The following is a 72,089-nucleotide window of genomic DNA, read 5'->3' on the forward strand; positions in this document are numbered from 1 at the left end:
GCGCCCTGGGCCAAAGGCAGGCGCTAAACCGCTGCGCCACCCAGGGTTCCCAAAAATTAACTCTTCTAATCCAAGAACATAGAATGTCTTTCCATTTACGTGTATCTTCTTCAATCTCCTTCATCAATGTCTTACAGTTTTCAGTGTACAGGTCTTTCTGCTTGGTTAGATTCATTCCTGAGTGGGATATTTTTTTTTATTATGCAATTGTAAATGGGACTGTTTGCTTTCTTAATTTCTCTATCAGACAGTTTGTTGTTAACGTATAGAAATGCAACTGATTTCTGTTTGTTGATTTTGTTTATTATTAAGTTCAATAATAGAATATTTCATGATAATTTAATATACAGAGCTGCTATTAAAGTAGTAGGGAGGGATGACTGGGTGCCTCAGTGTCTGCCTTTGGCTCAGGTCATGATCCCAGGGTCCTGGGATCAAGCCCCATGCAGGGCTCTCTGCTCAATGGGAAGCCTGCTCGTGCTATGCTCGGTCAAATAAATAAATAGAATCTTTAAAGAAAATAAAGTAGTAGGAAAAATGTATATTTTCTAAAATTGTTGATAAAGTCATCTTTTAAAGGTATGTCTGTTTCACACGTTGGAACTTTGCTCCCTCAGTATACTGACAGCTTCTAGAAGGAGTCATGTTGCCTTTCACAGCCCTATACAAATATATAGTGGCAACTAAGTGTTTTTTATTAATGTATAAAATACCACTGCACTCCATGTGCAAATTTCAATGTTTTGAGATCTGATTGCTGTTTATAGGTGGAAAACCATATTTGTTTCATTATTATGTGTATTTATATAAATAAGATCCAATTTCAGAGAAGCACAATAAAGAAGATGACATTAGGCACCTGGGTGGCTCAGTGCTTGAGTGGCTGCCTTTGGCTCAGGGCGTGATCCCGGGGTTCTGGGATCCAGTCCTGCATCCAGCTCGCAGGGAGCCTGCTTCTCCCTCTGCCTATGTCTCTCCTCTCTCTGTGTGTCTTTCATGCATGAATAAATAATTTTTTTTTAAAGCTAACATTTATTGAATGTCTCTGGTCTAAGTTGCTTTCAGAGATAAATGCAGCTCTTCTTCACATCGATTTATGAAGTATGTGTTGCTATGTCCCTGTTTCATAGATGAAGGAACTGATGTAAGGAGAGGTTAGGTAAACTGTCCAGGAGGACGCAGTACTAAAAATGGTGAGAAGGGATTTGAACACAGCCTGATTTCAGAGCCATACGCTAAGCAAGTAGTTGGCAATTTTTTTTCCTGTAAAGGGCCAGATAGTAAATATTTTAGGCTTTGCAGGCCATACGGTCTCTGTCGCAACTACTCAACTCTGTCGTTTAGTGCAAAGCAGCCATAGATAATATGTAAATGAGTAAGCATGGCTATGTTCCAATAAAACTTTATTTATGGACATTGAAATTTGAATTTCATAAATTCTCATGTGTCACAAATAGTATTTTTCTTTTGATTTCTTTCCAACCACATAAAAATGTAAAAAAATCTTTCTTAGCTGTGGGCTATACAAAAATGGGGAGGGGGTGACTGGTTTTGTCCCACAGGCTGTAGTTTGCTGGCCCCCATTATAAACCACAGAAGCCACTAGGAAAGGAATGGAGAACCACCTAAGAGTCTGCCTAGACCCCATTATTCACGAAGGGAATTGGGACCTTATGAGGAACTGCTAAAGGAAGGATGTGGGATAAACATAAAGATAATTCATTGGATGAAATAGCAGCTACATCCTCCCGCAAATTGTTGAGGATGATTGCACATTTTTTTTTATGCCTATTATCTATTTTCTGTAGAAAAGACTATTTCTCAGAGAGAGGAACCCTTCTTGGGAATTAGTAAAACCAGGATTGGAGACAAGCGAGTCTGTAAACCATGGGTTGACAAATTGTGAGTGGGCTAAATCTGGCCTGCTGCCTGCTTTTGTACTATATCTCTGGGCATATCCCAGCAAGCTAGCACTAAGAGTCATGGAGACCAAGGTTCAGGTGGAAGGCGTAGGGGAAATCCTTCCCCATTCCTTTTCCATACCCAACAACTGTCTCCCCAGTCACACCTTGCTACCACTCAAGGTCTGTGCCGATTGTCACCTTCTCATTGAAGGTGACACTCTGCTATTGGCAACTGGTAAGCACAAAATGGCAGACTCAGTCTAGTGAGTGGCCTCTTCTCTGGGCAACTGCCCAAGTTGAGAAGGCTGCACTAGATCTGGATTTCACTGGGACAGACAGTAAAAATGACCATGGCAGCCACCTACTGTACTACCTGCTGAGCTCCTCCCCATTAGTTTAGTGTTTCATCATCCTGGGAAAGTCTTCTTTAGATAGAAACCAGTCACAGAGCATCCCTACTACCTGCAACACACATTCCAGGCAAACTGGGAGAACAGGTCAAGACTTTATTCTCTAGTTATATAAGTACCTGCATTATATTCTTGATTTTGCCTGTTGGCCCAGAAAGTCTAATGTATTTAGTATCTGACCCCCCTCAAATGGCTGACCCCTGACCTAGACCATGGGAGGGACTACAGAAACAAAGAGGAAAAGAAGGACTAAGGGGAAGTTGTTTTAAATTAAAAGATGTTAGATTTGGCAAGAATTTAGTCCATTCAGGATTTCAGTTCATAGAAGGAAAACAACTAAAGCTTAAGTAAAATATGTGACTAGAAAGCAATGGGACTGACAATTTTTCTCAACAATCGTGTGTGACAACATGTGATTGTCTTTCAAAATGGCACCCTCAGGAAGCTCTCCATGAAATTTAACAGTGTTGCCATTGCACTAAAACATTTTGGCACTCCTCTTTTAGAATTGCTCTCTGAATTTGCAAGTTGCAAGAGATTATCTCAGAGAGGGGATGTCATGTCAAATTTTAGAATTGAAAGGACATTTGAGATCAGCCTCATTGTTTTATATTCACACACTTCCTTTAACCAAGAATGTAAATTCCCAGTTAACCACCCTTCTTTTTAGTATACTTGCTTAAGTTTGGCTCTCTTCTAAATTAATTCATTATCCTAGGATGAAAGAAATGTTTCTCTCAAGGACAGTGAAAATAATCAACCATATGTTAGAAAGTCATTTTTAAAGACAAAATACAAAATATTCTGAGTAAAATAAATATTCCTAGCAATGGCCAATAATTTGTTTGGCTGTATAAATTTTGGCAGATTTTCCTTAAAAATCACGCTGTTCTATGACCAAGCAAAGTGCCTTGAATTCCTTAATATTAGAAATATTAGAAAGTTTTTAGACCTTATTAATTTTTTTTAAAGACTTTATTTATTTATTCATGAGAGGGAGAGACCCAGGCAGAGGGAGAACCAGGCTCCCTGCGGGGAGCCCGATTTGGGACTCGATCCTGGGACCCCGGGGTCACACTAGAAGCCAAAGGCAGACAAACAACCACTGAGCCACTCAGGCATCCCAGGCATTTTGTAATTAACTTTTAATTACAAAATAATTGAGTCCAATCCATATTTTCTCTGAGTATTCTGCACTACCAAATAAAATACGTGTTTTATGATAAACGTAAGTATTTGTCTGGATCATATGTCAGATTGATTTTTAATATAGATGCACCAAGAGGAAATGTCACCATGATCACCCATATTATTTTAGCAATAATTTTTCTCAGTAGAAGATAAAGACTTTACTTCTTTTTCCCCCACCACCAGGATGGTAGCTAGATTTTTTTTTTTTTCACGGAGATGTGCCACAGAGAGCAACCAAATATAACAACTCTCTTTCACAACCATGTGGAAGCAACTTGCTTCCTGCCATTTCTCCCTCTTGTGATATTCCGAAGTGAAAATGAAATACAGATACTATCAAACTGTGGCTATGACAGATGAAAAAAAAAAGGATACTTCTGTTTTACTGAAGTGCATTTGTTTTCCTCCTCCATTCTACAGGAAGCATCACAAACCCACAGAGTCCCTGGGAGATGGATTTCACTGAGAGGCAGAAATGCTAACTTTGCTCAAAGATGTGTAAATGCCACGTGCCCAGATGGTCCTTTTGCCTATTCATAGGAAGAGGCTCAGAAACACACATGCATCTTTCTTGGTCAGTCATAACAGATTTGTTCTAAATAAGCCACACTGTTTTGCAAGATGGCGGGGAACTGTCAGGCTGTATTTTAAGCACAAATGTTTCTGCCAGACAGACCCAGCGTATACCATGTGCTTCAGGAACACACACACATGCGGCATTGATCTGAGGACAGACTTCCGACCTCGTGTTGTCATTTCGCGGCTCGGATCAGTAAGTCCAAGTTGCATTTCCTGAGTTGACCTTCAATTTACTCAAGGATGTCATGGCAATGACCAAATATATAGATGGAGAAAGAGAAGTAGGTAGCTCGAGAGATGGACAGACAGTCCTTGTCCTTTGTATGATAATGTCCCTTGGCCTAATCAGAGTCTCCAGATTGCCCCTGAAGGGGTCATTGCTCTTTTCTGGAGTGGGGGGTGGAATCTAGTTGTCCCTTATCTAATTTATTTTTAGTACTCTTCTCCCCCCCCCACTAAGAAACACTTTTTTCTAATGTTTTAATGTAAGTAGAACTTAATAAGCAATTATTTACACTTGACATTTTGTGTTACCAGGTGGATTATGGTTCTTAGAAATGTACAATTTTAAGTAGATACTCTACCATAGAAATCTCTGTTACTCTACCAAATAACAGAGATTTATTTGAAAAGATAGAAGCAACGATTTGTTATAAAAAGTATCTTTCAACGATTAACAGTAATTTTGAGCAATGGGGAACCAGGGTACTTATTTCGCTGAATTGGTGACCAGATGGGAGAGAGCCCGGGGACTTCTACCTTCAGGTACCGTGAGGCTGCCTGGGGACTCCCTCCAGGTTTGCCCTGCCAGGCATCGTGAGGCGGATGGGCTGGCTGAAGGCACGTCACAGGAAGACGTGATGACAGGTCAGGAGTGAGTGCAAGTGGGCATTGCACTGGGGAGGAGGGAAAGGCTCGTTGCTCGGTGCAGTTAATAATTACTTAACTAACTAATTAATTAATTAACTAGTTCCTTATATCCCATCTTAGTCTGAACAGAATTAGCAGGAGCTGATAGAGATACACCACCATCGGACTTGAGGGGAAATAAGAGAAGAAGATGAACTAGGGGAAGAGAGGGTAAAACAAAGTCCAAAGTAAAGATTGTGCCCAAGATTGCTCTAAGAATTTTGTCAGCTCCGTCTTGCAATTTTCACTTCATGCCTTCTAGCAGCCAGACAAGAGAAACAAGATCAGCTGCAAGTTTCTTGGTTTCCAACCGGTAAAAAGACACTGACTGCTTGGGTTAATTCCCGGTGTTTCTGATACGAAGTCTCAAATTTTTCTCCTGGTCCTCATAAGAGGACCCCGCAATGTAATAAGCAATGTCTGACAGCATGCTGGTGGTAAAAACCAGTTTTGTTAGATTTTCTAAAAAATAAACATTCTCAAATTTAATAGAGGGATAACCCTACAGTACAGTTCAGCAAAAGCAATTCTACTCCAAACTTCAACGTCTCATTATTTAGAAAGAAACTTAAGTGTCTGGACGAATGGATGAACATACATGTTTTAGACAATTCTCATAAATATTGTTTCTATGACCTATGACCAAGTTTCTATTATTTTCTAACAAAAGACTGAAGTGTGGATATTCTGTTTGTAATTAAAGGCGGATTTATATGCAATTGACATAAGGCAAAGATAGGGGAAGGGTTCAACACCTTTCATAAACTTAGGTGATAGCAGATAGAACATTCCCCACACATACTTGAATAAATACCATTTACTGTCGTGGCCCAGATTTTCACTAGCAAACAGCATCACAAGGACAAATGGCCATTTGGAACTTCAGTTTCAAAAATAACCTTAACATGTTTTGACTGTTTCAAAGAGAATGTACAATATGACCAATGAAACCATTTCTATTATGTCCCTGCAATTGACATGGTAGGATGAAAAACCAGGAATCAAAATTTGGAAATGTTGAGTATACAGGGCAGAAATTAAAATATGACATCTTAATAAATTATTTTAAAACCAATCAGGAAATTCAGCAGTATATTTGCAGCCTGTAATGCTAATATCAAGCCAGGCCTAAGGCATTTCCTGGGGGATTAATGACCAGAGGGAATTAATGGTCCTTGGCTTCACCTCAGGCCATCCACTTTCCCAGCCGGTCATTAATCCTAAGAAATGTCTTGAGCCTCAATCATTACAGCTTAATTGAGATGTCATGAAAAGGGTTAAAGAAGTTTTGACTACTTTACTACATGAATACCAGCAGTGAAATGCATTTAGAATCCCTGTTTAAAAGACGTGTAATTGCCTCGGATTCTTTATATTATCATAACTCTTCAAAATTGATTGGTTTTAGGTTTATGGAAAAATATGCAAATTTACAGAGGATATGACACACATTTCTCATCGTGGGAATAAAAGTAGTTCACACAGAATTCATTTGATTGAGTTTGATTACTGAACAAAATCTAATTATTTTAGATACACGATCAGACTTTTCTGGAGATGCATATTGCAGGAAAGAAGTATTTGGCACGTTGATTGTTTGTCAGTGCGAATGTGTCATGTTAAACAATGCTTACTCAGGGGGTCCATCATTTCTAGGAAGCATTGCTACCAAGAACTACACTCAAAGAAGCACAGCGATCAGGAACTACTTATTCAAAGTAAACAAAGCGAGAAAAAAGGCCTCCTTTCTTGCTTACTGGGGCTGAGCCTACAGTTAGCTCGTGTGGAGTACAGGGGAAGACCAGCAACTCTGTCTCAGTATTGGGAACTCTTATTTCCTAAACAAGGACTCAAATCAACTTACAAGGTTGCTTCACTTGCATACAATTTGGTGACAAAACAAGGACAGATAAAGGACAGATAATGAGAGTAGCCAATCAGAGTAAAACAACAATTAGAAAGAATCCCAACAGGGAACCACTTTTTGAGCCAGATGGGCTTCCCTCTGTAGAAAGAGAAGGGGAGGAGACACCTGGGTGGCTCAGTGGTTGAGCATCTGCCTTCAGCTGAAGGCGTGATCGCAGGGTCCTGGGATCCAGTCCCACCTCGGGCTTCCTGCATGGAGCCTGCTTCTCCCTCTGCCTGTGTCTGCCTCTCTCTCTGTGTCTCTCATGAATAAATAAATAGAATCATTTAAAAAAAAAAAAAAGAAGAAGAAGGTGGGGAATCACTAGAACCAGATCTTAAATACACATCTGATTGTACTCTCTATAGCTGTGATCCTGGCTGCCCACCAATCCAGGGGTCGGCTGGGGGGTGGGGGCAACTGTAAAATTCTGATCATTAATGACCAAGTTTCACCCAACAGGCTGTGTCCAGATTTCAGTAGTTTGCAAATGTTTTCACGTCTTCCATTTTGGGACCATGGCATACCCATTTTGCAAGGAACGGATATGTTCATTCTGCTATATCCTTGAACATGAGAGTGGTGATGGTGATGTGTGTGTATTTTTGTGTGTGTGTGAGTGTGATCAAAGGACTACTGAACACTGGTTTTTCAAATTACTCTCCACAAATCACATCTTGTAGTGGGTCTAAGTAATACAGCTATTTGCCTACTCACTCTTGGAGTATCTGTTTTCAGTAACACCATTTGGGAAGTTTTCAGAATTTTAAAAGCTAGACAATTTATTAAAAGATTTGTCTCATATCCTTTGTCTAGAAGAGTCAATTGGTGGTCTTTATTTAATCCTTAGCACATTTACCAGTATAGAGAAAATCCAGGAGTAGAATTAATTTTAGCTATAAGAAATGAAATTATCAAAGGCATTAATTATTAAATATATTAGTTATTAATTATTGAAGTCATTAATCTTGATCTTTCAGGTGCTCAAGCTAGAACGTTAGTCATTTTTAAATATTCTTTCTTCTGTCATTCTTCATATCCAGTATATCAATAAATCCTATGATTGCATAACCTAACCACTTTTTTCTTGACTTTGTTGTTATCATTCTGGTCTAAACCACTGGTATTTCTCTCTTGGATTTCTGCAAGAGACACTTAACTGGTCTCCCTGCTTTTACTTTTGCCCTCCTGCAGTGTATTTCCATCCAGCAGCCAGAGCAGTCAAGAAAACCTAGTTAGATGCTGACACTTCTCTTGTTAGAATTCTCTCGTGTCTTTTTATTACATCCAAAGTAAAGGCCAAAGTCCTTACAATGGCCTTCAAGATCCTACAGGATTTGTATACTTGTCTCCCAATTTCTCTGACATGACTCCTATGACTCCCTCCTTGTAGTGACCTCCTGCTCCAATGCTACGTATCCTGAAAACAATAAGATCTAATATTTATCTAGCACCTACTAGATACATCCTGAGTACTTACCTGATACTATACAGCTAGTAAGTGGCAGAGGTGAGAGTTTTGTCTCAGGCAGACTGAGCCCAGAGCCTCAATATGCTGAATCTTGACACCATATTGCCACCCCGTAGGTATCTGTAAGGATGGTGTGTCTCTAAATAGTCAGCATTTCATCACAATTAAAATAGGATTTTGGAGTTAAGTGGAACAAGGTTCATACCCTGGTCCTTCCTCTCCTTAGCAATGTGACCTTAGCAAATTAGTTAACTTCCCTGTACTTCAATTTCCTTATCTGAGAAATGAGGATAAGAATTCCCTTACAGGATTATTGCAAGGGTTAAGTAAGCATACAAAAAAATACATTCCCGTGCAATCCAAGACAAAGAGTATGTGTTTGAAGAATTTTAAATTATCATTATATGTATTTAAATATATATATTTCCAAAGAAAATTAATTTTCTCATCCACCAGGCTCTTACAATGCTTCAAATTTAGACATTTGAGAATCCATATTAAAATGGCTTATGCTCATATTAAAGATTTGTAGACAGTTGAATGCATCAACCACATTGTCAAACTGAAGGTCAGAAAAGAGGGGTCGTTATTTTATTTGTAACTCTTCAAAGGCTGTTCAAGACTACAAACTCCTCATTTTACTCATTCAGACTTTTTTTCCCTACAATAATAGTTTAGGGATGCCTGGGGGCTCAGGGCATGGTCCAAGGGTCCCAGGATCGAGTCCCACGTCAGGCTCCCTGCATGGAGCCTGCTTCTCCCTCTGCCTATGTCTCTGCCTCTCTCTGTGTGTGTCTCTCATGAATAAATAAATAAAATCTTAAAAGTAAATAAATAAAATAATAGTTTACATTAAAGCTGACAAACATATGCTAACGTTTTATCTAGATGCAAATTAAAGGTGACAAGTTATAATCTGGAATACCATAAAGTTTATAATGGAAGTGGCAACTGAGCCTCAAATAGAGCATTACAAACCCAAATCTATGTTTTCTTTTTTTATTGTTTTTTTTTTAAGATGTTATTTATTTATTTATGAGAGGCACAGAGAGAGAGGCAGAGACACAGGCAGAGGGAAAAGCAGGCTCCATGCAGGGAGCCCGACGTGGGACTCCATCCCGGAGGCTCCATGATCACGCCCTGAGTCGAAGGCGGGTGCTCAACCACTGAGCCACCCAGGTGTCCCCTATGTTTTCCTTAGAAAAGAAAAAGCGGTTACCGGGGCTACACAGGAGGCTAGCGTGGGTCTCTGCATCTGAATATTATGCTTACAGTTCAACATTTGTCATGTTAGAATCAATGGGAACTAGTTTACCCTCATAAAGCATGATCTTTAAGTGATTGGAATAGGTTTTGTGGTTTTTTTGGAAGAGCCTCTTTAATTTTCATATTATATCAATACTAGAGTTTTTTCAGTTGGTGTTCGTTGCACTAGCTTGCCAAAAAGACCAATTTCAGATTTGTAGGTGGTCCTTTGCACACCTTGAAATCTCTATAGACCTTGAACACATTGTGGGTCCTCAGTAATACTTGTGGATTAATTAGTTGGCTCATTAATTAGTGATACAATGGTGTACAGAAATGTTAGTGTTTCTGTCTCTAAATGTCTAATATTCCCACACACACACCTGTCCCACTGTTTTAAGTCCTCAACATATATTTACATGAAAGCCTTCGGAAGTAGACAGTAATATTATTTCAATTTTATCACTCATTTTTGAAAAATTTACTTCATTTTTCAAGTGGAGCTATGAAGGTAGAGGGGAAGTGGGTGACATTTCTATATCACATGATCAATATATGTCTAGGCTGAGATTTGAATCTTGAAAGTCAGACACCAGAGACCACCCCCAACGACTGCATCATGACGGCAAAGCACCACAGAAACACATGTGTTGTGGCCAAACATCAGGGCCGATATGTACTTTGACAAATATGTCCCTAAGCATCTACCAATACCCCTAATGCCTGCTGTCACAAATACGGGGCTCGGTGTGGTGATGCCTCTTGATCCTTTGCTTTGTGTCAACACTGCCCCTATGTCTATGCCCCATATGACCCCCTCTACTGGACTATTTTTATATTCCTTCCTGTCCCCAACAATTCCTGGAAATCTCTTTAGCATTAAAGCTGCCTCTTCATTTTATCACATGACTTGATGAAATCAGAGTATTATAACTTTTTGTTTCCTTCACTGTCCTTTGTGAAAGTGTAGTTACATAGGATTATATCTTTATACAGTTATCAAATTATATTTACTAAATACCAGTATTACTTATAGCTATTATTCAAATCTTTAAGGATTTGAAGGGATTATCCAACTCTCTGAAGGGCCTGAAATCCCATTTGTTTAAAATGTAGCAATGGGATATATTTCCATAGCACCATTCTTTGAGAGCTCTATAACTCACGCCCATGATCCTTGAAATACCCCTGCTTAGTATGACTAGCAATATTTACTTTTGCTTCTGTACAACAGAGATAATGAGGCAAAGAAAGTAAAATTTCCTTTCTTATACAGGTTGCCCCCACTGTTCCAATGTAGAGCGTGCCTATTAAACCTTCGTAAGCTGAACGGTGTGAAGGGAAGAAGCAATTATTGTTAATTTATATGGAAAAATTTTGAGCATTCCCAGACCCAAAAAATAACCTCTCTTAGGTTTTTCTGATACCTTCAGATACATCTCACTCACAGATGCACAAAACAAATTGAGATAAAGCACAGATGCTCCCAGACACCGTTTAAAGCTACGGTGGCTTGCAGCTGAGACGCTGAATGCAGTCCTGGGAAGGAGCTTGGCAGGGCCACTGTCACTGCTGGTGTGCATTGTCTCTCTAAAGCAGTATCTCTATTTTCACTTTTTGCCTTTATTTTCTTAAAGTAAGAATCCTCTTTGGGTTTCTTTTGGTTAGCAAAAATAGATATTAATGTAGATCTTTTTAAAAGCAAAGTGGTGTAACACGAACTGCCAAATAGCAGAGGATGCCTGAAGTTACTTGTGTTCTTAAACTCAAACCATTCATTTTATTATGAAGCAATTAAAAAATATATCATCATTAGGGATAGAAAATGTTGACTGATATTTTAGATAGTTACAGAAAGAATAGTATCACCTCGTAAGACATCTGCTCCATAGCTATCTGCAGACAGAATAGTGGAGATTCCTAGGGGCAATGGCCCCATAAACAGGACCAACCTGACTGTGGTGACTTAGAAGGTCCACCCCTTTTCCCTAGTGACATAAGCAGTTTGATTAACACCCTCCATTTCTTTAGAATAATAATGGCTGATTGTCTGGCTTTAGGCTTGTTGATGGGAGCTTTTTAAAGCCAGCTTTATACTGGCACAGACTTAAATGTCATCTTTACTAAAGCAGTCTTCTGATCCCTTTCCTGGTGGTCTATTGCATTTACTCTTTACAAGGGCTAAAATGGGTTAGATCAATAGAACTTTCCTTAGAAACTACTCCATTTAGCACAGCATCTCTTAAATGACAAAACAGCTGGTTGAAAAGTGAAAAACCCCTACTCTCAATCAACTGTTTTATTTTTTTTTAAGATTTTGTTTATTTATTTATTCATGAGACACAGAGACACAGACAGAGAGAGAAGCTGGCTCCCTGAGGGGAGCCCGATGTAGGACTCGATACCAAGACCTCAGGATCATACCCTGAGCCAAAGGCGGGCGCTCAGTGGCTGAGCCACCCAGACATCTCAATCAACTGTTTTATTTAGGTGATTTCAAATAACTAGTTGTGTGGGTTGATTAACAATTTTCTTCGACAAATTAAGTGGTAGTATAAATAGAATGAAGTATTAGCTCAGCTCAAGTTGGGTTTATAATTTTTTGATTAGGAACATACATTGTATTGTAATTTGAGCAAGTCATCTAGTCATCTATTTGGTCTCAAGTGCTCCCACATGAATAGTTGGGTTCCATTTGCTTAGTTGGTACAACAAATTTTGCAGTTTTAGTTTTTGATTTGCAATTTTATTCTTCTCCACTCATTGCAATTGGCCAGATTGCTCTTGGTATTTTATCTTCTTAATTCTTCCTTTTTTTCACTTCTTATGATTTGGAATATTTTCATATGCTTAATTTTCCAGTGTATTCACAGGAAGCTTTAATAGAGATTAAGGTTTTGTTGTCATTCTTGTTGTTTTTACTGGCATCACTGTGCAAACTTGATGGGTTCTTTTCTCTGTATTCTATATTACTTAGCTGCAAATCAGCTGATAAAGCAGATGTTTGCTGTTAGTGGTTTTTAAAAAGCAATTCTAACTTAAAGGAGTGTTTTATTTTATTTTTAATTTTTAAAAAGATTTATTTACCCATTTGAGGTAAGGAGGAGAGGAGCAGAAGGAGAGAATCTTCAAGCAGATTTCCTTCCCATTGAGTGTGGAGCCCAACTCAGGGCTCTATCCCACAACTCATGAGATCATGACTGACTTGAAACCAAAAGACAGACACCTGACTGAGCCACCCACATGCTCCAGAAGTGTGTTTTTTTTTTTTTAATATAAAATGAAAAAAGATGGAATAAGATATTTAACCCTTTCTAACATTTCTCAATTATAGCCTTTTTTTCTATGGAAATTTATATATTAAAGTTTATTGCTTTAGAAAATATTGTTCCTTCATTATTTTAACAAAGATGAATTTGATGGATCAGAGTGCTTAATTCTGATAGGTAAGCGTATTAGTTTGTCTCTCTATTTCTGTTGTTCAAAGAAAGTCCTCCTGAACCATTCTTTAATTCAACAATCCTGCAAGTTCGTTGAATATGTTTAAGTGCACAAACATTTTGCGGTTTATTTTGGCTTATTATTACTTTGTAATTTAATTAAAGGAAAAATAAATAAATAACATAATTCAAATAGAATATGTTTGGTTCTTAAGTAATTTTTGTGCCAAAATTTAAGGTTCTTTTCAAAATAGGGCCACAGGAGGGGAGGGGCAAGATGGCGGAGGAATAGGGTCTCCAGGTCACCTGTCCTCAGCAAATTACCTAGAAAACCATCCAATCATCCTGAAAACCTACGAATTCGGCCTGAGATTTAAAGAGAGACCAGCTGGAACGCTCCAGTGAGAAGAGTTCGCGCTTCTATCAAGGTAGGAAGATGGGAAAAAAGAAATAAAGGAACAAAAGGCCTCCAAGGGGGAGGGGCCCGCGAGGAGCCGGGCTGAGGCCGGGGCGAGTGTCCCCAGGACAGGAGAGCCCGTCCCGGAGGAGCAGGAGCTGCACCAACCTTCCCCGCGGAAAGGGGCTCCCCGGGAATTGGAGCAGGATCCCCAGAAAGGCGGGGATGGCCTCGGGCTCCCGGGGACAGTAACAGAGGAACTGCAGCCCGGGGAGATGCGCCGAGCTCCCTAAGGGCTGCAGCGCTCGGCGGGACCCGGAGCAGCTCGGAGGGGCTCGGGCGGCGGCTCCGCGGAGGGGGCTGCGGGGCTGCGGGGCTGCGGGGCTCCGGGAACAGCTCAGCGGCGGCGGCTCGGGCGGAGGAAGAAGCTCCGCGCGGAGGGGGCTGCGCGGCTCCGGGAACAGCTCGGAGGGGCTCGGGCGGCGGCTCCGCGGAGGGGGCTGCGCGGCTCCGGGAACAGCTCAGCGGCGGCGGCTCACACAGAGGAAGAAGCTCCGCGCGGAGGGGGCTGCGCGGCTCCGGGAACAGCTCGGAGAGGCTCGGGCGGCGGCTCCGCGGAGGGGGCTGCGGGGCGGGAGCGCGAATCCAACAGCGCAGGCCCCGGAGCACAGGGCGCCAGGACACAGCCCAGGATCCGGCCTCCCCCGGGACAGGCAGAGGCCGGGAGGGCCCAGGACAGCAAGGACGCTCCTGCCTGGAACTGAGCAGATCAGCGGCCCCGCCCGGGAGCCCCCGGGCCCTGCAGACGGAGAGCCCCGGATGCCGGAGCTGACTCCAGGGTCCCAGAGCTTCCCCCGCCACTGTGGCTTCCTCCCGGAGCCTCACGGGGTCAACAACCCCCACCGAGCCCTGCACCAGGCAGGGGCAGAGCAGCTCCCCCAAGTGCCAACACCTGAGAATCAGCACAGCAGGCCCCTCCCCCAGAAGACCAGCGAGACGGACCAGTTCCAAGGGAAGTCAAGGGACTTAAACTACACAGAATCGGAAGATACTCCCCCGTGGTTTTTTTTGTTTTTTGTTTTTTTGTTTTTGTTTTTGTTTTTTTTTTTTTGTTTTTGTTTTTGTTTTGTTTTGTGCTTTTTTTTTCTCTCTTTCTTCTTGATTTCTGATTGCTTCCCCCACCCCCCCTTTTTTCTTTTTTCTCCTTTCTTTCTTTTTCTTTCTTTTTCTCCTCTTTTTCCCCTATTTTTTTCTTCTTTCTCTTTTTTCTTTTTCTCTTTTCTTTCCTTCTCTCTCTTTTTCTCCTTTTCCCAATACAACTTGTTTTTGGCCACTCTGCACTGAGCAAAATGACTAGAAGGAAAACCCCTCAAAAAAAAGAATCAGAAACAGCCCACTCTCCCACAGAGTTACAAAATATGGATTACAATTCAATGTCAGAAAGCCAATTCAGAAGCACTATTTTACAGCTACTGGTGGCTCTAGAAAAAACCATAAAGGACTCAAGAGACTTCATGACTGCAGAATTTAGATCTAATCAGGCAGAAATTAAAAATCAATTAAATGAGATGCAATCCAAACTAGAAGTCCTAACGACGAGGCTTGACGAGGTGGAAGAACGAGTGAGTGACATAGAAGACAAGTTGATGGCAAAGAGGGAAACTGAGGAAAAAAGAGACAGGCAATTAAAAGACCATGAGGATAGATTAAGGGAAATAAATGATAGCCTGAGGAAGAAAAACCTACGTTTAATTGGGGTTCCCGAGGGCGCGGAAAGGGACAGAGGGCCAGAATATGTATTTGAACAAATCCTAGCTGAAAACTTTCCGAATCTGGGAAGGGAAACAGGCATTCAGATCCAGGAAATAGAGAGATCCCCCCCTAAAATCAACAAAAACCGTTCAACACCTCGACATTTAATAGTGAAGCTTGCAAATTCCAAAGATAAGGAGAAGATCCTTAAAGCAGCAAGAGAAAAAAAGTCCCTGACTTTTATGGGGAGGAATATTAGGGTAACAGCAGACCTCTCCACAGAGACCTGGCAGGCCAGAAAGGGCTGGCAGGATATATTCAGGGTCCTAAATGAAAAGAACATGCAACCAAGAATACTTTACCCCGCAAGGCTTTCATTCAAAATGGAAGGAGAGATAAAGAGCTTCCAAGACAGGCAGGAACTGAAAGAATATGTAACCTCCAAACCAGCTCTGCAAGAAATTTTAAGGGGGACTCTTAAAATTCCCCTTTAAGAAGAAGTTCAGTGGAACAATCCACAAAAACAAGGACTGAATAGATATGATGACACTAAACTCATATCTATCAATAGTAACTCTGAATGTGAACGGGCTTAATGACCCCATCAAAAGGCGCAGGGTTTCAGACTGGATAAAAAAGCAGGACCCATCTATTTGCTGTCTACAAGAGACTCATTTTAGACAGAAGGACACCTACAACCTGAAAATAAAAGGTTGGAGAACCATTTACCATTCAAATGGTCCTCAAAAGAAAGCAGGGGTTGCCATCCTTATATCAGATAAATTAAAATTTACCCCGAAGACTATAGTGAGAGATGAAGAGGGACACTATCTCATACTCAAAGGATCTATCCAACAAGAGGACTTAACACTCCTCAATATATATGCCCCGAATGTGGGAGCTGCCAAATATTTAAACCAATTAATAACCAAACTCAAGAAATACCTTGATAATAATACACTTATACTTGGTGACTTCAATCTAGCTCTTTCTACCCTGAATAGGTCTTCTAAGCACAACATCTCCAAAGAAACGAGAGCTTTAAATGATACACTGGACCAGATGGATTTCACAGATATCTACAGAACTTTACATCCAAACTCAACTGAATACACATTCTTCTCAAGTGCACATGGAACTTTCTCCAGAATAGACCACATACTGGGTCACAAATCGGGTCTGAACCGATACCAAAAGATCGGGATAGTCCCCTGTATATTCTCAGACCATAATGCCTTGAAATTAGAACTTAATCACAACAAGAAATATGGAAGGACCACAAACACGTGGAGGTTAAGGACCATCCTGCTAAAAGATGAAAAGGTCAACCAGGAAATTAAGGAACAATTAAAAAGATTCATGGAAACTAATGAAAATGAAGATACAACCGTTCAAAATCTTTGGGATGCAGCAAAAGCAGTCCTGAGGGGGAAATACATCGCAATACAAGCATACATTCAAAAACTGGAAAGATCTCAAATTCAAAAGCTCACCTTACACATAAAGGAACTAGAGAAAAAGCAACAAATAGACCCCACCCCCAGCAGAAGAAGAGAGTTAATTAAAATTCGAGCAGAACTCAATGATATCGAGACCAAAAGAACTGTGGAACAGATCAACAGAACCAGGAGTTGGTTCTTTGAAAGAATTAATAAGATAGATAAACCATTAGCCAACCTTATTAAAAAGAAGAGAGAGAAGACTCAAATTAATAAAATCATGAATGAGAAAGGGGACATCACTACCAACACCAAGGAAATACAAACGATTTTAAAAACATATTATGAACAGCTGTACGCCAATAAATTAGGAAATCTAGAAGAAATGGACGCATTCCTGGAAAGCCACAAACTACCAAAACTAGAGCAGGAAGAAATAGAAAACCTGAACAGGCCAATAACCAGGGAGGAAATTGAAGCAGTCATCAAAAACCTCCCAAGACACAAGAGTCCAGGGCCAGATGGCTTCCCAGGGGAATTCTATCAAACGTTTAAAGAAGAAATCATACCTATTCTACTAAAGCTGTTTGGAAAGATAGAAAGAGATGGAGTACTTCCAAATTCGTTCTATGAGGCCAGCATCACCTTAATTCCGAAACCAGACAAAGACCCCACCAAAAAGGAGAATTACAGACCAATATCCCTGATGAACATGGATGCAAAAATTCTCAACAAGATACTAGCCAATAGGATCCAACAACACATTAAGAAAATTATTCACCATGACCAAGTAGGATTTATCCCTGGGACACAAGGCTGGTTCAACACTCGTAAAACCATCAATGTGATTCATCATATCAGCAAGAGAAAAACCAAGAACCATATGATACTCTCATTAGATGCAGAGAAAGCATTTGACAAAATACAGCATCCATTCCTGATCAAAACCCTTCAGAGTGTTGGGATAGAGGGAACTTTCCTCGACATCTTAAAAGCCATCTACGAAAAGCCCACAGCAAATATCATTCTCAATGGGGAAGCACTGGGAGCCTTTCCCCTAAGATCAGGAACAAGACAGGGATGTCCACTCTCACCACTGCTGTTCAACATAGTTCTGGAAGTCCTCGCCTCAGCAATCAGACAACAAAAAGACATCAAAGGCATTCAAATTGGCAAAGAAGAAGTCAAACTCTCCCTCTTCGCCGATGACATGATACTCTACATAGAAAACCCAAAAGCGGGATCCCTGGGTGGCGCAGCGGTTTGGCGCCTGCCTTTGGCCCGGGGCGCGATCCTGGAGACCCGGGATCGAATCCCACGTCGGGCTCCCGGTGCATGGAGCCCGCTTCTCCCTCTGCCTATGTCTCTGCTTCTCTCTCTCTCACTGTGTGCCTATCATAAATAAATAAAATTAAAAAAAAAAATAAATAAAATAAAATTTCTAAAAAAAAAAAAAAAAAGAAAACCCAAAAGCCTCCACCCCCAGATTGCTAGAACTCATACAGCAATTTGGTAGCGTGGCAGGATACAAAATCAATGCCCAGAAATCAATGGCATTTCTATACACTAACAATGAGACTGAAGAAAGAGAAATTAAGGAGTCAATCCCATTTACAATTGCACCCAAAAGCATAAGATACCTAGGAATAAACCTAACCAAAGAGGTAAAAGATCTATACCCTAAAAACTATAGAACACTTCTGAAAGAAATTGAAGAAGACACAAAGAGATGGAAAAATATTCCATGCTCATGGATTGGCAGAATTAATATTGTAAAAATGTCAATGTTACCCAGGGCAATTTATACGTTTAATGCAATCCCTATCAAAATACCATGGACTTTCTTCAGAGAGTTAGAACAAATTATTTTAAGATTTGTGTGGAATCAGAAAAGACCCCGAATAGCCAGGGGAATTTTAAAAAAGAAAACCTTAGCTGGGGGCATCACAATGCCAGATTTCAGGTTGTATTACAAAGCTGTGGTCATCAAGACAGTGTGGTACTGGCACAAAAACAGACACATAGATCAATGGAACAGAATAGAGAACCCAGAAGTGGACCCTGAAATGTACGGCCATCTAATATTCGATAAAGGAGGAAAGACTATCCATTGGAAGAAAGACAGTCTCTTCAATAAATGGTGCTGGGAAAATTGGACATCCACATGCAGAAGAATGAAACTGGACCACTCTCTTTCACCATACACAAAGATAAACTCAAAATGGATGAGAGATCTAAATGTGAGACAAGATTCCATCAAAATCCTAGAGGAGAACACAGGCAACACCCTTTCTGAACTTGGCCACAGTAACTTCTTGCAAGATACATCCACGAAGGCAAAAGAAACAAAAGCAAAAATGAACTATTGGGACTTCATCAAGATAAGAAGCTTTTGCACAGCAAAGGATACAGTCAACAAAACTAAAAGACAACCTACAGAATGGGAGAAGATATTGGCAAATGACATATCAGATAAAGGGCTAGTTTCCAAAATCTATAAAGAACTTATTAAACTCAACACCAAAGAAACAAACAATCCAATCATGAAATGGGCAAAAGACATGAAGAGAAATCTCACAGAGGAAGACATGGACATGGCCAACATGCACATGAGAAAATGCTCTGCATCACTTGCCATCAGGGAAATACAAATCAAAACCACAATGAGATACCACCTCACACCAGTGAGAATGGGGAAAATTAACAAGGCAGGAAACCACAAATGTTGGAGAGGATGCGGAGAAAAGGGAACCCTCTTACACTGTTGGTGGGAATGTGAACTGGTGCAGCCACTCTGGAAAACTGTGTGGAGGTTCCTCAGAGTTAAAAATAGACCTGCCCTACGACCCAGCAATTGCACTGTTGGGGATTTACCCCAAAGATTCAGATGCAATGAAACGTCGGGACACCTGCACCCCGATGTTTCTATCAGCAATGGCCACAATAGCCAAACTGTGGAAGGAGCCTCGGTGTCCATCGAAAGATGAATGGATAAAGAAGATGTGGTTTATGTATACAATGGAATATTACTCAGCAATTAGAAACGACAAATACCCACCATTTGCTTCAACGTGGATGGAACTGGAGGGTATTATGCTGAGTGAAATAAGTCAATCGGAGAAGGACAAACAGTGTATGTTCTCATTCATTTGGGGAATATGAATAATAGTGAAAGGGAATATAAAGGAAGGGAAAAGAAATGTTGGGAAATATCAGGAAGGGAGACAGAACATAAAGACTCCTAACTCGGGGAAACGAACTAGGGGTGGTGGAAGGGGAGGAGGGCGGGTGTTGGAGGGGAATGGGTGACGGGCACTGAGGTGGACACTTGACGGGATGAGCACTGGGTGTTTTTCTGTATGTTGGTAAATTAAACACCAATAAAAGTTAATTAAAAAAAAAAAACAAAAAAAAAAAACAAAACAAAAAAAATAGGGCCACAATCTCAACTAAATTATTTATCAGATCACTTAACAATGAAATAGCCGGGAGAAATTATATTTACATGGTTTTTTTTTTAATTTTTATTTATTTATGATAGTCACAGAGAGAGAGAGAGAGAGAGAGCGCGCGTGGCAGAGACACCCGCAGAGGGAGAAGCAGGCTCCATGCACCGGGAGCCCGACGTGGGATTCGATCCCGGGTCTCCAGGATTGCGCCCTGGGCCAAAGGCAGGCGCCAAACCGCTGCGCCACCCAGGGATCCCTATTTACATGTTTTTAAAGGCACATATTAAATTGTGAGTTTCTTTAGCAGCAAGGTGGTACACAATGGCATATTCATGAGTCGTCACAATGACAAAATCATGGAATTTATATCTTCCCTCCATGCAAGTAGCAAAATTTGCTAGCCTGAAATGTACTAGTTTAACTTAAACACCATATACCATGTATATACATTAATTTGGACTCTAACCATAAGTACCCAAATTGCCCAAGGCATGCAAAATCTAACAATCAGTAGAAAAAACTCACAGAGGTCAACAAGCTTGAGTTCTAGTTAGCATTCTTAGAGCAAGACAAGAATGTAAACCAATTTTATTTAGATATTAAAATTTAATCACTTGAGAATAAGACAAAAGATGGCAAAAGATTAGCATTGAATGTAATCACTAATTGTTTTCTATATGAACAGTGGTATAAATATGCTACTTATACAGCTGATTGGAACATTTAAAGCTATGACAGTGCCATCTCCTTATCCTTATGTAACAAGGAGAAGCCCATCACAATCTTCCAAACTTGAAGGGAAATTCAATGACGGTTCACATTGCTTTTTCCCCTTGTAAATTATTTTACTTAAAATTGAAAACCAGAATGACAGCTCAAGCCAACCAATATATTAACCCTTTGTACTAAACCAAAAACTAACAAAATATCTTCTACTTAATTTTTTTAAATTTTTTACTTTTAAGGATCTTATTTATTTGAGAGAGAATGAGCGAGTGAGAAACACAAGCAGGGGGAGCAGCAGACGCAGAGGGAGAAGCAGACTCCTCACTAAGCAGGAAGCCCGATGCAGGGCTCAATCCCAGGACCCCGGGATCTTTCCTGAGGTGAAGGCAGACACTTATCTGACCGAGCCACTTAGGCACCCAAAATGGCTTCCCCTTATATACACATAAGATTTCATATCTACCCACAGAACTCCTGATCAAGAAGCTACGGGAATTAACTTCTGCAGAAAATTGCTTTTTTCTCCTCAACTTGCGGTTCTCTGTGTTCACATGAAGGTGAGGTAACAAATGTAAAACCAAATGTGGAACAAATGGTAAAACCCCAGGTGGCTAGAACATGGACATTCTGTGCTACAGGGGTTCATTCAACAATAATTCAGCCTTAACATTTCAACATCAATAAATGAGGTTACCAAAATTCTACAGACAACATTATGAGACAACATTTCTTTTTTTGTTGTTATTTAGGTTCCAGGAAAATCTATGACAAAGATACAAAGTGATATACAATATAAATTACTGCTGATGCTAATGAATATTTACAAATCTTTCAAAATTCTTGACACTAGAATTTTATAAAGAAGAAACAGTAAGTCCAATCCTATCTATTTGTTGTGTTTAGTTGAGTTTGAGTGTGGTGCTGTTCTAAGGGCTTTACAGAAGTTAGGCTGAGAACACAGGACTTGACTCCCTTTTAGAGGAACGTCTTGTTTCCCAGGAGTTTAGAGAGTCTTCCTGCCCAAAGGAAATTGCCTCAACCAAGTAGAGCACCTTTACTTCTCTTATATGCAATTTTTTCTGAGTATAAAATTAGTGACTACTGTTACCATTTTGGAAGATGCTTTCTTCTTTCTTCTTCTTTCTTTTTCACTCTCCTGTTTTCTTCTTTTTCCTTCTTCCCAGCCACCGATTTTCCCTCTTTTCCTCTTCTTTTACATCTCTACATATAATGTTCTCTTGTTAACTTCCTGAAGCATTTACAAAATTTTGTTTACATGTTTTGTTTTGATTTTGGGGGGCATATTTTTAAATGTTGCATAATAGTCTGTCAAGTAATTAGTTTACTTTGTTCCAGATACTAGAACCATCTCTCAGTAGCAATTGCACTTTGTGATCTTGGGGCGCATATCAGTGACAGACAAAATGCTGCATTAAGAATCTTCAGGGATTTTTGTGATCACATAATGATTGCTGGACCGTGGGAATTAGGCTATGGAGAGCTCCTAGCTCATTCTCAACTAATGGGGATGCCATGGCTATATCTTAGAAATGAACCCAATGACTTTTGGGACATTGCATCTACCTGTTTGAAAAAGGTCGGGAGTGTCTTTGAACAACGAAGAATTTTGTTGAGTCAAAGAATAAAGTGGTTTCTGTCATTATACTGAAGTCAAATTTGGATAGAAGAGTATGCATAGATATTGAGTAGCCATGTTTGGCCATAATGATTATTACACTACTGTCTTTTAGCTTTAAACTCATACATCTGTATTGTGTTTTTTTGACACTGAGGTTGAACTCGTGTATACTTTGCCAGTTGGTCTCCATGATATTTTGTAAAAAGAGGCCCTAGAGAGAATCCCGAAGGCTGAATGAATTCAAAAGGACTTGGGCTTTCCTGTTTGCACCCAAATCCAGTCAGGTGATAGCTCTTTATCCCTGCAATGACAACTGATCCCACAAGTAGCCGTTCACTGCAGCCTGCAATTTTTCTGTGCTATTTAAAATCAGCCTCAGTACATTCCTTTCAGAAAACTCAGAATCAGCCAGACGGCGCTTCAGCCTCAGAAGTCCGAGTCCCCGCTCTGCAGGCTCTCCTCTGGGCCTCTGAGCTTCATTGACCCCCTTTGCTCCCCTAACCTTGGTTTAACACACAAAGTGTCCTTCTCTTCGTGCCTTTTTCATTTTCTAATAGCCGGTTGGCAGTTCTGTCTCATTTTCTTCTGCTAAGATAACTGATACAGTTTCTGTCTCCCTGAAAACCTCTGGCCTATTCAGCTGTGGGTGAAGATAAAGAACTATATGGCATTACTCAAGATAGCTGCATTAGAGAGGAGGCAGGGGCTAAGAGAGAAACTCGAGGGGACAGAGGACGACTTGCCCGTGGGCGTAGAATAGAGCTAGCATAGCCACTGTTGAGGGAGAAAGTCGGAGAGTCCTCAGTCCCATGTGGGAGAACTTTCAACTAGGTTACAAATAAAATTATTTTCTGGAAATCTACATCCTGGTGAGTCCATTTACAGCAGAGGAAGGATGAGGCTCTTCAGGGTGGAGGATAAGCTTTAGAAATTCTTGGTCGTTTGTGTTTGGTGGTCCTGGGTCGGGGCACCAGATGGTCAGTGGTAATGAAGACAGAGGCCGCAAGAAAGGCCGTGTTCCCATGAGGTCAGCCCACCCAGTGAGTCCTGAGGGTAGGGACTGCGTCCAAGGAGGCTGCTCAGTATGGTGTTTTGTTCTAAATTCATTGTGTCTAAATTCATCATGCTTCATTGCATGGCAGTCTGAGGGGAATTTTGAAAAATAGGCCATATTCCCATTCCACACAAGTGTGTAGTATTCTCTCATAAGAATATCTATTTGACTCTCTCCATCCCCAAAATACCAAGGAGCCCAAAAAGAGCGGTGGTTTTAATTGACCATCTCAACTCAAGTTTAGACAGTGAAGTTGGTGGTTTAGGCTCCTATAATACGATGACGCATGCCTTGGTAGAACTGAAAAGCACTGCACCTCTGTATAGTAGCATTCCCAGCTGCACACTGTGGATAATCATTTCACCTTTTGGACAAATCATAACAGAGCCCCTTCAATGAAAGAATGTATTAATCTCAAGTGCAACGTAGACTAATTGCATTCACTCTGACTGCTAATGATGTATTTTGCTATATCATAAAGAAGTAATATAAAAAAAGGACATTATTTTTTTGGTTTTTTTAAAGGATATAATTTTAGTTTGTATTGCAGGCAATGTGATTAAAATTTTAACATAGTTTCATATGACCAGCAAGTTTTATAAATGATGTTTCCTTTAAAATGGTTTTGTTTTGGAGATTCAGATTTCCTCAGAATTTGGTTAGATTCAAGTCCCTATCTCAAAGATCAAACAAACACCTAAACAATCTATCATTCCTAATTCTATAACTTAAAAAACTTGACATTTTGTGCCAAAACCTTCATGTGTATTATTTCCATTAATCCTCACAAAAATGTGGCAAGAGAATAATTATTGATTATAAATGTCCAAAGATAGACATTGGATTATAACTCAATTTGACTCTAAGACTCATGCACTTTCTACTATGCAAGCTGCTTCCCTTTAGTATATGATTCCCTTTGTGTTTGGGAAAATATAGGGAATTGGAAATGTGAAACTGATATAGTACAGAGGCTACAATACAGGCCCCCGTGGAGCTCAGAGACTTTATAAGGCTTCTGAGATAGTAGAAGAACCGACCCAACCCAGCTCTGCTGATTCCTGATACTTTATACGGCTAGATCTGAACTTACTCCAACATGTTCATAACCATAATCTGAATGCTACTGCCAGCAATGAAGAGTTGCTGAGTTCCTTGACTGTGTCTAATTTTACCCCAGCCTCGAGTCTAAAAAGCACCAAATTTTAATATGAGATTGAATGACACAATAGGTACACTTCTATTGATACATATCAATACAATTATATATATATGTATATATATATATATATATATATATGAAAGGAAAGCTTTGTCAGTTTGTGTAAAGGTTCAGATGCAATTAGAAATCATTTCTTTTATCATGATTTCTCTTAGAAGATCTAGAGAAATTCCATTATGTATGTAACAAGAGGACTAAAAGCCCTTCTCCCTTCAGATGAAGCATGGGAGAAGAAAAAGTCACTAATAAAGAGATCCATCAGACTGTATAAATAATCATTTCAACTTCACCTTGTCTGTGTTGCCCTGGAGCTGAGTTTGTGGCTATTTGGGCTGGAGAGATTGAATTTCTCTGGTATTCAAATATGAGAGGAATATTTTTTAATTGCTTGCTTTTGCTGTCATGGTTATTGGCCTGAAAAGGGAGAGGAGAGTGTGGAGATTGGGAGAGGCTGGGTACCATATCAGAAAAGCCAATGAATGGCTTTTAAAAGAGGATATCCACTTGTTAATCTTTTTTTTTTTTTTTTTTGCATTTCTATATGTAAATTTCCTCCATCTCCCCAAAACAGTGTGGAAAACTTGATACACATACAAAGGCATGGTACTTTGGAGAAGGAAACTATGGAAATCTGGAAGAAGAAATATGTTATTTTTTCTTTTTTAAAGGATTTGTGAGAAATAAAGAAAGAACAGCCATAGCTGAACACCTAAATAAGAGATGAGTGAGGAGAATGTAAGAACACCTGGAATTCATAGATAGTAAAAAAAAAAGTGTGACTCCAATCAACCTCTGCATTATAGATATAGGTACTCAATGAATGTTTTTGATATGTATTACATTTATTGAGCATGTATAATTCTCTAGGCACTGTTCTAAGTACCTTGCACATATCAACTTATTAAATTCACACAATAACCCTTTAAAACAGGTGTTCTTATCCTTATAACTTTACAGATTGAGGGTATTGGGATTACATTAAGTAATTTAACCAAGGTTGTATAATTGAAATAGCTTACAGCTTCTAAGAGGCAGTGCTAGGATTTGAACGTTAGGTGTGTGGCTCCAATAAAAAAATGATTCAGAGAAATACTCAAAAATACACTCTATAAGTGTCAACAAGTTTAAATAAATGATATCACTCCATCTTCCTAAAATATCCTTCAGGTAACAAATACCTAAAAAGAAAATTATAGCTAGATGCCATGTACTTTTCAATCCTATGAACATAGCTTTCAGAAAATATTGACTTATTCTAACAGACTGTTCTTAAGTGCATTATTGTTGGATTAAGAGCAAATTCATGTGTCCATTATTGGCATGAGCAGACTCAAAGAAGCTGCACCTCCTGAGCCTGTGTAATAGTGGCAGAGGGACTAGTGCGAGATCCCTAAGGAGAAGATCAACCTTGATGAACCAGAGATGGAACAGTCAGGGCTGATGTTCTTTCCAGTGTGAGATTCTCTAGCCATTTTGGAAGGTCTGAATTCAATTGTATTTAAAGGAATGTTATTATAAAGTCTCTGTCTTCAACACAAAAGTTACAGAGCTGTATTTTTTTTATTCTTGAGGATTAAACTTCAGAGGAAAGAAAAAGGAATCAGTACACATACTGCAGGGTCCATGCTTCTTTGAGGGTGCCTGAGACTCCAAATGCCCATTTTGCTGCTCTTGCAATTGTCCTTTCTAAGTCATCCATTGACAATCTGTGATTTGTGATCATGGCATAATCTGTTTGTGTGAATTTAACTCTGTATGCGTGTATTTGGTTTCACATAAGGTCAGCTAGGTGACTTTGTGAACCTAATAGATGACCACTTCATTGAGCAACATACTCGTGGGAGCATCAGTGATTCTATTTCTATATTCCTCCCACTTCCAACACTCTCCTAAATTCTCACTGGCACACAAACTGCCTTTCATTTTATCATGGTTTGATAAAACCTTAGTATAGCTTTCATTCACTTATTACCCTCTTTTAAGTCATTTTTGAAAACTACTTTACTGTTGGTATACAAGTATCATTACAGAGTTCTTCCATATAGTGAATGACTGCTTGTCTCTGTCCATTGATTAGTACTAGTTCTAACCTTTGAGGCAGTCAGGATAAGATGGACTATTTTCTTTTTCACACAACAATCTTTTGAAAGGTTGAATCCTTAAAATCATATATTCACTAGTCACTACTCTAGTTTTTCTTTTCTATAGGCTAAAATACACAGCTCTTTCAGCCATTTTTTCTTTGACACAATTTACTAGAGCATAAACCATCTTATTTAGTTTATTCTGAACATTTGGTAATTCTTTATGTTACTCATCTATTGTAAAGTCCAGGAGAGTACACGTACCTTCAGGCTTGACCACCTGACTGATGTTATGTGTGAGAGGATTGTAACCTGCCTTGATACGGATATTAGATACTAACATAGCCACATAGCCTACAAGTTCATGATTTTTTCCCTTCTCTTTTTTTCATACAAGCTAATCACATTATTGGTTATTACTGAAATTCTTGTTCGTAAAAACTGGATCTTGTATATGTAAGCATTTACAAGAAAGTCAGCTCTCATTCACTGTGAACATTTAAAACAATGTACACAATAGATTTAATATTGGTTCTTCTTAACTCTAATTGGTCAATTTTAATCCATTGTTCTGGATTGAGGCAGCATCAGAGGATTGTGAAAACTAATTTGGGTGAGATAATTCCTATGTTGGAAGTCCAGCTGAGCAAGAGGGATAAGATGTCTTTTAATATTTCTTGAAAATCCTGGAATCCTGGTTATCCATCTAAGACAGCCAAAAGGCTTCATCTTGGAGTTTAGAACCCTCCCACCTCATTTTCACTCTACAAAGATTAAAACCAAGTAGTCACAAGGCCCTCAGGGGAGAAAGAATTTGGAGGCTGAGTACTATCAAATTAGAGTAGAGGACAAAGTTCATATAATTTCAACAGTTTCAGAAAATGCATTTGACAAAATCCTACACTCTTACATGATAAAAATACATTTATTTTTGTAGAAATTGAAGAAAACTTCCTCGACTCCATAAAGAGTATTTACAGAAAACCCATAGCTAACATATTTAATGCTGAAAGACTGAAGTTTTCTAAGATCAGGAATAAGACAAGGATGTCCAATATCTCCACTTGTATTCATTTTTGTGCTAGAAGTTCTAGCCAGTGCAATTGAGCAAGAAAAATAAATAAAATGCATCCAAATTGGAGAGGAAATGAAACTATCTCTATTTGCAGATGACATGAACTCATATAGAAAATCCTAAAGAATCCACAGGAAAGCTATTATACCTAATACATGAGTTCAGCAACCTGGCAGGATATAAAATCAATATACAAAAATCAATTGTATTTCTATACGCTGGCACTGAACAATCTGAAATGAAATCATTCCATTTGCAATACCATCAAAAATAAATCCTCAGGAATATATTTAACAACAACAAGAACAACAACAAAAGTACATGAGTTGAACATACCAAAAACTACAAAACATCACTGAAAGAAATTAAAAGGGACCTAAAAAAATACAAAGATAGGCCTTGGTTTGCATGGTCCCAGACTATCAGAGCCAAGAGGAATCCCCCTCAAGTACTAGCCATGAGCACCCCAGCCCTAGGAGTTGCAGCTGCCCCTAGCCCGCATTCAGAGAACAAAGAAGACAAAAACTCAAGGAACATATATTGAAAAACCTTTTTTTGCATACAAATAGGAAAATCACACATCCAGTAGTAGAGACCAGAGCGTGATGAACTCTGAAGGTCAGGTCCAGGAAGAGACAAAAGTTTTGAAATTTAAAACAAAAATATCTGGTAAAGAACATGTCAGTAGACCTCCTGGGAACAAAAATAATATAACAATGGGGGAAATGGTATTCCTTTAAGACTTTATAATGAATTAAGCAATTCAACAGTAACAATTGACACCCATAATTTTGAGGATAAATGGGACAGTTGGTGCCAATTAAAGATGACCCTCAAAATCAACACATGACATTAAGCCAAGTATTTCATCTTAAAAACAACAGTAAAAAGAGACAAATATCTACAGAAAAACCAGAGCAAGATGCTAACATGTCCAAGAAGCTTGCACTTGGGTCTTACCGTGGCTAAATTGTTTAGTCTAAGATTAATTCATTTAGAAAGTCAGTGATGAGAGTTCTGCAACAATGAAGACATTTCAGCTCCTGTCCCTAAAGCCCCAGAGCATCTGCCCACAGACACCCACAGTGTGACAGTGAGAAGTGACATAGCCCCAAACATGATGACCACCACTAGACTTGTGAGCGCTACCTCTCAGGACTGACAGCTGCTGTGGGTCCTATCAGAAGTCACCACAACAGTGCTCAGAATGCTGCAAAATAAGGCATCAGGAGAACCACTGCCAATGTTACATTCCGGAAAGGGCCTCGGGAGAAAGAATCACTACAATCAAACATGGTTTCATCTAGTGCCAAAACCAGTTCTCAAGATGCATGGAGAAAGAAGGTACTGTCAAGAAGCCTGACATCTGAAATTGTAGCCAGGCCTGCTTCACCTTCTAACACCAAAATGATACAGAAGTCAAAAAGGATTGACCCTTGAAGACACACTGTAGCAAAAGCAACTATTGATAAATCAGCTCAGCCCAATGAAACAGTAGAAGAAAGAAAAGAAAAAGCTCCTTTGAGTGAGTGGAAAGCTGGCAAAAGAAAAGTGCTGAAAAGGCCTTCTAGCTCAGTGTACCCAGCCTGAGCCTGACCGGCTAAATGAATACTCAGTTGAGTCCTTTTGGACTACCATGGTAGGAGAAGATGAGCAAAGATTATTTACTGAAAAAGTAAACAAACTTCTTCTGAATGCCTAAACTTGACTGATGAGGGGAGCCCAAAAGAAGAAATATTGGTCATACTTAATAACCAGATACCAAAACCAAAAATTGGATATGCCATGCATGTATTGAACCTCTCACCTTCTCAACAAATAGTATTGGGAAAACTCGGTAGCCATGTGAAAAAGAATGGAGTTGGACCACACACCAAAAATAAAATTAACTCAAAACTAATTAAAGACCTAGATTTAAGAGAACCTATAAGTTAAAGCACCTATAAAATTTTTAAAAGAAGATGTAGGTGTGGGGTACCTGGGTGGCTCAGTCATTTAAGTGTCTGGCTCTTGATTTTGGCTCAGGACATGACCTCAGGGTTGTAAAATTAAGCTCTGCACTGGATATGGAGCCTGCTTAAGATTCTCTCTCTTCCTGTCTAAAAAATAATTTAAAATTCATAATAAAATAATAAAGAAAACGTGGGTGCAAACCTTCAAGATATTGAAATAGGCATTAGTTTCTTAGTTATCACACAAAAAGCACAAGCAATGAAGGAAAAACTAGGGTAAATTGGATTGCATCAAAATAAAACTCTTTTGTGTTTTGAAAGACTATCAAGAAAGTAGATAACCCACAAAATGGGGGAGGATATTTGTCCATCATATATATTATAAGGATCTTGTATGTAGAATATATGAAGAACTATTACCACTAATGTTTTCATATTTGTATATATTGCAAAATGAAGACTTCCATATTTTGGTGTTCATATTTCATAAATGTGAGTAAAGACTAAAGTTAACCCAAATTGCATGAAATAAAAATAAATTAAGATAATGGGAAAAACAACACAGTAGGAAAGAGGCAAAGAGTATAGAAAACTAACCAAACTCAAAGTTGATTCTCTGAAAAAATTACTAAAATTGATTATACTTAGATAAAACTAATTAAGAGAAAACCAACAATGTCAGGGATGAAAAAAGAAAATATTGCTACAGATCCTACAGACATTAAAATAAAAAAGATAATATTTTGAATATCTTTATGTCAAATTAAATAACTATAATGAAATGAGAAATTTCTTATAAAGCACTAATTTCCCTAATTGACACAGTAGAAATAGAAAATCAGAATAACTATACATCTACTGAAAAATCTGAATTAAAAAAAAAAAAACAGCTCCTCCATAAAGAAACTCTGGAGCAAGATGACTTTACAGGTAAAATCTATCTAAATTTTAAATTTTTTAAAATTTTTATTTATTTATGATAGTCACAGAGAGAGAGAGAGAGGCAGAGACACAGGCAGAGGGAGAAGCAGGCTCCATGCACCGGGAGCCCGACGTCGGATTCAATCCCGGGTCTCCAGGATCCTGCCCTGGGCCAAAGGCAGGCGCTAAACCGCTGCACCACCCAGGGATCCCCTCTATCTAAATTTTAAAGAAGGAATTTTAATGATCTTAGAAACTCTTTCAGAAAATAGAGAAAAAGGTGAATGCTTCCTTTATTTTATGAAACCAGCATAAACCTAACACCAAAACCTAGAAGACAATACCAGATAATTAATTACAAATATTCCTCAGACATATAGACACAAAATCCCTGAACAAAATATTAGCAAATCAATTCAGCAATATATAAAAGAAAAGAATACACCATGACCATATAAGTTTATCCCATAAATTCAAAATTGGTGTGGTATTTCATCATTGTTCAAAACAAGATGCATAAAAAGTATTTAACAGTGTCCTAATAAAATAAAAACTCTTAGGAACTGAGATATAGAAAACAACTTTCTCAACCCAAGAAAGGGCACCTTTTAAAACCTACAAATAAAACATCATATTTAATGTTGAAAGATGAAATACTTTACTCCTAAGGTCAGGAACAAAGCAAGAATGCAACTTTTACTATTTCTATTCAATATGTACTGGAGACCCAGTACAATAATGGTAAAAAAAAAAAAAAAGAAAAGAAAAGAAAAGAAAAGAAAAGAAAAGAAAAGAAAAGAAAAGAAAAAGAAACTTAAGCCTTGGAAAGGCAAAATACGTCTCTATTTGTAGATGGCATGATTATCTATGTAGGAAGTCCTAAATAATCTACAAGTAAGTATTAGAAAGAATCAATGAATTTATCACAATCACAAAATGTAGCATCAATAAATAAAATTCAATTGTATGCATCTAACAGCAAATAATTGGAAAATGAAATCTGGAAAAGTGCATCAAAAACATAGGATACGTAGAAAAAATTTTAACTAAAAATGTGTAGGAAGATTCAATGCTGTTAAGATGTCCATTCTTCTCAAAATAGCCTATGGATTCAGCACAAGCTTAATCATAATCTCAATAAGCAGTTTGTAGAAACTAAGAACTTAAAAAAAAAAAAAAGAAACTAAGAACTTACTATAAGTTTGAAATGAAAATATATAGCAATATTGAGAACCATAGAGAACAATAGTTAAAAAAAAGAATAACTTTGGAGGACTTTTAAAACCTATTTGCAAGGCTTTAATGACTAGAATCAGTGAAACAATAGAAAACAGAAAAACAGCAAAAAAGCGATGGTAATCATGATAGTGTGGCATTGGTAGGAAGGTAGATATACAGGTAACTAGAAATTCTAAAAATTCACCCACACATCTTTGGTCAAGTCATTTTCAACAAGGTGCCAACCTAATTCAACAGGTGAAATTACGGAGTTTTCAATAAATGGTGTGGGAACAATTGCATATTCAAATGGCTTCTATCTCATTTCATGAATATGCATTAATATTAATCCAGAAAAGATAATAGATCAAAAGACAACATCAGTAAATTGAAAAGGCTTGCCTCAGATTGAGAGACAATTTTTCAATACATGTATATCTGACAACATACTTACATGTACACCACAGAGAGAACCTACACAACTTAGTGATAGGGAGATCCCTACTACCTCTTCTACTTTCCTGAAATGGACAAGTGATTTAAATGGGAAGAATTTGAAAAAGATATTCAAATGGCCTACAGGCACATGAAACAATCTTCAATATTATTAGTCAGCAGGACAATTCAGAGTGGAACCACAATGAGGTATCTTTTCATACTTAATAGATTGGCTGGAATTAAAAAAGATAGTCAAAGGGCGCCTGGGGGGCTCAGTTTGTTGGGCATCTGTCCTTGGGTAGGGTCATGCATGACCTCAGTGTTGTGGGATCAAGCCCCAAGTCAGGCTCCCTGATCAGTGAAGAGTCTGCTTCTCCCCTTCTCCTTCTATCCTCTCTCAAATAAACAAACAAACAAACAAACAAAAGATCATCAGTAGTGTTGATTAGGCTGAAGGCCACTGGAACTCTCAAAAATTTCTGGTGGGAGTATAAAATGGTACAAATACTGAAGAAAACATGTTGACAATTTCTTATAAAGCTAAATATACGTTTTCACATGACTTAGCAGTTCCACTTCTAGGTAAGAAATTAAAAAGTAATAATAACAGAAAGACATACACAAATATTCATAGCAGCTTTCTTCATAATGGCTAAAACCTAGTAATAACTCAAATGTTGTTTGGAGAATGGATAAGAAAAATGTCACTCATATAATACAATATTACTCAGCAATAAAAATGAATAACGCAACGATACACACAACCACTTGAGCAAAAAGGTAAGACAGGAAAATGCATACACTTATGATGCCATTTACATTGGGTTCTAGTTATAGAATTAAGAGTAGTGGTTGCTTGGGGTAGTGGCCTGGAGCAGACTGAATGCAAAAGAGTAGAAGGAAACTTTTTGGGGTGACAGAAATGTTCTATATTGTGATGGGGGCATGAGTTACACTAGTTGTAGGGTATATACACCTAGCAAAGCTCAATGAATTGTGAACTTAAATTCAGAATATTTCATTACATATGTATTATTCTCAACACAGTTTGTAAAAAAAAAAGGAAAGAAAACACCTCAAAGCTTTGAAAAACAAAGCCATCTTTAATTATACATTTAACCATCTAACATTATTTCCAAAAAAAGTTGATAAAATCACAGAAGCTATGAGAGCCAAGGCCATCTTTAATTATACCTGAAATATCAAGGTAAACAAGATTGGTCCTGAGCTCCATTCAGAAAATGGAGGATCTTTGCCTGTGTCCCTAATGCTACCATTGCTGCAAGTAGTTCATTAGTGTTCTCATTTACCAAACATTTCGTGGAGTGTCTACTTTATATGGAATACTGTGCTGAGTGTTGAGCTTTGTCCACAAAGAGTTCACACCCTAGTTGAGAGGACATATGTGAACAGATAAATCTCAACGTAAAATGTTATAAAAATTAAAGCAATGGTACGGCAGTATGGCCAAGGTGCTGTTGGAGTCTATAGGGTAAAACAACTAACTCTCCATGAAGGTGACAAAGCAACATGCCACCAAGATCTTGAAGATGATGAGTGGGAGTTTTCTAGGTAAGGAGAAATGAAAGATGTCAGGGGCCTGTTAGGCAGTAGAGCATGTGCAAGATATTTAGTCCTAGAAAGCCATGATGTGATGCAGAAGCAGAAAATTCCCAGGTGGCTGGGGGATGAGATATATAGAACGTGGTAGGAAATGACGAAAGAGGAAGAAGCCTCCTCTGAAGGACTTTGTAAGTCACTCTTGTAAGCACATCATATACATAAATATACATCAAACTTTGTGTAGTAGGCACTGTTGTGAATTAATCTTCCATTACTTACCTGACTCTTATGTACTTCGCTTCCTTGACTCCATTGGTACATCTTAGCAACATTGTATGAGATCTTCCCCAGGAAACTATTTTAATTTTAGATGTAAGGATAAAATAATATAAGATTGCAAGTTATTTTTTTTTTAAAGATTTTATTTATTTATTCATGATAGACACAGAGAGAGAGAGAGAGAGAGAGAGAGAGAGAGAAGCAGGCTCCATGCAGGGAGCCCGATGTGGGACTCAATCCCTGGTCTCCAGGATTGGGCCCTGGGCCAAAGGCAGGCGCTAAACCGTGTGCCACCCAGGGATCCCCTGCAAGTTATTTTAAGATATTTAGACGAGTGAAATACAGCAAGTAGAAATCTTACCATGACTCGCTTTCCTCTTTATTTTGTTAAAATATATGCTGTGTGGAAAGCTATGTGCAAGCATAACAATAGGTGATCAATAGTATCGTTATTATCATGACACTATTCTATACTTTTGTATTCCAGTTATCTTCTTGTCAAGCATCTCTCATGCCTTTACAAATGAGTAAATACAATTTCCTCCAATTTTTCATTTATATAATTGAGATAACATGAAGTCGAGGAACAGAGTTGACGCTAGACAGGAAGGCTTTGGAATAATTCAGAGGAGACCACACAAACCGAACAGAATTTATTTGAGCCCGTTCTAACCTTTGGATCATATCCCTCCCAGAGGAGATAAAGAAATCCGTCCACCAGTGCACACTGAAAATACTGACTATACTCTCCAATGACTGTTGAGTTAGAAATTATTTCTAGTAGGTAGTCTATACAGCCAGAGCATTTAAGTCCGATGCGATGGGCAGAGACCAGACCTTTCAACACTTTTAAAAGCATTTTTTTTTTTGATATTACAAATTCCAAACGACTCTAACATTTTTTCCTTTTATCAGTTACCACATTTAGTGCTTAATCCAGAACTGTTGCCTACTCTATTTTCTCTTTTCTTTTGCCTTTATATTCCATCTCAAACCTCAGGATAAACTGTGGGGTGACTCAAAATACTATTTAAATAAAAGGCCTTCTTAGAAGGCCTTAAAAGGAGCGGAGTTGGGTATTTGAGGGAAGGTTTCCCCACCCGAAGCCAAAGACATCTATTTAACTGCTGTGGTCTCTAGGCCGTGCATATTGACTGATTTACTGTCACAGATAATCCAGCGCTTGGCCAGAAGCCATTTCAGTTTAAGGGCATGCGGTTTGGCAGGCAGCATTGCTTGCAATAATGTAATAAAACAGAAAGAAATCCATACCTGGTTGTGAAAGGAAAGAATCTATCTATTTTGCCAGAGGCAGGTGAAATGGGTCTGTGTGATTTAGTGGTGGGTCAGAGCAGAGCCGTATAAAATAACCCACCATGACTTGTATTTCTGAAAATGACCAGCATGCTTCAGAGTTCCTGAATTCTGTTCACTTACTGGAAGTGGTGGGGGACAGTTACTAGTTTTATTTGTCTTTTCAGACCATTGGCTTGTGATGGTGCTATTACTATTTATGGTTGTTCTGATCAAGCTTCTTTTGGTTGCAATGATCAGAATGCCATGTAATCTCACTCAGATCACATAAAATCAGAGGCCAGGAGAAGAAGTAGAGGTGGGTTTCAGAAAATACAGAACTGAGACAGGCTGCTTCTCCTGGCGATTCGGTTCCATTCTTTTCTTTAACACATTGCCTTCCTCTGCTCGCACATGACCCCAAAGCACTGCCTCGCCCACTTTGTCTTTTGTCCTGTTATCACAGTCTTTTTGTTATAGCCCATTGCTAACTAACTGAGTCTTTTGGTGTCTAATTTCCAAGTTCCCAGGAAGAGAATTTGACTTGACCAGCTCACCCATGTTTTGATCAGGATCTTTGCACCAAGTGATATCCTAGGTCTCTATGAATTGGTGTCTCAAGAGGTGGTTTGAATAGAGACCCTCATCATACAGCCTACTTCTCATCCAGCTTGGACTACAGACAGGAAAGGCAATAGTAGGCATGTCTGCTATCACCAGGGCTTCTAATTATGTTAAAGCTGGAGATGTCTTTCACTGAAAAATACTGAGTGCCTGCAACAGACCACGATGTCTAAGCACTATGCTAACTTCTAGAGATGCAGCTGATAGCAAGATGGAAAATCTGTTCTTCCCTGGTCTGCCCCAGCCATGTCATCCTCCAATATCCCTCAGTCCCCTTCAGACAAGGTTATTCAATGTATCCTTTATTTGGGCTTTGTGGTATCACCTTCGTGACACTCTGGCTCTTCAAGATCCTTCCTTATTACGCACAAAGCCCTTCCATTGTTCCAAAAGCGGTGTAAAGACTACTTTTTTTTTTTTTGGCACATCTTTTCACTTCCACTCTGTATCAAAACCCCCCAAATTTCCCTTCCTTCCCTCACGTTGCCCTCCTGGTGTCCGTCCCCTATATACATCTGTTCTCTAGTGGCCACCTCTTTCCCTGGCTCAGCTTGGGGCATGGCCATGAGCTAATGAGAAGACGGTTCATTGAAAAAGCTGAGGCCATACCATCCTATATACGTGTACATTTGGCTTTTAAATTAATTCTTTATGACCTAGACTTGAAGACGGAGGCTGTATTATTTCCAGATCTGCTTTTACAGTGCAGAGGCCATGAAAAGACAGCGTCACTCGAGAAACTGCCTAAATAAACGTGATGCCCCGGGTGATTCACCAAGCTGGTAACAATCCAGGGACACCATTGTTTCTTCCTGGAGGTACCTTAGCAAGCCAAGTGAATAGCCCACTAGAGAAAAGTTGTCACTTGCACTGATTCATCAACACTTTTTCCAGCAATCACAGTACCTGCGCCATCTGTGTTTAGCACTTTACAAAAAAAAAAAAAAAAAAAGGAAGAAGAAGAAGACGACGAAGAAAAAAAAGCTCTTTGCAACTGCCATACAAATCAGGGCACTAACAAAGGTCACACGGAAGGGAATTTCAGGACTCGGAGAAGATGTTCCCCTGCAAGGCAGGGAGCAGCAACAGCGTTCTACGCAAGTCGTCCCGCATCCCCGGCTGCTCCGGCCCAGCCTGGAGCTGCTGCCGGTCCGTGGGGAAATGTGTATTATGCCTAGGTTAATTTGCTGATTAATCTCTAGTCAGTGGTTTGTGCTTTCCCCAGATGGCCAATTAAAATTTACAACTGGCAGAGCAGTGTCCTGTTGGCAGGCTGCTGAGGGGCCAGAGCTGGAGGCAGTGACAGAAGGCATGGGCCCAGTTTTGCCTGCTTGTCCCCTCCCCTTTTCTTTATTTCTCTGTCTTGCTCTTTTTAAAGCTGCTGGATTTATTCAGAGGAAAGTGTAAGCCGGGCTTATGCGGTAAGTGTGAGATGTGTGGTGTAGTTTACAACTCTGCTGCTATTTACTCTCCAACACTCTCAGGGCCGCTCCAGCATTCCCGGCATCAACGGTTTTACCCACAGCAAATATAGCTGACAAAATCAGCCAGGGGGCACGACTGATTTAACAGCTTCTGAAATGTAATAGCCTTTCTTTTTTTTTTTCCTGATTTGCAGTCCCCATGGATTGATGGCCTAATATCATTCACTTCCTCACAAATATATAAAACATTTACAGTTGTTTGCGTAAATCAAAGGCAAAGTGCTATGTGTGAAGCTGATAATAAGTAATGCTGTGATATATATAAAAGATAACATACTTTTATAGCAATAGCCCCCAATATTAACTGTTACTTTTTACTTAGCGTTCCATACAAATGGCATTGTGTACACATCTGAATAAAACAGACAGCAAGGAATTTAATTAAACAAATGCAATTTGATATCATTCTTTATTTTATAGTGAAATATTTACCATACGTTTCAAATATGCATGAAGTCATCCAGATTGGAAATTCAGGAGGAAATTGTTAATCAAAGACCATTGATCCTTAAATAAGCCAAACATGGTCATGATGTATGATATGGTGACAGTTTGCTACTTTCGCTAACTGTTGATTACCATGTGCAAAACAATAAAAGAAAATATGTTCCTTGAGGTGGAAAATAATTTTTTAAGGTGAATATTGCATTATTGATGGGGAAAATGATTTGGAGAACTCAGGTGTAAGTCTCCATTATGTTAGCTAAATGGGGAGGGAGGAGGCATTGTGTAAAATTGTCTTTGTGTAAAACACACAGAATTTTGATTTTTGTTTTTTTGTTTGTTTGTGTGTTTTTGCTGTTGTTGTTCTTTTCTTTTTTGAATAGGATACATCACAGAACTTATACGCCGGACATCAATAAATCTCGATGAGATACTCAGATCAGACCTAAAGTCCACGGGTGGTACTCTGTGAGTTATTTTCACTTCTCTAGGGACTGCAGCTGCAAATAAATCATTGTTAAATTTACTTTTATGAAGTAAAATTTGAAAATAAGCAGAGATACAGCAAATTCCTTCTGAGCAGTGATCGTATTTGTTACGTTTGCCCTCAGCGCCAAGAACGGGATCTGGCACATGGTGAGCACTTAGAGAAAGGTTTGGCTACTACACGAGTTTCCCCAGCAAGTAGGAAGGACTAAATTTCCTTCCTGCAAGGCTTTCCATGTGAGGCTCCACTCAAATGTAAGATCTCAGATTATCTTTCGGGAAGGGGTTTCTCCTGTGTTCTGGCCTCAAACTGTTCTTGTCTAAGAGATCATAGGACAGGTGTCACACATCCTTCACCTTTTTCCTTCCCTTGATGCCAGCACCAGTGCATCTGCTCAGTAAACGGATGCAAAATGGAATTCAAGGGGCTTCTTGAACTGCTGCTATACTTTATAGAAACGACTTAATTCCACTGATAAACCTTGCACGTTAGGAAGTCAGACCTCGACCAGGCAGGATTTCAGTTCGAATTATAAGATGAGTGTGGGCCAAAAGGATTGTAAATGGGATATCTACAGACAAAACAGAATTGTGGAAGTAATATTTCTTGGTTTTGTATTTTTTTTTAATCTAATCGCATAGACTACAAATTTTCTTTGGGGTAGATATTTTTATCCATAAAACAAACCACTTTTTTTTTTTTTTTTAATTTTATTTATTTATGATAGGCACACAGTGAGAGAGAGAGAAGCAGAGACATAGGCAGAGGGAGAAGCAGGCTCCATGCACGGGGAGCCCGACGTGGGATTCGATCCCGGGTCTCCAAGATCGCGCCCCGGGCCAAAGGCAGGCGCCAAACCGCTGCGCCACCCAGGGATCCCAAAACAAACCACTTTTATGTAATATATGTGTTGCTCTGAGGTATTTGGCAATAATTGAATTGTATGCCTTCTCAGCTGATTAAGGAGTTTGTGTCTAGCTAGTATCTGACCCCGATTCACTGTACAGATAAAACTCGGATGAGAGGCTTTGTAGTGCCCCAGCTTGGAAATACTAAACAGTGAATCACTGTGTCTTGATGGGAGGGCTGCAAATCACTCCACACGTATTTATTAAGTACATACAAGATATAAGATACTATGTTAGGTACTACCAGCCTTTAGATATAGTTCCAAATATCAAGAAGCTTTTAGTTTGTGAACCAAAATAATAGTAAAATAGGCATAATAAGACTGCCAAATGCAGACTAAAAGGATCCTTGTGGGACACTTACTAGGAAGTGACTGATTTTTGTCTGATCAGATTGGGAAAGAATTCTTGGGCGAGGTGAGGTTTAAGGAATACGGATTTTGACAGGGGAGGGAGAGAAAAGAGGGACTTTCCAGGAAGAAGAGATTACAGGAGCAAAGGTATAAAGGCAAAAAAATATTAATTTAGCTCAGGAAGTAGAAATTGATGGAACGGATGATCAGGATGTTCGGGTATTGTGGATATGGGCACAAAAGGAGGCTTCAAAGGTCAGTTGATAAATCTGAGGGGTAGAAATTTGAAGCGAGTTAATGATCAGTTCAGAACCTTCATATTTGTTGGGCAGGGAAGAAATCCTAGTTGCATGTGCATTCAACCCTGTATAGGAAGTGGGAGTCTACCAGTAGGGAGGGAAGTTGGGACTATTGCAATGACATAAACAAGAGGTATGGGTGCCTGCACTACTGCGGGGGTAGGAATGAGGAGGACCATAAATGACAGAGCTATTTCTGATGCAGAACTGGTAGAATAGGATGGCGGTTAGGACACTGAAGATGAGGGAGAGGGTCAAGTCAGAGATGACTTCAAGTTCCTAGGCTAGAAGCTAGACTGGATAGCGATGCTCTTGCAGGGAAAGAGAAGACAACTGGAGAATTACAGAGACAGAGAGTCCACTGAATTTTGGATTTATCGAGTGGGAAGATTTAACAAGGTATCATTTTTACTCTATCCGGTAGATTGTTGGAAATATAAGTCTACGTTGAAAAGAAGTCACAAACTAGCTAGATCTGGGGATTGGCTGGTCACCTGAGGAGTATGTTAGTTAAAGTCCTAGAAATGGGTAAGATTGTCACGAGCTAGCCAACAGACCACATCGCCATGATCATGGTGATTATTAAAATACTGAGTTTTTTCTGCATTGGATGGTAATTGTAAGTGCCTCAAGCTCCTCAATGCACCCTAGCTGTCCTGTCCCCTTTATAGTGGTCCCTAGGACCACTGCTGCATAATAGCAATGAGAAAGTTAACATCTATCCAGCATAAGGCTCCAGGCCCCTGCTACCACGCTGTGGCTCTATCTCTTCCGATTGGTCAGTGCCCTTGCCATTAGTGTCCATCGTTAAGTAATTTAATAGTCACTCTACTCCACAGAAGGACCACAGAGTAAAAAAAGAAACAAACCAAGGAGTGCGCTGGATGATCTGACAGGTTGGAGAAAGTGCTTACAAGTGACATTAAGGTTCCTCTTCCCATATGCTTTAGGCTAGTTGCTATGGTGGGGCGTGCAGTGAGACAAATTAAATACAATATATCATCAGGTCTCAAATGTATGGTGTACAGACAATTAAATAATAGGATGGTATACACAAAGATGCTCCATATCCATTTCTGATTCCATTTTCATATTTTAAAGGACACATAATTGGCAATATGCATTTATGTTAGGCAAACGGGACGTGAATCAGAATGGCATTATCCACAAAGACACAGGTTTCATTCTACATGATCGTGAAGAACTGAGTTTATGCAACCCTCTGAATGGAAGGAAATTGAATTTCACTGGAATTACAATACCCATTGTCATACACAAAGTTTGTCTACATTCTCTTTTTATAGATTGTACCTACACTTGAGAAAACTTAGAGAACCATGAACTAGAAAAATGAAAAAAGAGAGCGAGTATATGGAGTCCATACCAGAAACAGTAGTTTTGCCTACTGGATCATGAATGTATTACTTACTAGCTTCAACTACCCTTGTGACTTTTGTGCAAATGGCAAATTCTTGGATCTCAGGCATTTCTCTGATTTTTCTGTTTCTCAGGAAGAGTGCAAAGTAACAGATCATTCTAAGGCAAGATAGTTTGAGTTTTCCAGTTGAAAGGTCGTTAACAAAATCAGTGTGCTAGTTGTAATCTTATCATGGCTGTTCCCAGCATGAGAGAAATTTAAGTATTCATGATATTGTAATTACAAATACTGATCCCATGTTTCAGTAATGACCTTAGAAGAGAGTTAGGAAACTGAGTTTTTTTCTTCATCCCAAGAAAAAAAATTATACACTAATTATTTGCTATTAAATCGATAATATGTAATTTTAATAAATATTTTATTTTGATCTGACAATTAATTAGCCCTACAAATGCAATATTTTCTTTTCATGATCTATTTGCAGAGAGAACGATTTTGAAGACATATTTCTAAGTTATTAACCAGTGAATTACACAAACTCTTAAGTAAATAATGAGAATGCAAATATTGGATCTATGCCCCGATAAGCAGTAGGTCAGGGTGCTGGTAGGTATTACAGGGTGTACTCAGCTCATTATCACTGTTTTCATTCTTTTAATTGTACATACCTATTAATTGTGCACTTAAGTAATGCAGAGTGGGGTGAGATTATAGCCACTGTCTGCATAAATTTATGTATGATTATTTAATCAAAGGTCAAATCAACCCTTATCTGTTTTATGGTGATCCACAACATATCTAGTAAGGACAATGCAATCCTTTTTAAAACTGCCAGGTCAGTAGCAAGCAACATATCCCTACCCCTTACTACTTCTGGTAATCAATAATTTAGGTTTCTACCCGGAACATAGACTTAATAACACATAGACTTAACAAGACATCTGATGCATTTGATGAGATTTTTAGATGAACATATTTTTGTTTCATATGCTTTACATAAATATTATATATGTGTGTATATTTTTTATGTTTCTATGTGTATATTTATTTTTTATATTTTTATTTTACCATAATGAAAAAATCAAAGTGAAACAGTTAATTATCAGACCAGAAACAAGTGAAAATACAACATTCTATTGTGCTTCATTCCCTTAGTCTAAGATATTTCAAAATAAGATGTAGAGCCACAGATAATGTATTTATTATTAACAGTATAGTATCAATACATTATTCAGAAATTTAAGTGCCATGAAATTTAAGGTGAAGAAAAGACGACTCATCATCATACTCATGCCGTGTACCTAAACTCTGCAATTGAGAAGATGACACACGACAGGGAAGCACCTGTTTGCTGATCCTGCGGTACTCCGTGTAAGCTTTGTAAGTGGAAGGGGCAGACTGAGATAGGATCATCTTAATTAAATAAGTGTATATGAATTTGATTATGATTCATTTTGTTAATTTTTTACGTATGGTTTTATTCATTTATTCATTCATGAAAAATAGAGTTCACATAGCAGTGAATAAAACAGACACACATGCCTATTGTCTTGGAGTTTACATCTTAGTGGGAGGAGACAGACAAATAAACAAGTATGATAAATATGTAGTAAGTAGGATGGTAATTCATACTGTGGAGAAACATAAGGGAGGAAAGTAGGTTAGGGAATGCTCTAGAAGGGCAATGCATTTATAAATGGGAATATCAGGGAAAGCCTCATTAGGAAGGTGATACAGTGTAAATACTTAAGGGAGGTGGAGAGCAGTCCTTATGGGGAGGCAAGAGAATTCCAGCTGAGGGGCATGTTCAAGGAAGAAGAGGAAGCCAGCACACCTGCCTGCCTGCCGGAGAGTGAGGAGGGGAAAAGTAAGAGAAATGTGGTTTGGGTAATCAGAGGAGCTTGTATAGCACATTGTAGACCGTTGCGAGGTGCAACGGTTGGTCCCTTTTGTTTGGTTGGATTGTTTTGGGTTTTCGAGTTTACAGGGAGATGAATTAGAGGCTGTGAGCAGAGAAGTGACAAAGAGACAAGGGCAGAAGCAGGGTCATCTTTCAGGAGACTATTTACAATCCTAACCAGAAGGCTGTGGTGGTTTGATGGTAGTAGTAAAAGGAGAAAGAAGTGGTTGGATAATGATCTACTTCAAAAATAGAGCTTTTTTCGTGCCAATAGCACTCCCGCAAACATGGTGAACATTCCTCAAAACTGATGGAGTTTTTGCAAGAAGTGTGGCAAGCACCAACCCCACAAAGTGACACAGTACAAGGAAGGCAGGGACTCTAGTCTCTGTAGGCCCAGGGGAAGCGGCGCTCTGACAGGAAGCAGAGTGGCTATGGTGGGCAGACTAAACTGATTTTCCGGAAAAAACCTAAAACTACAAAGAAGATTGTGCTGAAGCTTCAATGTGTTGAGCCCAACTGCAGCTCAAAGAGAATGCTGGCCATTAGGAGATGCAAGCATTTGAACTAGGAGGGGATAAGAAGAGAAAGGGCCAAGTGATCCAGCTCTAAGTTGAGCAAGTTTGGAATTGCCTTTGTTCTCTCTTTCTTTTCTTTTAAAAAGATTTTATTTATTTATTCATGAGAGACCCAGAGAGAGAGGCAGAGACACAGGCAGAGGGAGAAGCAGGCTCCTCGCTGGGAGCCCCATGTGGGACTCGATCCCAGGACCCTGGGATCATGCCCTGAGTCAAAGGCAGATGCTCAACTGCTTAGCCGCCCAGGGCACCACCCCCTCTTTATAAAAAAATATTTTATTTATTTATTTGGGGTTGTTTTGGTTTTTTATTTTAAATTTTTTTTTTTTGAGAGAGAGGGAGAGATGACAAAAAAAAGAAATAGAAAGAAAGAAAGAAAAAGGAAGGAAGGAAGGAAGGAAGGAAGGAAGGAAGGAAGGAAGGAAGGAAAGAAGGAAGGAAGGAAGAAAGGAGAGCCAGAAGCATGTCCTGACCAGTTGTATGTGGGGTACAAGAGAAAGAAGAGAGCCAAAGCTTACTTTAATGTTGGGATTCTGAGCAACTGTCAGGGTCACTGTTTTCTTACGGGGTGGGGGGAGATGGGGAGATGGTAAGAGAAGCATAATTGGAGAGAAAAGTAAATCGGATTTGACTATATTTCTGTTTCAGGTGTCTTGAGATGTTAAGTAGCTGGGTAGCTCTATGAATCTGGGTCAGGAGGGAGCACTGTGGACTAGATGGCACACTGGGAAGCAGTGAGCCCGCAAACGCAATTAAAACCAAGAGATGGGGGATCCCTGGGTGGCGCAGCGGTTTGGCGCCTGCCTTTGGCCCAGGGCGCGATCCTGGAGACCCGGGATCGAATCCCACATCGGGCTCCTGGGGCATGGAGCCTGCTTCTCCCTCTGCCTGTGTCTCTGCCTCTCTCCCTCTCTCTGTGACTATCATAAATAAATAAAAATTTAAAAAAAAATTAAAACCAAGAGATAGGCAGCCCGGGTGGCTCTGCGGTTTAGTGTGCCCTTTAGCCCAGGGCCTGATCCAGGAGACCTGGGATCGAGGCCCACATCGGGCTCCCTGCATGGAGCCTGCTTTTCCCTCTGCCTGTGTCTCTGCCTCTCTCTCTCTCTCTCTCTCTCTCTCTCTGTCTCTCTCTCTCATGACTAAATAAATAAAATCTAAAAAAAAAAAAAAGATAAAACCAAGAGATGGAGTGAGTTTCTCCCTTGGAGTGAGTATAAATCAAAAGGTGAGAGGTCTAAGGGCTGACCTGTGGGGCTTCCAACACATAAGGACTGGGTGGAAAATGAGGAAAAACCAGTCAAAGAAATTGAAAAGTAATGACTAGTGAAATGTGAGTACAATCAAGGGAACAAGGTGTCGTGAAATTAAGCAAGGCAACTGTTTTCAGGATGAAGGTGTAAACATTCTTGTCAAATACTGTGGATCTATGTCAAGTGCAGACTGAAGATCAATCCTGGGACTTAGCGCTTCCGCAAGCCCTTGCAGTCCTGCCCTAGAGGAGCATTTCACCTGATGTCCTATCAGAACAAAGGCAACTCCGGGCGCCTGGCTGGCTCAGTCAGTTAAGCATCTGCTTTGGCTCAGGTCATGACTGCGGGGTCCTGGGATGGAGCCCCACATGGGGCTCTGGCTCAGTGGGGAGCCTGCACCTCCCTCTCCCACCACTCCCACCCCTGCTCCTGTTCTCTCTCGCTATCTCTCTCTCTCTCTCTCTCTCTCTCTCTCTTTCTCTCAAATAAGTTAATAAAATCTTTTTAAAAAAAAATTTTTAAAAAAAGGACAAAGGCAATTCCAAACTTACTCAGCAAACTTTCCTTTCTATCCAGGACATAAAGATCAGAATGATTGGCTGCTAAGAACCTGGGGAATGTTTTCACCTTCAGAATAAAGACAAAAAGAGAGTCCCCCACATAGGACCACTGTATAAAGACAAGCTGAAGGTTTACAGTTTTCTATAAGCAATTTGATATGAAATATCACGTTTCCAGTGGTTGGTGTTCTGCATAATTTGATTTTCTGCATTGCTGCTGCTTTTACCTATGTCACCGTGTAAGGAAATGAGAAAACCCAAAGAGGAACTGCCATAATTGAAAGGGACCCCAGATGCACGCTGGGCTTTGGAGTTCCTCAATGAAAAGGCAGCCTCACATGTACCATTGGATCTACCTCTTGAGCCTAAGGAAGGTGTGTGATGGAAACACATCCCCAGGGTCTCTGGGGACAGAGGCCACTTGGCTGGGTCACAAGGTACCCTCACAGGAAAACAGATTCCAGGCTGATGCTGTTTGTGAGGCTTTATACCGTCTTTTCATATTGCTTTCTTTACTAAAGCACAAGATAGTTTTCAGGATGAATATAAGTAACGTTTAGTGACTGAAAGCAAACAATAATTATTTGGTAAGCATTTTAGGTTCTTCTGAGAGAAAGCAATATCATTTTGCAGTAATTTTAAAACTTGGGCAAAATTAGTGTTTTTATGTATCAAATGCACTGCATGTAACACTACTCAACTTGCATACAAGTGGAGCAACCATTTACTTGATAAACACTTTTATTGGGGATCTACTATGTTCCAGGCACTTCGCTAGGACAAAGAATACAGTCAGAGCGTTAGTAACCAGAGTTCCTATTAAATTTAGTCTCATTTCACGTGTCAAGGAATATTAGCTGTGTAAACCACACTGCAGCACCACGCTCACAATGCTGTCTGGTCCCTGGGACAGACTGGAACAGAGGGCTGCTCCCTGGAGCCTGGAGCTGGCTATTGGCCTCCTCTCTTGTGTGAGGTGTGAAGCCAAGCCTAGCACTGCCCCGCTAGCACAGGGAGAGTGCCGGGCTGCAGACCAGAGCTCCCCGCTACCTGGTCCACTTGGCGGCACAAATGGAGGAAGTGGGAATGTGAGCAGCCCTGACAGGAAGAAGAGGGGTCATGGCAAGGGTGCTGGCCTTTCGGTGACATTGGTGTCCAAGTTATGAGTCTCCTGGTTAATGTCCTGTGCTCTGAACAACCAGATTAACAATGCTTCTTCCCTGAAAAGCTGGCTAGTAAGGAGATGAAGAAACCGGTCAGAGGTCCCTCCCCAAAGACCTTGGTTTTCTCACATAGAAGAAAGGAGTTATTGTGAAATTTTCAGATTCATCCCAGCCTAAAATCCCATGTTAGTAAAAACAGGATTTTGAAAATAACATAACAATTAAAGAGGTTTTCCTGAATTTGTGAGGATTGGTGTATATTTGCTCCTCAAGATGGGTTGAGCAGGATCCATAGACTCCCCATCATATGGGAACTTCTTAGAAATGCAGACTTGGTCAGGCCTCAGCCCCAGGTGAATCAGTTTGCATTTTAATCAGAGCCACATATCATATGCATATCAAAGGCCATATGCAGAGACCAGTCTTTGAGTACCAAGCTTCTGGAGATGAAAACCCCAAGATGCTTTGAATTTCACCAATAATGGGTTAAACCTAAGGCAACGTAAGTGGGTAGCAGCTCTCCTGAAAAACTTTCGAAGATTCTGTTTACAACACATAATTATGACGTAATATCTGGTTAACGTAGGAACTAGTTAATGTAGGAACTAGTCAATGAAAAATCTGTTCAATGAAACTGAGGATTGCTATTTTCCATGTGGTTAATAAAGGGGGGGCAGGGGGATGCCTTCTAGGCACTGCTGCATCTAAGTTGAAATTTTACTTTAAACTTGTCATTTAATTGTATAGCCTTGACTCCCTTGGTTGTGTTACTCTGAGATTGCCAAAAGATTGTCTGCTTCCTTCAGGTTTCCTCAAGCATCATTTTGAAAAAGATTTTCTAAATTACCAGAAACAGACATGGTTGTCTACATATCATTAAAAACCAATTGCTTGGAAATCCAGTAACTATGCATCTGGGCTTAGACTAAACCCTATAAAAAAAAATTAAAAAGGGGCACCTGGGTAGTTCAGTGGTTGAGCCTCTGTGTTCAGCTCAGGGCTTGATCCCGGGATCCTGGGATCGAGTCACGCATCGAGCTCCCCGCGGGGTACCTGATTCTCCCTCTGCCTACGTCTCTGCCTCTCTGTGTGTGTCTCTTATAAATAAATAACATCTTTAAAAAACTTTGAAGAAACATAGTTGTACGGGCCTCTCAACGTATTTATAGTCAAATTGTCTTTTTCTTCATTCAAAAATACAATTTCATCCTATTTGAGTGGAATTAAATAAGGTTGATATTAAATTTAAATTATGTATTTGTTTTTGTTTATCCATTCTTTTGTTTATCCACTATTAATCATAAGGGGATATGAAAATGGTTAAAATACCCAGATATGCTCATTATTAAGTACATAAAATATTTTCTTCTGGTGATATACAGAATCTGAAGTTCAAGAATACACCTAGAAAGAAATGGAACATGTAAATGCAATCCAAGGAGCACTGATATTTAATACTATGATGTTTTTAGCAATAGAAGATTTAATTTAACAATATACAGAAAGAAATTCAACAGTAAAGAAAATTTTATTGTCTTAAGTGACTTGAAAATCCAGAGATAGTCTGGCTTTAGGTAAGTCTTTGTACAATGGCTCAAGCCATTTACTCAGGACTTGGTTGCTTTCTTTCCATTCTTTTCCTCCCTAGGCTACGTCCTCAGCAAGCCCCCTCCTGGTCATTGAAGTTGGTGGCCACCAGCTTTAAGATCTAGGTGCTTTCTTGATTTACTTTAGCAAAGAAAAATAAAATGCTTTTGCCCCAGTATTTCCAGCACATTCTGAAATTCAGTCTCATCCAACCAACCTAGAAGCCACGCTCGCCGCTAAACCAGGGCCTTGGCAGAGGAAGAGAACAGCCTGACTTGCTGTGTCCTGGCCAGGTCTCCATACTAGATCTGGGGATGGAGTGAAGCACAGGATACCTTGGTGGAAGTCAAGTTTCTTGGCCATGGGAAAAGGAGAAATGCACCCTGCGAAAGCAACACCGTACTTCCGTCACAGGGACCTGAAGGGAGAGGTGGGAGGATAAGCAGGTGAAGTTCTGTCCCCCGGTGGGTGCCTTCCCATGTTTGCATAAAAATCTCCTAAGGGAAAGGAGGGAGACCACTCTGGAGGTGGAATTTATTTATTTTTTATTATATACATATTTTTTAAAGATTTTATTTTTTATTTATTCATGAGAGACACAGAGATGGAGAGAGAGAGAGAGGCAGAGACACAGGCAGAGGGAGAAGCAGGCTCCATGCAGGGAGCCTGTGTCTCTGCCTCTGTGTGTGTGTGTGTGTGTGTCTCTAACGAATAAATAAATAAAATCTTTAAAAATAAATAAACTGCTGAGCCACCTGGGCTGCCCTGGAGGTGGAATTTAAACTGGGAGAACAGGCTGAAGAGACAAAGCTAAAACCAGGTTCGGTGGTTGGCACAGTACCCTGACCTATGGGAAAGGTTTTGGGAGCTGAAAATTAAATCTAATTCTCTAATAACTCTGTGTATATTTTTCAACCCATTGTTTTATGTCCATTCTCTATATTGCAGGGACCAGGATTCTTCTGAAACAAAAATACGATCAGAGTTTTCCTTGATTAGAACAATTTCGTGACGACTCTCTGCTTATAGCATAAAGTCTAAACTTTTTATTTATTTATTTATTTTTTAAATTTAGGGCCGAGAAACCATTAGGATTTTTTTTTTTTAATGATAGTCACACAGAGAGAGAGAGAGGCAGAGACACAGGCAGAGGGAGAAGCAGGCTCCATGCACCGGGAGCCCGACGTGGGATTCGATCCCGGGCCTCCAGGATCACGCCCTGGGCCAAAGGCAGGCGCCAAACCGCCGCACCACCCAGGGATCCCAAAGTCTAAACTTTTTAGTAAAGGGGTTCTGCAAACTCCACCACTGGTATTCAAGTCGCCCTCCCTTCACACACACACACACACACACACACACACACACACACCCACCCGCACCCCAGACTCTGGCCTCCACCAATTCTGCACTTGCCTTCTTCCCAGACTCACCAAGCACTTTCCCTCCCTTAGCTCCCTGTGGTATGGGCCTGGAATACCTCGCCTCTGTGGCCCTTCCCCTTCCCCTGGGTTTCTCGTCCTATACTATCATACGTACCACGCACGGTATGTACTGGCTGCATCTTATTGTACGGTGTAAGGATGGTGAAAAAGCTTTGTTTAGCTTTGCGTAATAAGGACTTAAGACATAAATATGTAAAATAAATGGAATCTCAAGGTTCTCAAATATAACTGGAAACACCACATTGAAGAAAAGATGTTTTTAAACATCAAGGGTTGTAATTTCAAATTACTTGTTTGGCATAAATCAATGTAGACACACATTCATTTGATTAGTTTTTTTTTAGAAGGAAACACATCGTTTTCGAATTTTGCTGTTACATTAAATGTTTATTACAGAAATCTCATATATCAGGAAGCTCTTTTGTTGAGGGAAATGCTACAGGGGGAATTATTTCTACGATTACCGCATTTTTTGAAGTTGTTGAACATCTAGCTGCTTATAGGTCAAGCAAAAAGGGTTATACTCCAAAACAAATAATTGAGTAGTATATGCACCGTTTCAGTAAGGAATATCTAGATAGTCTGGGAAATACCATGTGTTTCGATTGAGTATAATATATAATCTCCATTCTGAATTGTCAGTTATCTGTCGTCTTGGTGGGTAATACAAGACACAAGTAGCAAAAAGCATCATGAGGTCAAAGACCAGGGAAATAGAATTTGAGTAATAAGGGGGATAGTCAATCTATCCTCTGGGCCTCAATGTCCCAATTTATGAAACAAAAGCATTGAAATAAAAGCCAATACATTTTGTTTGTTGACATTTTGAACCAACTTACTGAAACTTAAAAGTTAGAGTAATTTTTTTCCCCTCCAAGATTGTTGTCTTGCATCATAAAAGGTATATTATAATGATACTCAGAGCTCTCAGAGTATATCAAGACATTTTTGTAATTTTCTTTAGAGAACACAATATGAAATTTGAATATGCTTTAGAATAAACAATCTTTAATTTTTCATGTATTTTTGGTTTTTGGAACCAGTGAAAAATTACTCTTATTCAAATTTAATGCATAAAATGCATACTATGGTTTGCAGATAGAGTTAAACTGAGAATGCAATTAGACTTTCTAGCAATGATATATTTTAGAAAATGTCTCAGCAGGCATAACATTCCAGCATAACATGGAATTTCAAGGATTTGAATATAATTTAGATAAGCATATATCCTGCAAAAATTTTTGCAACTGAGGGCAAGTAATACATGTATTATTCTTATGTTGCTGTTGTTTTGTTGTTGTTGTTGTTGTTTTAAAGGCCTCATTCCCTGAAACTGAGGTAATATGAATTACCATTAAGAACAAAGACTTTGGGGGCCCCTGGACGGCGCTCGGCTCAGTCTGCTAAGCAGTTAAGCATCTGCCTTTGGCTCAGGTCACGGTCCCAGGGTCCTGGGATTGAGCCCCACACAGAGGTCCCTGCTCAGCAGGGAGTCTGCTTTTCCTTCTTCCTCCCTCAGCTCATGCTCTCTTGCTGTCTTTCTCAAATAAATAAATAAAATCTTAAAAAAAAAAAAAAAAGAACATAGCCTTTGAAGTCAGATGTGAGTTCAAATCTGAGAACTGTAGGAAAGGAAATGATAATAGTCATAAGGTTGTTGTGAGGATTAAACAATATATATTCATCACATAACACAATGCCTAATACACACTGAGCCTTCAATAAATGCTTTCTACTAATTATTATTACTTTATAATTACCACAGACACAGTTTATATAATGCTAAGTTGTTACCGCTTGTTACGGGCAGTAATTTATTAGCTTGTCCTTGAATATTTGTTAGGGGTTTATCAAACACATATAGACTAAGAGGTGAAAAATTGAAGCTGTGTAAAATGCAACGGCATGGTCATGCTTCCACACAATAATATTATGCTCTGGTAAAACTTATCCTTCAACAACAGGGACTCACTCTGAGAATTGGAAAAGGGCTAGCAGACTCTGGCTTGTGTGAGGAAGATACAAAACCAGCCAATAAATTGGATCTCATATTTACTACATATTGCTCCGACAAGTCTCCGAAAACTTTCACAAGTTCTAACACGTGATCCTCATAAAGACATTGCATAGTCATCAGAATAGGATTAAAATTTATCTTTAAATGTGGAGGAAACTGGCACTTGGAGAGGATGTGACTGAATCTAATGTCACATGGTTGGAGTGAGAGGGAGCTGGGGTGATGACCTAGTCTTTGTCCCTTTGGTGGGTCCTCCACCAGCATCTCCTTTCCTTAAAGAGGAACCCAATAAATGCAGTTGGCTTTCTGACTTAAATATTTTATTTATTTTTTTATGTTTTTTACATGAGAAGTTTAAAATTCACAGGTTATCAAATTCAGTACACAAAATATCTGAACTATTTTGGAACATAAATGTTCTCTCAAATTAATTCTCCAGTTCGGTGTCTTGAGTTGGCTACAGTTGAGTTGGCTACAATCCAATCTTGAAATGTTATTCTTCTGAAGAGAGGCCGGGATAATCAGGCAATGAGGGTGAGCAACAGCACAATCTACTTACGGCACTTTGTGGTGCTTAGAGATAAGAGTCACTACAACTCCCAAAGTATCATAAGCTTTGACTTCTGTAAATGCGAAGGGACCCTGCATAAGGCATTTCTAAGAGATTAACTTGATTTTCTAAGTGAGAAATGGAACCTCGGATGCAATAAAATTATGGAAGTGTTGATGTTTGTTCTTAATCCAAATCAATAATTTAATCCCCATATAGGTTTAAGAATCAATGTTTTATTTTATTTTTAATATAAAAATCAATCTCTGGGACGACCACAACCTTTACATGAATATTTTTATCTCCTGAAATGCTGTCAAGAAGATATCTGTATAATCTTTAAAAGACGATGTGAATTCTAGGCGGATGGCAAAGTGACTAAAAACATAAGGCTTCCAGTTCGCCTCAGACATGCAAATGGAAAACTGGTTAAAAGGTAGAAGCAGGCTAGATAATTATGTGATACTTGGCAAGCGTTTGCAAAGGGGCTACCATTTTCTACCATCTATAATCTATATTCATAGCAGAGAACAGAAAAAGAATTAGGCACATTGTTTATAGAAAATAGCTAAATACAGAAGTATAAAGTAGACAAAAAGAACATATGATATTGCAAAGAATGGGTTACTGCAGGAAAAACCTCAGGGAAGAAAGAGAAGATGAAGTAGTAAGTCTGGTAAAAGGGTTAATCATCGAGTCTCTGTCATTTGGCTGTCTAGGGTTGGAATTCTGACTCTACCACTTACGGCTTGAGGAAATTACTTAATCTTTCTGGACTTCATCTTCTTCATCTAAAAATGAGGCAGTAATTGGGCTCTCTCATGGGATTTTATGAGGATTAGAAAAAGATAATACATCTGAAGTGTTTTGCATAGTTCCTGGTACATAACAAATGCTCAACGAAAATTATCTATTATTATTGAAACACAGTCACACATAGAATTGCAAAGATTTTCAACATCAGAACCAGAACAATTATTCCCCAAATAGGTGGGTTGCAACTAATATTAAGAACCTGCCAGGTTCGCTTACGCGATGGCCTTCCTTTTGAGTTAAAAACACACCAAACGGGCAGCCCCGGTGGCGCAGCGGTTTAGCGCCGCCTGAAGCCTGGGGTGTGATCCTGAAGTCCCGGGAACGAGTCCCGCGTTGGGCTTCCTGCGTGGAGCCTGCTTCTCCCTCTGCCTGTGTCTCTGCCTCTCTCTCGCTCTCTCTGAATAAATAAATAAATAAATCTTAAAAAAAAAATAAAAAATAAAAAATAAATAAAAACACACCAAACAACACAAGACCAACAATAGCCACCAAATAAATCTATAGTTCACGGAGTGAGCAGAATCACCTTTCAGACAATCCTACCAATTCGTTAAAACCTAATCATGTGATTTTAAGATTAAGAAGGGTTTTTCCTATAACACTTATAAGTGAAAATTTGATCCAGAAAGTGGAGATTCAAATTTTACTCCAAGGAACCGATGGCTTTAAAAATTTACTTATTGAAGATCTACAAAAATACCGATAATTTATTCATCAGACAGTATTAAATTCATGATGCTTTAAATTAAGTCCCCATAAGGCCCACCCCAAGCAGCATTCCTCAGGAACAGCGGAGCCAGAGTGTTAGTCACATGGCTCGGCCTCATTTTCTTTACTCTGCTTTCCTGGAACGGATAAGGGGGAGCTGCTTCAGGAGGTAAGGCCAGCCTGGAAAGTCAAGGACACCTGTCGGGGGCTACCCCCAGCCTGTCACCCGGGGGGGGGGGGCACGCACGTTGCTGGAAACTGCTGAGAAGATAAGGCCAAGTGGCTCCAAAGGCACCGAGCGGGCCCTCGGCCGCGTCCCCTGCTGCTGCTCGACGCGGGAGCGGCCCGATCAGGGGCCCCGTCCACGCACCGCACCTGTCGCCCTGCCCCGCACCTGTCGCCGACCCGGGCCGTGACCGCCGCGTGCTCTGCTCCCACCCTGTGCGGGGGGCAGCAAACAGGGGGTGCGGAGTAGGTCACGGCAGACACCCGAAGACGGACCCGAAACACATGGGTGTGTGATGCTCGGCGGCCGGCAGGCGGGGGTGACTGCTGGGGGTGGTCCGCGGGGCGACTGCGGGCAGGGGGGCTGCGGAGGCCCTTGGGGGGGGCTGCCGGCCTCCCCCCCCCCCCCGCGTGGTCAGCTGGGCGGCTTCCGGGCCTGGACCTGGGGGCGCTGGGGGCAGGGCTGGCAGCGGCCACCTCGGGCCGAGTCCTGCCCTCCGGCCACTGTGGACCCCAAAGTCTCAGCTCCCCAGGTGGAAAGACCAACGTTAGACGGGAAGACGGGGCCTCGGGGGAGGATAACGAACGCGGCGGCCTGACGCGGTGCCGGCGGCGGGGACAGGTGCCTATGGCCGCGGACAAAGCACAGCAGCTCGCCCTGACCTCGTGCCCTCCCCGCGGCCTCCCCGCGGCCTCCCCATGCTCTCCCCATGCCCTCCCCGAGGCCTCCCCGCGGCCTCCCCATGCTCTCCCCGCAGCCTCCCCGCGGCCTCCCCATGCTCTCCCCATGCCCTCCCCGCGGCCTCCCCGCGCCCTCCCCATGCCCTCCCCATGCCCTCCCCGCGGCCTCCCCGCGCCCTCCCCGCGGCCTCCCCGCGCCCTCCCGGCGGCCTCCCCGCGGCCTCCCCATGCCCTCCCCGCGGCCTCCCCCTGCGCGGCCCGCCGCCCGGCGCTCCCCCGGGAGCACTGCCCTCCCCGCCACGGAGCGCGCCTCGGCGGCCAGGTTCTTTTTGCCTAGAGTGTAATAGAAAAGCAATACCTCCAACAATAAAAAAGGAATTACACTCTGGTGAGGGACTAGTAAAGGTTTCCAGCACTTTCACAGGCCAACCAAATGTCTTCCTCGGCCATGTAAATGCAGTAAAAGGATATCCGCATTAAATTACAGGATTTATAGTCGGCAGAAAGACGAAACCGCGGAAAGATCATTTTTGCATTAAAATTTGGTTTTCTCAACTAGTATATATTCAAAAAATATAGGTGCCTTTTGCTAATGAAGTACATCAAAGCACATTATGTCCTGCATTTTGTGAGAACTGGGCAATTTATAAACGCTATTCACATTTAATTAGTCGTCATTTCTTCCCCGTAAGCATATTTACTCGGATCTCTTGTTCCTACGGCAACCCCGCGAGTAGTGCGGCTCCAAGAACAGCCTAGACTAACCTAAAAAAAGATGGAGATTAATGAGCAAGCTCAATATTAAGACCATAATGCAAAAGACCAAGCGGTAAGATTGGTGAGAGGAGCATTACAAAGAAGCCTCAAATAAAAATCTCTTACTTCAAGGAGCCTATTTATAGCAGCAGCGCAGATTTTATTTATTCAAGGGTGCCCACGGTATAAGGGACTAGAGAGAGGACTCATTTAGTGCTAAGTTCTGCTTAATTGGCCAGCCACTCAGGTACGATGTAACACATGTACAGACACATACACATGCATGTACATAATTATAATCTGCTTAGCACATTTATCAGCGGACTCGATAAACAATATTATAAGCAATTGTGCTTCTGGTTATTTCCCTTTAATGCGGCACTTGTTTAAAATTAGGGAGTCTTGAAAATTAGCCTTGATGCAAGATGAGGTCACGAAATGTTTAGTGAGAAACGATTCTGAAATCTAGACATTTCTGTTGTTTTAAGGCTAATTCTCTGATCAGCTTCTTATTCCAGTTCCGTTACACAACTCGGTCTAAAGAGGTGACTTGGAAATAAATAACAAGAGCACTGTTAATGGTACCAGGAACAGTCAATCAGAATTCTGCGTATTCTCCTGAATTCTGCTTACAGGGTAGACAGTCCTTAGTTTAAAGATTTAGGTGGAGGAGGCAGTTGTAAGGAACTACACCCTAATTCTGCTTCTTTGAAAAAAAAAAAACCCATACAATTGTAGTATAATACCCACAAGAGATAAAATAATCAAAAATAATTTAAACTTCAGGGAAAAAAAATCAGATTAACTGAAAACAAAACACAACCAACCAGAGACCCCAAACTCTTAGAGTCAAACTAACTTTATTTTGCACATTGTGGATGGGTGGCTGATAATGAGTGCACATTATGTGTCCTAAAAGATTCATTACATCTCAAAACAGCACGTGGGGGAAACACAGAATATGAAGAGGGGCAAAACCAGAAGTTGTATAATCCTTATTATCAAATCTCACATAGTACGAGTGACAGGTTCTTCTCAGAGCTGAGCCGTTCATTCTGGCTCTAATAACATAGAGGCGATAGCATCGTTATCATGCCTCTAAATTATCCTGCTTAGTGGCAAAAAGTAGAAATGATTCCTTCTGACCTTTCTATATTGCTTCATTAAGTCTAACTTGCAAGCAACAAGTAAAAACGAGAAGCTTTCTGCAGCCGCCTCTGATATAACTGATTAAAAGTAGCTGCTCAGCATCTGCTCAGGAGACTCTGGCTACGGCTCACGTGCTAAATGAGGGTAAATTCAGTGTGTGGCGAGAAACGCTTGCTGTGCATTCACTAATATTCATCTCCGTTCAACCAGGGCATTTGCATCGTGTCCCTTTTTTTGATCTAGAGGGATAGCAGTGGCTGTAAAACAGTTTGTATGCCTTGTCCCGAATTATCAGTCAATAATAAAATTGTATTGTGTGGCTGAAGAAATAAGAAAGGGAAGCAATATTTTACAACCATTAATCTGTGCAAATATTAATGGTCAACCGAGTCTATGGTCTCAAATTCAGTTCCATGACACATCAGTCCTCTTTAAAGAACACCTAATAGCTTCTACCTGTGATTTTCCTTTGTGGAAATGTGCCCTTACCAGCAACTATTGTCTATGCAGGGAATTAATTATACTCAACAATTAAATCACAAGGCATTTGCCTCCCAGATAATCTATGAATTTGAGTTCAGCATTTCTATGGGTACTTTGTGCCTCTCTGGCGAGTATTTCAATACCAAAGAACACCGGCAACTTAAATGCCATTCCCTGGGTTTTATGAAAAAGCAATACAGGAAAGGAAATAGGGCAAATATCAACAACAAAGAACCCCTACTTTGAGTCAAACAGTAAATGCAAATAGAAGAACCGCAGCAGAGGGGAGACTTAGGGGGTGAACCCCGGGGGTCTCAGTATTCCTTCCTGAAAATGCTCACCGGCTAGTTTGAGGCAAGAATATTCTGCTCTCTTAAAAAAAAAAAAAAAAAAAAAATCCTAATCGTCGTCAGTGAATCCTCCTCGCTCAGCTTCCCAGGCAGAATTACAGCGCAGTCCCAGAGGCACCGGGACATGAACACTGAACCCTGTCGCCGAAGATAATCAGCCAGAAGAGCAGCTAACTTCTTAAATAACCACAATTAAATTTCACACACTCTCTTCTCCCTTCCTGGTTTTCAGACGTGGGGTTATTTATCAGAGAAGAAAAACTGGAGGCTGCGGCTTCCGGAGGCAGCCGGGCTCTGCTAACCTAATCAGCGGCCGCCGCCCCGCGAGCCTCGGCCCTGAACCCCGCCCCCGCCCCCGCCCCCGCCCCCGCCCCCTCCGCCGCGCCCGGGGCCCGACCTCCACCGCCTGCAGAAGGCGCCCGGGCCACCGGCCACCGCCCTCCGGGAAATCGGGTACCCCCACCCCAGGAGGGCGCTGTGAGCGCGTGTGCGTGTGTGCATGGGTGTGCGTGGGGGTGTGCATGGGGGGGGGGTGGTGCCAGCGATTTGCTTTGTCTGTATTTCCAGCTCTCGGCCACCCGCCGCCACCACGAAGGCCGAAGGGAAGCAGCCGAGCCCTGGGGCCTCCGGGCTCCAGCAGCAGGCTCCGAGAAGAATGGAGATTTGCAGATCTGATAATGAGCCAGTTAATGACATAAATGATACCTCAAGAACCTCACTAAACCATCCAGGTCCTACAATTTAATCTGTAATAAATACTCCTGCATCATTGCGAGATGGCTGCTCATAATGGCAAATGAAATATGCTGGTATGATAGGTACAATAAATCTGGATTTTCCTATGGTTCCCTCAGGCTAGAACAATATGTAACCACAGTGCGCACTGTCAGGATGAGCAGATCTCAAAGCCATCATAAAATCTAAATGGGGACTAATTAGGAGGCCCTTCCCTTCCAGAGTTACTATTTCTATTGACATTTTCCATGCATGAGCCTCTCCATAACATCATAAGTCACCAAGATAAGAACTCCCTAGATTATAGGGAAAAAGCTTTAATGGAGAAGTTGAACTCAAAGGCGATGCATAAATTTTCCTTTTGATACTATGGGAAGTCTGTGTTCAGTACTTTCTTTACAAACTTTCCAGCCAGGAGCAGGGCACTTTGCAGCCCCTCTGCGCTCTTGCCTTTGGCCTGGCCCGTCGGTGTCTGCGCCGAGCGCCCGGGTCAGCAGGTGCCCAGGGAGCGCATCAAGGCCAAGGGGCCGCTTGTGAAACTCGTGGCTCAGGTCAGGACAGCCGGGAGGGCGCTTGGCAGGTTGGCGTCTGCTTCAGGGCCTTTTGGCTCGAAGGTTGGGATTTTCCTAAAGGTCACCGAAGATTCGGCTTTCCCAAGGCCCTTCCCATCAGCAAGGAACGAGCAGAGTTCTTCAAACAGGCCATTCCAAGGCAGGGAAATGACAGCTCTTTCAACTAGCCAGGGTGCCACAGGGTGCCACAGGGTGTCACAGGGTGCCACAGGGTGCCACAGGTCCTGGGGAAAGGGTGAGCAGTGCGGCTTTGTGCTGCAGGGGGTTGGGAAGGAGATCCCCAGGCACCCTGAAGGGGCAAGGTGGTGGCTAGAAACCAGGGCCTTCCTGTCAGATGAACCTTCTCTTTAGTTGCCTACCAAGGATATGACAAGTTTGGGAAGTTTCCCGAGAAGCAAAATCCTCAGTGAAAATGGCGATGAAAATAACTAATCCTGTAGGGTTGTTGGAAGGGTTGAAATGTGCATGTGGATAATTTAAAAAATAGCTATGAATATTATCCTGAAGTTTATTACTTCATTTCAAAGGAATAAGATTAGGAAAATACCACGGAGAGGGGATGTGCGTGCACCCCAGTATCCTCTTTTCTTAATCTTTGTTTTATACAAGAGGAAAAGCCAAACATGGAGGTGGTGAGTTGTCGTATGATCTTATAAAATGTTAAGTCCTGGATTAAAGTCCTGGTCCAATTCTTAGCTTAATTATTTGCAAGTATTATCTGTCTTTGGTATTTGTTCAAGTGTTTTTGGTTACTGAATAATGAGTGCAGGACGAAGCCCAGCACTGAGCTCTCTGTGGGCAAGTTAGTCCTGCAATTTCGTTAAGAGCTGAGGTTTGGAGCTCTACGGGTCCTCAAGCATTTTCTCTCTAGAGTGTGGGTCTGCAACCAAGACCACTTATATCTGTGCATAAAAAGTGAGTAACGTACAAATAACTATCATGGAACAGAAAATTGAATTGCCCCTCCTACCTATTGATTTAGCTACTAGTGGAATAATGACTATCTTCTACTCGATGCAATAGATCACACTCTCTGATAGACATCCGATGAATGGCTTTAAGCACAAATACTTTCAGTTTGAGTTTAAGATTGAACTGATGGTATCTTAGAAGAGAAATAACACAGTTCTGTGTGTACATCTATTCATTTTAAATTTCTGTATAAACTTCGTCGCATTCTTGCCTTCCAGGGGGGCTGAGCTTGTATTTTATTATTTTAATGGTCTTGTTTTTTGGGCATTGGGCTTGTATAAACTTTGGTAAACTCATTTCTTTTTCTTTTTCTAAAAAAGATTTTATTTATTTATTTATTTATTTATTTATTTATTTATTTATTTAAGATTAAGAGAACACCAGCAGAGGGAGAAGGGGAAGCAGACTCCCCTCTGAGCGGCGAGGCCTATGCGGGACTCCATCCCAGAGTCCTGAGCCCAAGCAGACGTTTAACTGACTGAGCCACTCAGGCGCCCCTGGTGAACTCATTTCCTTTGCTTGTCTTAGCCACCGAAATGCAGCTTGTATCAGCTAATACTGAAAATTGTGAAAATGTCCTCTTCAAGTTTTATATTTTTATAGAAAATGCCATGGTTAGCTGTGAACATAAGAACATCAATGTAATGAAGATAAAATATATTTCAAAGCCTATATAGCGTTCAAACTTTGCAGTTTTTTGTGAAGTTAAAACGTATAAATTGCATTTAAAATATTTAAGAAATGCAAGTTAGATTGTTAGAACCTAACACAATTTTCCTTGTAAGACTATTTATCATTATTTAACTGAAGCACTCATCTTCTTGATTTTTCTCACATCAACAATACTAAAATAATTTTGATAAAAGCAATGTATACGCTGAATTCTACACTGAAGCCACCACTAAAAAAAAAAAGGTAATAACAAAAGCAGCAAAAAAGTCATCATGTCGAGACCCGGGATCGAGTCCTGCAGCAGGCTCCCTGCATGGAGCCTGCTTCTCTCTGCCTGTGTCTCTGCCTCTCTCTCTCTGTGTCTATGAATAAATAAATAAAATCTTAAAAAAAAAAGGTCATCATGTCATTGGATTTCTTTATTCCACTACATTCTTATTTGAGGTGGTGAGAGAAAACACTGTTTAACACTAATAATTTTCAAACTTCAGGTGTTTCCTGGGCCCCAGTCAGGCTTTTAGGATTTAGGGCCAGCTGTAGGGTCAAAAATGTTCTCTTACAAGACTTAACACAGGTAAAAGTAGGCTGAAGATTTTGTGAACTGAGATGTCCTGTCGTAGCCCTGAATTCTGAACTGAAAATTATCTTAGAATTGAAAATTACTTCCCAGCTTCCCACAGCCCTGTCTTCATGGGGCTTCTGAGATACTGATTAGCTTTCTAAAGCTTAGGTGTTTAGAGTTACAGTTTATTCACTCAAAAAAACATATTTTATGTCTCTTCTGTGTCACACACTATTTTGGGTGATACATCATGTACAAAACAGGCAAAAACTCTGTCTTGGTGGGGCTTATGTTCTATCACAGGGAGAAAGATAATAAATACGACACAGGTAAATTTATAATATGTTGGATGGTGATAATGCTATGAGGACAAAGAAGCAGTGTTAGAGGGAGAGGAAGTGGCAGGGGTGCTGCAGAGGAGGGTACTGAGATTTTATATGGGGCAGTTAGGCAATGCCTCACAGAGAAAAGGAACTGGAGCAAAGACCTGAAAAACATGAGGAAGCCAGTCCTATGGATATTTGGAAACAAAGCACTCGAAATAGAGAAACAGCAAGTGCAAATGTCCTGAGGTGGATCCATGCATGTCACCTTTAAAGAAAAGCCAGAAGCTTGGTTTCACTGGAGAGGAGGGGGGCAAAGATGACAGCAATGGGAGAGAAGGTCAAAAAGGTGGCAACTGGCCAGTGGCCTACATTCTTTGTAAAAACGTTGACCTTTATTTTGAGTGAGATGAGAAACCTCCGAGCAGAGGAATGACATGATCTGATTTACATTTTTGGACTATCACTCTGAGCTCTGCATTGAAATTGGCCTGGGGTGGATGAGAAGGGAGGTGGGCAGGAAGGGTAGCCTGGGGTGTATGGAAAGGGGAGGATAGGTAGGCAGGGTGGGCAGGCAGGGTGGTCTGGCAAGGATGGCAGGGTGGGCAGGAAGGGTAGCCTGGCGTGGGTGGGAAGGGGAGGGTGGGCAGGAAGGGTAGCCTGGGGTGGATGGGAAGGGGAAGGTGGGCAGGAAGGGTAGCCTGGTGTGGGTGGGAGGGGGAGGGTGGGCAGGAAGGGTAGAAGCAGTGAGACCAGTAAGGAAGCTACTGTAGTAATCCAGGGGAGAAAGGAGCAGGGTAGGGGCTAGGACAAAAGGGATACAGCTTGGGGAAGTCGTCAAATTTGGGATGTATTTTGAGAGCACAAGAAATAGAATTTGCCAAAGAATTGGATCTTCATATGAATGAAAGATGGGAATGAGAAAAGGAAGGATTAAATACTCCTAAACATTTCTTTTTTATAACAAAGACTGATCAGATTCTCATACTAATATAGGAGAGAAAATGATTATTTTGTTATGATATGTTATCCTTTTATTCAATAGACTCAATAGATGCTCATCGAAAACCTACGCTGTGCCAGGTTCAGTGCTGGGGACACAATGGTGAAAAAGACAGGGAAGTCCCTTCTTCTCTGAGCTCACATTTTAGCCAGAGTGGAGGAGAAGAAGGAGGAGGAGAAAGAAAAGAAGATAAAAAAGTAACTAAAAAACAAAGAAGATAGTCATATTTTCTGTGGTTTACTAGCAAGGTTGGCATGCTTGAGAGAAACACTCTTAGTCATCAATAATCTTTATGTTCATCTTTTTTTGGTGATGACCTGTAAAAAGAAGACTGCTTCCAATATTTTGGCTCACATCTAAGCTAACACTATTTTTTTCTTTCTTTTTTTTTTACTGAATGTATGGCATTGAATTTTGATAAAATCAGGATTCTAGACCCACAGAAAGATGGAAAAATATCAGAGTCAGAAACAAATATGAGGTATCTACTGGATATGCAAAGAAAGTACCCCAAATCTAAGAAGAGGCAGAAAAAAAAACCCATGCTAGCACTACAGTAATACAAAAATTCCATTAAGTTTTTGTTTTAGTTTTCATTTGAAGCTAAGGAAAATAATTTACTGCTAGTTATAAGATGGCAACCCTCAATGAAAGTTTTTTGTTGTTTAAATTAAAAACGTGTTTTGCCAAATTGGGCAATTCAGACGATGAAATTAATTTTGGAGGTTTGGATTATTTGCTTAGCCTAAATTCATGAGATAATTGCTTCACAACTTCTTTAGATGATCTTATTTATTCTCATAAGTGTAGCTACCGTACAGACAACACGGAAATCTCTATATTTTTAGCCCTGACAACCCATTGAGGTTTCTGGTTCACGCACCTCTGTGTTGGCTGAACACATCCACCAGGAGGACACAGAGATACTTCAGTGTCACTTCTGTTTCTTTCCAAACTCATTAGCTAGTTTTTACATTTGAGGTTTTCTCTCATTCAATCGTCATTAAATTATTCAACCAATTTTCAAACCAAGAAACACGGGAGCCGAACTCATCTCTCCCCTCTAACCTTGACTGATAGATTTTAGTCATTTTTCTCCTTGCTTACAATACCTCGGTGTCTCCCATTACCTACAGGATGCCGCCTATTACCCACAGTTCTCTCCCTAATGCTCTTGTGCACCCCTCTCTCCACCCAGTGACGGGGCTTATGCAAATATGAATTTGCCTGACACGCTCTTCCCTCTTCTGAACCTACCTAACGTGTAGTGATCCTCAGGATGGAGTGTGGGCTGCGTTTTCTCCAGAAGGCATCTCTGATCCTCAGGATGAGTCATCCACCATCCTCTGTGCCCTCAAAGTTCTTGACACTTAACACATTACTGCATCAGATTATTTTTTAGGGAGCTGTCAAACTTCAAACTCAAGATGAAAAGTTCCTCAAAGGCAGATACATGTGTTCTCACCTTTCTATCCTTAGCACTCAGTGCAGTGCCTGACATGCAGTAGACTTTTATCAATGCTTATTGAATTAAACTACTACTTAGATCTTACTCCCTCATCTGGAATCTGAATATCATATGTAATATTTGGAAATGCTAAAAACAATAACGGGCATGATAGAAGTTGTGTGGCTTAGGCAAGACCTTGGCTTTCCTACTAATTGAAACACAGCAGGTGAATATTACTTAATTTTGTTTTTTTTCTGCAGTAGTGTCTGCACTGGATTCTAGTGTCAGAATCCCAGTTCACTCTGTGTCACTAACCTTCTCTCTGAAAATGTGTGGGTGGTGTTTTTTCATATTTTTCATAGTAATGCGTTTTAGAAAAGGATTTCTGAGCTTCAATTGCTGCCTCAAAAAGTACTGTCTCATACTTTAGTCTAGATATGGAAATCTACAAACAATATGTGAAAAAACAACTGAACTCACAGTAAAATCCACCCAAGGATATGCCAGATGGGTATACTCATGCAAGAGGTTGTCAAAATTAAAAATCAGCCAAATAAAGACTGCTGGGCTTCTTTGGTTAAAGTCATCTTCTTTGTGTCCATAAAATATTGGTATATTTGATTGAGCCAAGTATTTGTGTGGATTTTTTTTTTTGATCCATGTATTTGTAAAACAAATATTTATTAACTGGGCAATTGTGTATATATGATAGAGGTATGCAAATATGCTAATACTTTGTAAAACAAATGTAGATGGATAAATTTATTTTGAGAGTGCCTCACTTCCCTATTTGACATAAGGAGATGATTGAAATAGATGATATATACGACTTGATAATATCTTAGCAATCTATGAATACGGTTACATCAGCATGAGGGTACAATATAATGGATTGGACAAGTTGCAGATTTGGGAAAATCAGTAAAGAATTTCATAAAATTTAAAAAATATATTCAGAAAAGATTAGAAGGCTTAGATTCAAAAGAATAATAATGATAACTAGGTTTTATTGAAATGCAATAATACGCCTGCGTACCAGTCATCAGTCCAAGCACTTCAGATGCAGCAGTCCAAGCAGTATCAAGTGGATACTGATCTTATTGTCCCTGTTTTAGAGATGAAGGCACTGAGGCTCAGAGAAGTTAAGTAATTTATCCAGGGTCACAAAGCTAACAAGTGAAAGTACCTAATTTAAAAGTAGGCAGTCTGCCACCAGCGCCTATGCTATTGACAAACATAATATCCTGACTTATTCTGTTGGGCTTCTTTCCCTTCTGATTGCCAAACAATGCTTATTGATTTTTTCTCTCAAGTCATCTCATGCTATTGAATTATAAATATTTAAGAACTACTTTCATTTTGTGATAACATGTCTATTTGATATACTATTCTTAAAAAAAAAGGCACTGGTCACATCAAAAGTGTGTAGGAATTAGCACTCAACTCTAAATTACTTTTGCTCAAGGGTCTTTTTTCTGGGGATGAAGTTTTTGTTCTCCATTTTGGTCAAATTTATATTATTTCAGTTTGTAAGTTAATTTTTTTTTCTTTAAATGGCCTACAGTATCTTATCCTAATGACAGCCATCAGGCCCTCTGAATATGGCCTTCTGATGATTAACCTTTGGGATGCCTAAGGTCATCCTGATAGAAGGTTTAATACTTTAAAATGCAAATCTGGTCATCTGGGATGTCCAAGTAGATAATCATCACTTCTCAAATTTAATGACTCACATGGAATTTTTTTTTTATAAAGTACTACATATAAAGTACTATAGACCCCTCTCTCCAGGTTTATTATTGGGATTGGTTAAATGTTAATTTGAATATATATATATTATACATACATATACACATATTGACTTTCAGCAAAGACACTGTACATAGAAGCTTCCAAAATCTGCTTACTTAGGAGAATCAGCCAAGGTAATTTTTCTGAGAAGAAAGATAAGAGTTGGTGTACTAGCAAAAAAGGTTAAGTAATGCTTCTTTACCAATAGTACCAAAAAAATTTTTTTTAAAGATTTTATTTCTTTATTCACAAGAGATACACAGACAAAGCCAGAGACACAGGCAGAGGGAGAAGCAGACTCCCTGCAGGGATCCCGATGCAGAACTCGATCCCAGGACCCTGGGATCACATCCTGAGCCAAAGGCAGACGCTCAACCACTGAGTCACCCAGGTGTCCCAGCCCCAAATTTTTAATGGCTTAACACAATAATGATTTACTTTTTAAAAAAAATTTTTATTTATTTATGATAGTCACACAGAAAGAGAGAGAGAGAAAGAGAGAGAGGCAGAGACACAGGCAGAGGGAGAAGCAGGCTCCAAGCAGGGAGCCCCATGTGGGACTCGATTCCGGGTCTCCAGGATCGCCCCCTGGGCCAAAGGCAGGCGCCAAACCGCTGCGCCACGCAGGGACCCCCAATGATTTACTTTTCTATCACACTATATACCTTAGTTTTTTGTCTATAACTGGTAGTAGACAGGGAGACTCAGCTCAATGACTGACAGTTTCATCCTTAAGATATCCTTCAGCAAATACCATGCAAAGGAAAAGAACATGTGAATAGTGCATTGGCTCTTTAAAAAAAATTATTTATTTATTTATTTATTTATTTATTCATGGGAGACAGAGAGAGAGAGAGAGAGAGGCAGAGACACAGGCAGAGGGAGAAGCAGGTTCCATGCAGGGAGCCGATGTGGGACAAGTTCCCAGGCCCCAGGATCACACCCTCGGCTGAAGGCAGACGCTCAACCGCTGAGACAGTCAGGATCCCTGGTGCATTGGCTCTTAAAAGTTCTGCTTGAGAATAATACCCATCACTTCCTTGTTCAATTCATTTGTCAAAAGAAGTCAGTTGGAGAAGCCTAAAGTTCAAAGAAGCAGTTTTTAAAATGTACAGTTTTACCCCAGTACTGAAAGAAAGGGAGCTGGAAATATTTGGTGAACAGCAGTCATGACTACCACATACTTGGTGGAGTTTTATCCACTGTTTCTGGTCCAATTAAAAAGGTCTTAATACATGAATGCCCAAAGAAATGCACAGATCCAGACCCACCCTGAAATAAAATGGAATCTAAGCAAAAATTCAATGAAAGAAACAAAGGAGGGAAAAAATGGCAAGGAAAGAAACAGAAAAAAGTAGAAAGCAGAAAAAGGTATCAGAAATAAAGCCAAACACATTCGCTTGCAAAATAATTATTTTTTTAAGCTAAGAGAAAAGATTATCATCAGGATGGATTTAATTATATATATAATTAAAATTAATATTAAAGTATTATACATATCAAAATAAGCATATATGTGCTATTATAAGTTACAAACTGAAAATAAGAATATAGTTCTCGGGCAGCCAGGGTGGCTCAGTGGTTTGGTACCGCCTTCAGCCCAAGGCGTGATCCTGGAGACCCAAGATCGAGTCCCGCGTTGGGGTCCCTGCATGGGGCCTGCTTCTCCCTCTGCCTCTGTTTCTCTGTCTTTCTCTCTCTGTGTGTGTCTCTCATGAATAAATAAATAAAATCTTAAAAAAATAAAGAATATAGTTTTCATAGAAATACCTAGAAAAAGATACACCACAAAAATATTAACAAATGATGTAACATAGTAATGGTGTATTCTTATTAGGCAAATTAAAATTTAAGGCAGAAAACATTACTAGAGGTAAATAGCATTGCTTTATAATGATAAACACCTTAACTCAGTAGAAGGAGATAACATATGAATTTAGTAACAGTCTCAAACTATATCCAGGAAATAAATGGTAAACTACAAGAAAGAAGTGACATAATGCAAATTTTTAAATCTCCTTTCTCCATCATTGATATATTCAGTAGTCAAAAATTAGTAAGGATAACGAGAATTCAAATAGCATAGCAAATAAGCTCAATCTATGTAGAACACTAAATTTCAACAATTGAAAGATGCACATACTTTTCAAGCTCATACTGAATATTAATAGCAACTGACCATCTTCTCTGTCATAAAACAAATCTTAATATATTTTAAAACACTATTATCACTCAAACTTCATGACCACAGGGCAAATAAGTTGTAGATAATAGTGAAAAATCAACATATAAGAACTAAATAAAGATTTTACATTTTTTATTTCCAAATAATTGTGGATCAAAAAGAAACTGTAATGGAAATTAGGAAATAATTAGAATTGAATAAGATAACCATGATATCACTTATTTTGTACCATTAAGGAAGATTAATGGGCCATGTATTGATTTAAATTCTTATATAAGGACAAAAGAAAGATGAAAATCAAAGTTAAGTAACTAACTTTAAAATTAGTAAAAGAAAACCTTAAAAAAGAACAAGTGAAATAAAAGAAGAAAACCATACTAATAATAGGCTATAGTAGAACAGTAAAATAGATAGGTTCAATATAATCCAAAGTAAGTTCTTTGGGAAAAATATAAAATTATTAAATACTGATCAAGGTTGATTTTAAGAATGCATTAAAATATAATAAGAGAATGTTTTGATCAGCTTTGTGCAAATAAATTTTAAGGTTTAGATAAAATGGGCAAAGTCTCCAAAAAACGAATTAAACAAACTTATACAATAAATTCTACAACTTTCAGTGATCAACAGTCAATTTTTTCCCAAAAGAATACAAAAAATCCCAGACAATTTGTAACTGAGTTGCTATACATACTCAAGAAACAGATATAAAAATCTAACAAAACATCCTCCAGAGAATAGAAAAAGTAAAACCACTCCAAAATTCACATTACAAGTCTAATATAATTTTGACACAAAAACCAGACAAGAAAAATAAAAGAAAAATTAGCCAATATAATTTATGAACATAGATTATATTATGTTAAAAAATGTTAGCAAAACAAATTCAGCAATCAATGAAAAACGTAATACATCATGGCCAAATAGGTCTCCTCAGGAATACTTGATTTATTTAATGTTAGCAAAACTACAGATGTAATTAACCAAAGAAATAAATCAAGCAACATTATCTTAGATGCAAAAATAGTATTTAATACAATTTATTTATTTATTTATTTATTTATTTATTTATTTATTTATTTTAGATTTTATTTATTTATTCATGAGAGACAGAGAGAGAGAGGCAGAGACACAGGCAGAGGGAGAAGCAGGCTGTACGCAGGGAGCCCGATGCAGGACTCGATCCCAAGTCCCCAGGATCAGGCCCTGGGCTGAAGGTGGCGCTAAGCCACTGAGCCACCCAGACTGCCCAGTATTTAATAAAATTTAATGCTGATTCATGACATTAATATTTTTAGAACATTAGGAATGTTAAATATTACAGTACCTATAGAAAGCTTTACAGCAAATATAATTGATAATAAAACTTTAATACAGTAAGAGGAAAGTAATGCTTCCTAATGCCACCATTTATTTTCAGTGTTTTCCTGGATATTCTAGCCAGTATAATGTAATAAGAAGAAATAAGATTTCCAGGAAACATAAATTAAAACTTATAGGTAGATGGTATGTATGGTTGTTGAAATAGAAAATCAAAAGGAATGTAGAGATAACTAGGATTATTAAGAGCTTAGCAAATTTAATGAATTCAAGATGAAAACTCAATTATATTTTTAATACATTAATTTAATATATTATATAATGTATTTCAATACATTAATAAATGCATTAATTAATGATTAATAAATGCAATATTTTTTATTTTTTTATTTTTTTTATTTTTTTTTAATAAATGCAATATTATTTAAAACATTTATTATGCTTACAAAATGGAAAAGTATCTAGGAACAAATACAATAAAAGATATGCTAACCATTATGAAAAACATAAATATTTAGTGAAAGATATGGAAGTAAACCAATAAATGAAAATATATACCATATTCATGGATCAAGCGATTCATCATTTTAAAGATGCATCAACAGTCCACAAACTGATTTATAGATGTAATGCATTTCCAGACAGAACATAGGGTTCTGTGTGTGTATGTGTGTATGTAGATTAACAAATTGAATTTAAAGTTTGGTGGAAGAGCAAAGGCCAAGAAGAGTCAGGATATTTTGAAAGAAGAATAGTATAATGTGGAAAACTTGCTAAGGTAGTTAGAATAATGAGGAATTGTATTTGAATAGACAAATTATCAATGAATAGACTAGAAGTCTAAAATAAGATGTGGATCTTATATGGAGTCTTACTGTATGACAGAGCTAGCAGTGAGGATAAATGGGTTAATAAATGATACAGTGAAAATTTTTAGCCATATATAAAAATAGACTGAATTCTTATTTCATACATGCACAAATCAATGCCAGAAATATTAAAAATGTAAACATGAAATAGAAACTTTAAAACTTAAAATGTATTTTTATATTTGAATATCCTTTTAATAGTGAGTTATGGAAAGATTTTTAAAATAAGACTCCAAAAGCATAATGCATAAGCAAAAAAAAATCTGTCACATTTGGAACTTTTACTAATCAAAGTAAGCAGATAAAATTAGAAGATAAGCCATTTGATATTTTGCAACACAGATATTGGATAATGTCATAATGTGCATGCCCACATACTTATACAGAATTTGTATATAATATTATATATAATATTATATAATATATAATGCTGTTATATATTATTTGTATATATAATACTATTATATATTAATTATACATATAAATAACCTTTCTGTAAATCAACACAAAAAGATAAACAAGCAGAGAAAAAAATAGGTGAATAATTAAACACACAATTCCTAATGAGTACATGTAAAGATTCTCTATATTAGTCACCATGCAAATTAAAACCACAATGGGTAGCATCTGGTGGCTCAGTTGGTTAAGCCTCCTACACTTGATCTCAGGGTCATGAGTTCAAGCCCCACATTGGGATTTGGATAAAAAAGAAAATACAATGGAATATGATTTAGTACACATCAGATTTACATAATTAAAAAAATCAGAGCATAAAAAATGTTGGTGAGGAAGTAGAGCAATAAGAAGAACTCATACACTTCTGGTAGAAATGTAAATGGTTCCAACCCCCTAGGAAAATTATTGAACATCTCTTAAGGTTGGGTGGCTCAGTTGGTTGAGTGTTCAACTCTTGATTTCAGCGCAGGTCATGATCTCAGAGTCATGAGATTGAGCCCTGGATAGGCTCTGCACTCAGCATGGAGTCTGCTTGAGAGTCTCTCTCCCTCTTCATCTGGTCCTTCCCCCCTTATGCTTGCATGCTTTCGCCTCTCAAATAAATAAATAAATCTTTTTTAAAAAGGGAAAAAAGCCACATACTTAATGACTGACTGAGAAATTCCATTCCTAGTGATATATCCTAAAGAAAATCTTGCACATATGTATGCAGAAATATGTACAAAAATTTTCATAACAACTTGGTTTAAAATAACGGAAAATCTGGAAATAATTTAATTGTTCATTGACAAGTAAATTCAACAAAAGCAATAATTACACACTGTAACAGTAAACAGAGTAAAAATAAATGAACCTTAGTTATACACATCTATATTGACAATATTCATGAGTATACTGTGATTGGAAGTGCAAGAAAACTGCAGAAAAATAGATATATTATACCATTTATGTAAAGTTCACAAAATTTCAAAACTGAACACTGTAGGCATCTCTCTTATTATCAATAATTTGAGCTGAATTTCTTTTACTTGCATGGAAAGGAGCCTTAATAGCATGGTGAGAGTGTGAGGGAAGACAGAGGGGATGAAGAGAGATACCCGGAGGGCTTTCAGAACTTTGGTTAGGGTGCCATGAAGCAGGGAGCTGCCACAAAGGCTATTGATGTAGATTTGTAAACGTTCAAAGGCTGGCAAGAGAGCTAACCCAGCAACGTCAGAGACAGCACAGGAGGTGTGAGAAGGGAAGGATGCTGAGTGCGAACCTAATATGTCTCGGAAGCCTGACTTGCCCCATTTCATAATTTTCCTACAGCAAGTGCTTTCCACCTCTACTGATACCGTGGGAGAGCAGAGGGTGGGGGTAGTTTTAGGAATAAGATGGCAACTCAGGGTTTAGTGAGGGTCTGGCTCCTGATCCTGGTCGTCCTGT

General features: G+C 39.6%; 2 pseudogenes; both read left to right on the forward strand.

Moving 5' to 3' along the window:
- Positions 1 to 23,431: 23,431 nt before the first annotated feature.
- LOC121471684 lies at positions 23,432 to 29,827 on the forward strand (annotated as a pseudogene).
- A 13,893-nt stretch (positions 29,828 to 43,720) lies between these two features.
- On the forward strand, positions 43,721 to 44,045 carry LOC121471685 (annotated as a pseudogene).
- The last annotated feature ends 28,044 nt before the right edge of the window (positions 44,046 to 72,089 follow it).

Source organism: Vulpes lagopus, chromosome 11, assembly GCF_018345385.1.
Source record: "Vulpes lagopus strain Blue_001 chromosome 11, ASM1834538v1, whole genome shotgun sequence".
NCBI lineage: Eukaryota > Metazoa > Chordata > Mammalia > Carnivora > Canidae > Vulpes > Vulpes lagopus.